Source organism: Emydura macquarii, unplaced genomic scaffold (assembly GCF_026122565.2).
Source record: "Emydura macquarii macquarii isolate MOO-44397 ecotype Brisbane River unplaced genomic scaffold, CSIRO-AGI_Emac_v2 contig_374, whole genome shotgun sequence".
Taxonomy (NCBI): domain Eukaryota; kingdom Metazoa; phylum Chordata; order Testudines; family Chelidae; genus Emydura; species Emydura macquarii.
Genome location: NW_027130511.1, coordinates 3902522 through 3974610, shown reverse-complemented (window position 1 = coordinate 3974610; position 72089 = coordinate 3902522). Strand labels below are relative to the sequence as shown.

General features: G+C 43.0%; 1 long non-coding RNA gene across 1 annotated transcript; it reads right to left on the bottom strand.

Moving 5' to 3' along the window:
- Positions 1 to 61021: 61021 nt before the first annotated feature.
- LOC137142544 (uncharacterized) lies at positions 61022 to 71099 on the bottom strand. Its single transcript, XR_010916959.1, has 3 exons — positions 70937 to 71099; positions 65040 to 65215; positions 61022 to 61790 (listed from the first exon to the last, which is right to left on the bottom strand). It is a non-coding gene; the product is annotated as an uncharacterized lncRNA (long non-coding RNA).
- Positions 71100 to 72089: the final 990 nt, after the last annotated feature.

Here is a 72089-nt window from a genome sequence, read left to right as displayed (position 1 = left end):
CCCTAGCCCACACAGGAATGGGGGTGGTGGGAGGGCATATGCTGCTTTAATGGTCATAATGGCTACCCCCCATAGGGATGGTGTAGCCCTGTCCATCCTGCACCTGTCCCCAGTGACATGCCCAGTTGCCTAAGTCCAGTGCAAGTCGCATTTAATGTAAATCTTCCACTTCTAACAAACTGGGTGTCTCATTCCAACCCCACATAATTTCCCCTTCTCTCCAATCTCCCTTAATCCATCCCCGTTTCAATGCCAATTGTGTCTCCCCTCACGTTGCCACCACAATAGCCATAGTCCCCTCTGTGTTTCTCCCCTGCCCCCACATAGTTAGGATGATGGCTGCTCCAGTGTCTATCAAAAAAATCCCCCATAGGACTCCCCTTAATCTCCTCCTGGAGCATTGTGCGACCAGATGCGTCCCATCCTAAAATGAGAACATGGATGGTAAGCCTTCTAGGGCACCCCTAAATTGTGGTGTCCCTCTCTACTGCCCCCATTGGTTCAGGGGAGAAGGGGGGGCGGGGGCCCTGACACTGATAACACTCCTGTCTTCTAGCAAAATTGTGTATCTGTTACTGCAGACAGTCCCAGTCCCCTGACCTCCAGGGCAACATCCCTTCCGATCTGGTGATATCCTGGGTAGTCAGTCTAGCCTGGAGTCTATGTATCTGCTTTTCTATTGTTGTCTGCTTATCTCTCACTACCCCCAAAGCCATGGCCACTTCCTCTAGACCCTCCTCTTCGGGCTGACCAACTCCTTCCCCGCCCCCCCCCCATACTGACCCCCGGGGTAATCACTTGGATTGACTCCCCCTTCTGATGAATTTACCTCCACATGTTCCAGAAGCTGAGGCAGCTGGTTGGGAACAGGCCCAGGGTGCTGCAGCCGTAAGTGTCCCACAAACTGCGGATCACTCAGCTCCAGCAACTCTACATCCACGCCAGGTCCCAGCCTCCCCTTCTGAGGCACCACCCATGAGCTGTCCAGGGGATTGACCCAGCTCCATGCCCATGCCTGTATGCAATTAAATATATCCCACCCTGTTTCTCCAGGGATTCTCCTCATCTTATTCATCCCTGGACTACGGGAGTACACCCCAAACAACTGTTTTGCCACCTGCCCAGGGATCAGACACTTGTTTTCCAACCCTGCAACATTAATGCCCATTGAGCCCCATCCCAACTGGCTGTGCCATATGGCTACCTGGTCCTTCCAAGTTAAAACCTTCATCTCTGCACGCATCCTCAAGCCATAGCACAAACTGATCCCAATCATCCCAGGGTACCTTTCCCAGCCAGCTCAGCAATGCCTCCCGGTCCTTTAGAGACAATTTCTATCTGTACTTCTATTCGCAGAGCCTGAGCATCCCCCCAACCATCCTCATGGACTACTATGCCCACCTCTTGGAGCTCCTGTGGGGTAGCTTCTCTCGCAGGAGCCGTGACTGTGGACTGCCGGCTTATGATGTCCACTGGAAGTCGTGAGTACAGTGTATTCTCCCTCAGGGGAGAGGGTACTTCCTTCAATGCCAGTCGTGGGACAGATGATTCGGGGCCTCCCAGTCAGTCACTCTCTTGCTCAAATCGATACAGTTCATCCTCTAAATTTGCCACTCTTCCCACTAGTTCTTCCCTCACTTTCTGAATTGCCTCACAGGACTCCTCCATCCATGCAGCGTCACGTCTTTAAATCTGCCACCTCCACTGCTAGTATGGATTTCTCTGCTAAAATCCTTCGTTGGTCCACTAGTCCCTCCAAAGCCTTCATATGCTGAAGGAGATCAGCTTCCCGTTTCACCCAGTATGCCATCCCAATGCACCGTTCTTTGTAATACTACTCTTTTTCCTGATATTCCTTTCCCTTTGGGTCCCTAACACCTCCCTCATCTCCTTTTCAATCTCATCCCAGGTTGACCCTCATACCTAGTATGGGCCCTGATTCTTCTGTATCCACTTCTTTAAAAAGTCCATTGCGCCAGCTTGCGAGAACCCACAACTACCATCAGGAGAGCCCGCTGTACCACTGTCAAGTGGCTGAACGGACCATTGCTGAGGGGAACTTACTTGGTTGCTACTTATCCGTCCGTGAAATGTATCTGAGTCATGGCACCAAGATGTTAGGGCTCCCCCAGCCCTTTCCCTGGTTCTTCTTTCACAGAAAGAAAGCAGCAGGCCAGAGTCCAAAGTGCAGACAATGGGATGTTTACTAAAACCACAGCACTTCACACCTCGTAGAGCTTCTTTCCTCCTCCTCCTTCTTGGTAGGCTTAATTATACCTGTAGTGCCCACAGCTGGTACCACCCTTTCCAATTTATGGTGTTTTTCTGCTTTGGAGCATTGTGGACAGGGGGCTTCAGAACCTTCTCCTTCGTACCCCATTGGAAGGGTAGGGAGTGAGGTTATGTTTCGGCCTGGTCACCTTTGCTTTGGCTTTTAGTATTTCTTTCTTATGCCCCCCCACATCCCTCTTGCCCCTCCCAACTGATTACTTGACCTTGACCTTATTTGGGGAGAGGAGTCAGAACTGTTATACATTTCCTCCAGTTATACATTTAAACCCCCACTACACCTCACAACACTTTAACTATATCTCTTCTCTTAGTAATAAAGAAAACCCATCTGACCGTGGGTAACCAAAAGTAACACACAGTATCTTTGTTATTTGATTACATATGAATCCCAAAGACCTCAGCTTTGAAGCGGGCAAGCAGGCCCAAAATTCCATCTCAAAAAAATACATCAGCGTAAATACTTATACAAGTCTAAATTCTATACTGCTATTCCTAACATGGGTCAGCGCTGACCCAGAGGGAAGAGTCCCACATTCAGAATCCCCAACACCACTTCACGTAAAACTGGGTTTTCTTTAATGGGGTGGTGTGCGGCCAAATACCATGAAAGCCGATTGTGCTTACCTTGTCAGTTCTTACCATGCAGCCATACCACGATGGGTTATGCTTGCACCAGAGGAGCGAGATATTACTACTTACCAAGACCATACAGTATCTTACTTTTAAAGAAATGTGAAGTAAATTTAAAACACAAAAGATTGATGTGTATTTGATTTGCACCCCCCACCAAACACAAACACTTAAAACAATCTTGCCGGGGAGCAAGCCACATTGCTTGTCTCTATACTACTGCTTAGCAACACTGCCTAGCAACAGGAGTCTCAACAGCCTGGTCTGATGGTGGATTGGAGTGACTTGCCAGAAGTGGTAATTTGCATCAGAAGATATTAATGTCCATTCCAATTAAGAGCAACACTTCATCTACTGGTTTATTTATTAAAATGTTTTAGAGGGCAGAAAGAAAGCCGTCTTGCTTTCAGTGGGAGGGAGGTGTCCACAGAGAGCTAAGAATGAGGAAGTCACTGCACCGTGACCATTTATAAAGGCAAGAAAGGGGAAGAGTAACTGTCACAGAAATACATTAAAATACATGACAATGGTCAAGTGAAATTGCACTCAGTCCATAAGGGATCAAGACAATTTTAATTTAATTTGTACTAGTATTGAATTTAATGCCAGTCAAAGGCATCAGACTGATAACCCTGGAGACTGGAATCTTCTATTTATTGACAAAACACAGCATCCTCCATCCATGTTCGCTAGACCTGATCCAGTGGGACCTCTCTGGGGCAGGGAACAGTGTATTGTCACCACAGCCTCTTTAGTGCTCATCTGCTTTGCTAAGAGAGTCAATTAATGCCAGTTGTGTTGATGAATTTGTGACTTGGGCACTGTCCACTATCAATTGGGGCTGAGATGCTTAGGCACCTCTATAGGAACATGTTGTTCCTATAGAGGTGCCCAAGAGGAAATAATTTATTTGCTCTGTGTTGTTGCAGAGCTGGTCAATATATTTTATTTTAAATGTTTTTTCTAGGAAAAAAAGAAAAGCAAGAAATGTTATTTTTGACGCCCAAAAATTGAGTTTTCCAAAAAAAAAAAAAAAAAAAAAAAAAACCCAGTCCCACCCTCTCAAAAAAAATCCCCAAAATGAAACATTTTTGGTTCTCAATTTTTCAACAAAACTTAGAAACATTTGAAGACATTTTTGACAAAAAAATATTTTTTGTTTTCACTGAAAACTTTCATAGGAACAAAGAAGATTTTCTGGGCAGCTCTAGCTGTTTTCCTTAAAGAATCCAGATGAGGGGCCTTTTCCACTTTGCTTTTTTTTGAAAACTACATCCTACAACCACTCCACGATGTACTAATAATTTGCTCTGGGACAGGACTTTATATCTGTAGATATAGCATTTACCAAGAAGAGTATCAGTAGCCCACTTTTACAGGGAAAGCAAGCCACAGAGAGGGGCAGTGACTTGCCCACAGTCGGTGAGTTGGAGGAGCTGGAAACAGAAGCCATGTTTCTGCACTAATCCAGTTGCCTCTGAAAAGCCAAGTGCTCTAACACGTCTATGCTGGACAGATATGGTACAAACTATTAAAGCAGGTGGTTTGAGGGTGGGAACAAGCAGATTTGCAGTCACTCAGCCATGAAAGCTTGGTAAGCAAAGGTGGAAAAAAGAGGTAGGATACTTTGTTCATGGGCAGTGCAAGGATGTTCTAAGCATAGGAAGTAGAATGAAAGCAGATATGAAGTCAAGAGTGGGAGGAGGAAACAAAAGGACCATTAAGCAGAAAGGAATAGGAAACAGTGCATAGGACCCATGGGGATGTAAGAGGACACTATGCCTGAGACATAGTAAAGGCAGAGTTTTATAGAGTCTCAAAAAAGATGAGCAGCTTGAGCTAGTGGCAGAAAAGGAGCGTCAGCCACTGAAGAGGTTTCGGGAGGGAGGGCAATATGACTGGAGCAGGAAATTTTATCTTTTCGTGTTAAACAGACTGGAGAGGGAAGAAGTGGGAGGAGGAAGAGGAGAAGGTTACAGGAGTGAAGATGAGAGAGGACCAAAACAACAGTTCTGTGCAGTTGTTCTTCCACACACCTTTTCCGGGATCAGATAGCTGACAGTGTTCCAAGAATGAGCAGGATGTCCATTAACTGCATGTGAGCCTTGGGATTTCTGCCTCAGGGGGAGACCTGTAATACTAAAAACCAACACAGTTTATGCAATGATTTCACATTGATGCCTTCTCCCAAGAGCTCAAGGTTACCTCACACCACAGTGTAATAAGGGGGAATGATCAGGGCTTATGAAAATCACATATGACAAACTACCACAATTCACTGAGGAGACGGTCCTAGCGACTCCTGAAAAATGTCGCCATGAAGAGCTACATCTAGTGCACAGCTCAGGACTCTTTGCATGTGAGTCAGTGGCAAAGTCTATTAGACAGTCTAAATTGTTGTTATACTCAGGCATTTTTTTTTGTCTTTCATTTTATACTTTTTCCTTTGTTATTTCTGATTTTTTTTTCACTTACTTACTATTAGTAATAAAAGTCAATGAAAAAAGTCACAGTGCAAGTGTAATTAGATTATTGTTCATTATTCAAAGCACTTTTTTCATCTCAAAACACTTTACAACAGAGGGTCACTGTCATCATCTACATTTAATGTACGAGGAAACTGAGGCACAGAGTGATGGAAGGGTTACACATTAAGTCAATGGCAGAAGCTGCTCTAGAACCCAGCTTTCCTGATTCTTAGTTTGGTGCTCTACTCCCTCGGTTGAGAATCAGGAGAACTCATCCCAGTTTTGCCTACTACATGGCAGACTGGGAATTACTGAACAAACGTATTCAGCAAAAAAAATGGGAATAAACAGATAAATCCCAAAGCTCCCATACTGTTTATAATAGATAACTAGTGAACAGAGAGTCAAAATGTATCTCAAGGTTGTTCACTATGAATTATTCACCCTGCTTCAGAAGTGTTTCATTAGGATTAGGGTTTGCTGCAAATTCAATAGTAACCATGCTTTGATTACCAAATTAATTCACAAAATAAAAGCAGTGGCTCCATTGTTTCTTGTTGAGTTACCATTTAGCTGCCACATGAAAAAAAGCAGCAGGGGGACATTTCATTGCAATTTAAATAATTTATGCCATGATGTGTAAATAGGATCTCTTCTGGACATAATGGTTGCTACTTGGCAGCCATCTTGTTAGCTCATGATAACATAAAATGATAATCTACTGTCTCCACAAGTCCTTTGATCCTGGAAGATTCCCAAAGAGCTTGCCCTCTTCTGCCAGCCTTAGGCCATACCTAGAGCACAAGGTACAGGGAGACACAGGTCTCGCCAGTGGTACTATGTTCTCCAAAAAGTGCTAAGGGTGGGGACATGGCACCTTCCACAGCATTGTCGGACTCAAGTGGGGAAGCACAGCCTGCACTCTTTCATAGATTTCTCCATTTTAAGGCCAGAAGGAACCATTAGATGATATAGTCTGCCCTCCTGAATATCAGAGGCCAGAGAATTTCACCCACTCTGTGGAGCTCAATACCTTTTGTTTGACTAAAGCATATCTTCTAGAACTGCACTCGGTCTCGATGACATTAAGAGGTAGAGAGTCCACTACTTCCCTTTGTAGTTTGTTCCAATGGTTGAATCACCATCACTGTTAAAAATTGTCCTTATTTCAAATTTACATTTGTCTGGCTTTAACTTCCAGTCATTGAGTCTTGTTACATTTTTCTCTGCTAGGTTAAATAGCCCTGTAGTACCCAGTATTTTTCCCCCTTGAAGGTGTTTGTACACCATGACCAAATCTCCTCTCAATCTTCCTTTTAATAAACTAAATAGATCAAGCTCTTTACATCTTTCATTGCGAGGAATTTTCTATAGCCTCCAAATCATTTTTGTAGCTCTTCTCTGTACCTGTTCCAGCTTTAAAATGCATACATCAGACCTGTATACAGTATTGCCATATTGATCTCACCAATACCATATACGGAGATAAAAGCATCTCTCTGCTCTTACTCCCACTCCCCTCTTTGCATGACCAAGGTTCTCAAGCAGTTGCCATACTGGAACATACTCCTAGAGGCATTTTGCCTGGCTCAGCATTGAAACAAGATGTGCAACCTCCTGGATGAAGCAATAAGCAACACCATCCCTACCCATCATCCAAGTGGGAGAGATTGTGCTCCCCAGGTGCTTCTTCTGAGATGGAGCTGCTCCTCACCCCTATCTAGGGCCCCGTGCAAAGTACATATTAAAGCCTTTAGAACTGTCCACAACTAGTACCCTACTCTAGCCATTTTCCATGGACAGAAGTGCTCACGTCATCCCACAGCCAGCACCATCAGCACCATAGCTCCACCATGGCACCATGCTGGGGCATTGGTTCAGCCCTGACTCAAGGATAGGAGTGACACAGACTGAACTACTAACTCATCTAGCAGCAATGATAAACCATTCTGCTCAACACTGTATGGCAACAAGAGCCCGTTAATATTTCTTTTCACATTCCATAAGGGCACGTGACATTACATAATAACCATAATGTCTAGTTCTCACTCATTTTCAAAGCACATTTATTTAAGCAATTAAAAATACATTTAACTAGACATTACGGGACAGGTTCACCATTGTTATGGCAACACAAGCGGACAGTAGGGAAGACATAGAGCCCCTAGCCCTTCAGTCAGTATCACTGGCACAAGGGGCATTCCAGGGGCACCAGGGCGAGATTGGGGGGTAGGTAAGAGGAAGGAGGGGTGAATCAGGAGTAGGCAAGGCGAGGAAGGGGGTAAATCAGAGTCAAGACACATGGCCAGCATGATCCAATCCCTCCCTGGTTCTCCACTGATGCAAACCCTTCTAGGGGCCATGGCAGCAGGAAGCACAAATTACAATGAACCTCAGGCGACATGATCTCTGACAGATATATTGCATTGTGTCACTGGCATTGTGAATTACATCATGTTATTGAATCTTGTGTGTTAACGGTGGATAATCTCTCTCTTGTGTATTACACCATGTTACGTACACCTTGTGAATTACTAATTCACCACGAGTCATTTTCAAGTGTGTCATCAGCTCTTGATTTACCCTGCCAGCCTACTGCAAAGGGTCACGATGGTGCTGTACCTCTTCAGATTGCTTTTTTTTAAATGGCCTTTTAGTTTTCAAATTGCCTGTGGTCTGTTCTTTTAAGACCCAAATATTGTAGAAGTGCCAAATGCTATAAGTCTGGAAACAAAGACAAAATGGAAACTGTAGATTTTGTATCAAATATTTTAGCATTGCCCCGCGCCTTTGAAGGAAAGCTGAACGTCTGCCAGCTGCCCCCAATTAGAAAAGCAGCTTAGGCTAGCTGAGCTGTACAGTACCCAAAGGGGCTACCACAATAGCGCTAGAGGAGGTTGTCATGAGGAGCAAGAAATCCAATTTCATTTCCTCCCTCCCCTTTACAAGATAAGCGAGCTCTGCTATTGCAGGCTAAAGATTACAGATGATTTTCACATGCACACCGGTGTCATACTCTTTTAACATTCCAACATGAGCACTGGAGATAAATTCCACAGCAGCAGAGGGTAGAAACTGGCTTGGGACCATATTAAACTGCCCCCAAACAAACACAGCAAAATCACAAGAGCATCAGGGGACTTAGCTAAATTATTCAAAACATTTCCTTTTGGGGGAGGTGGAGGTGGGGAAGGGTAATGTAGCTCTTGTGTGAGGTGTCAGACTGGCAGTCCTGGAGACCCAGGGTCTTGCTTTACCTGCAGAGCAAGTACAACACAGGCAGTGACAGTGTTATCTTCTCCAACATCTCCCCCATCTTTTTTGCATCCACTCGTGTCTAGAGGACACAGGCTGAGTCTCCTCCTGCTTACAACAGCATAGCTCCCTGGACTCACATGGACATCATGTTTTACATCATTGTGAAAATAGAATCAGACCCAACACCTCTAAGGATGAGAGGGGTATTTCACCTCAGGGACCCATTCAGCCTTTGGTCTCTCTGCTACATCTGCCTATGACAGAGCCAATTAGCACCAACTATGGTGGTGTTTTGTGCGACATGGACACCTGTCCACTAGGAACCAGGCTGAGACCAATAACTAATTTCATATAGGCCATCACAAAGTTGTCAGACTAACAGCTTCTGGTCACTACCAAGCTGAATTGAGTCTGAATGGTTGACCTAACGGGGAAAGGGCTTGTGCAACACTGCCTTAAACATGGCAGTTCTGTCCCTTTGTCATTTCTCTCCTGCATAGGGGGAATCCTAATTCAGTGTCACAGGGCCAACGATACTTCTTTTATGACAATCCAGCTACTAGAGTGAGCCTTGGGGATCTTGATAGCCAGTGTAAGGTAAAGCATCTGATTAGATGCTACTGTAATCTACATGGGGAACATGTCCAGTGGTGGGGGTGTCCCAGGATGGAAGGAATAACACAGAGGTATAAAGCCACCTTTGCCTAGTCAGATGCACACACACACTCTCCTATGCTGAGCACTCCAGACCAGCATGTTGGGAGTTGCACCTGGGGGGTTGGTGCAGGAGTTGGAGCCCAGGATCAGAACCAGAGTCAGAGGCCAGGAATTGGAGCCAAGGATATGAACCGGGTTACCTGGAGTGAGGCAAGGCAGGAGCAAGGGTAGGAATAAGTTAAGCACAGGAGCTATCACAGCCATGTGCAAATGCTTTCAGCAGCCACTGAACAAACAACTGCTGCTGCTGCTGCTGGGCTTAAGAGCCAGTCTACTGGACCATTCAAACAATCAGATGGCGTAGCCAACGTGGCAGAATACTACAGGCCACCCAGGCTCATTAGGTTGCCCAGAGACTGGCTCTGTTGTAAGCCCTGATTCCAGACACCATCACCAGTCTCCTCTTTTACTAGGGATCTTTATTCACACAGATCCCTCACCAACATGCTGCTCATTCATATGCACTCAGTCCACCCCTCCCCTGCAATCACCACAGTGTGTGAGCACCTCACAGTTGTTAATGTAGTTACTGTCAGAGTAGCCCTGGGAGGTAGGGAAGCGCTAGTATCCCCATTTTACAGATAGGGACAGAGGGCTAGATTCACAGTGCAGTTTACAAACTAGACACTGCCCCGCTATCTCACTTGCAGGGCCTGATCTGGTAGGCAAACTAAAAGCCTCCCAGATAGGCACCCCACACAAAACGCCAAGGAGGAGGAAGTAGTTCCCCCCCACGCTTTATACTGTATAGTCCAGACTGCTGAATATTCTGGAGTGTGTCTCTCTACCTCTCCTACTGAAGCACAAATATAAGTTTAACTAGGCTACACTGTATCTCCATAGGAAATCCTGGCCTGTAGTGATCACATTCTGGGCTCTCTAATAGCTATTCGGCGGGGTGATCCAGCCTCACCACTGCATTTGATTCATGCTCACTATTTTAGAACTCAGAGCTGGAAAAAAAAATGGCAAGAAATAATTTATTTTCTCACTGATGGGGGAAAAGTGACTAAGTTACTTGACAAGTGTTAATCATTTCTAGAGCTGTTCAAATAACAGAACACATACTCACAAATTTATTTGTCAATTGATAGGAAAAAATAATCAAATAAACTATTTGTCAATATAATCCAACCAGCTATTGTGGGACTCCAGTGTCTTACCCAAAGATCTTTGAGATCAGTGGGAATCTTGCCAGTTACTTCAGTGAGCTTTGAATCAGGCACCAAAAGATTAAATAAAGAAACCTATGCCTTAATTTGCACCCTGCACTCCCTTCCATCCAAAGGCCATCATGTGCATTGTTCTTGTGCAATTTCCCACTGGCTGATAGTACAGAACAAAAGTTCCCCCAAGAATCAACATTTTTAGCTTTTAACATTTCACAAATTCACTTCTGTAGAGCAGGACCTGACTCTCACACCCAACCCAGATCATTTGGATTGATAAAGCTTCACTTTTCCAGTCCCAGTGACACATAGACAAAGTAACATCCCATGTAGGCTCAGGCTTGGGCTCCAGCCTTCCTTCCCAATGGAGTTGACTCTCATCAGGGTCATGGCTTTGGATTTGGTCATGCTGGAGCTCTCAGCTTTTGATATGCTTGTTTCAGTGACCAGGGAAAGACACATTGCTGGTGCATCTAGACCTCCTCTTCAGTAGTTCCCATCATATCTAGCAGATAGGAGTCAGTTGGAGGTGATGGCACATCATCGCTAAGGAATCTGAAATATGGCACCTCTCAGTCCTGTCTCCCTTGTTGCTGTAGCACATGGCTCATCTTGGTGTGCTCATTCCCAAACATCAGTATGCTGATAATGCATAGTTGTATTTCTCCCACCACTTGGACCCTGCAAATTCTGTCTCAGTACTAGAGGAATGTTTGGTTGATATTGCCAGCAAGATGTGACAGAGCTACGCTGTCATCAATTCTGAGACTCATCTGGAGGGAGGAAGTAAAACAAGGAATTTTACTTTTGCCCAGGCCCTTTCCATGGGAAGCCTCTGTGTCTCAGGGTATTACAATGATTTTTTCCAGTTACGTGATTTGTACAGTGTGACCCTCAGTTCATTTCACAACAAACTTGCAGTAGCAACACATGCCTTCATGCCCATGTGACTCAAGCATTGCAAGCCATGCACAGAAATCCTTCATGCTTCATTCATTACCAACATGCAGCTGACTCTGGATTGGGACACAGGAGCCAGTATAATCCTTCCAGCAATATTGCACCGTGATTCAGGATGAAAAGTAAAGATGACTACTGTTTGTAAATGGAACTGCAAAGGAAGTTTCATGAAGGTACTATGGTGAAAATGTTTTTAAAAATGCTGACAGGCTTAAGTAGGCAAAATGTAGTTAGCCAAGTTAACATTTACCTAGAAAATTGAGGTTAAAACCTCAAATACTACAAAAAATACCATGGGATCTTTAAACACCACACGTGCTAAAGACCTTGGTCCTAGCTCTCTTCCAAAAAGTAGCACTGTGCCCCCTTACACCAGCCTGGCACTAGCATACAGGGCTTGATGTTGACTACGAGGGAAAAGTACAACTAACCATACTTTTCTCAGCCCCCGCTAGTTTCTGCTCCAGGTCTCTCATCAAGGTATTGATTAAGCCTGGCCCTGTTAAGCTAAGACGATCTGAAGCAATAACAGCCTGAGGTTGTGCCAACAGCAATTTAATTCAGTGGGAAACAAAAGGTGTTCCCAGGTCTGCAGACAGCAGTAAATATTTTATTTGGTATATGTGTTAGCTTCTGTAGATGGGGACGGACACACACACACACACACTCACCATATATAACCCTATAGCCATTATTCTTTTTTACTGCTCTAGGTAAATAATACACAGTTTTACAATTGTCTAAATATATATTCATCTACAATGGACTGTTATTGCTCCAAAGGAGCCATTTAATTCTGCTGGGTAAAACACAACATCAGCACATGTGTAGTCTATAAACAATTATTTCCACTCTCACCTTTTATATTTCTCATTGAATTAATAATGTCATTTCTCAGTTGGTTGCTGTTATCTTTCAGTGACCTTGTTCACAATCACATCCAATCTATTTTGCCCTATTTTGCACTGGCCAGAAGAATGGCCCTTTGAAAAAAGCCTCAATAACTCTCTGCTCACAGTTTAATCCCCATCCTCAACTGTCTTTCCCCTAGCAGGGAATATTGTATCAGTACATTTCGGAATGTGTATTACAAGATGAATGTAGACGTTAAGAGCTACACAAGTGAGGCCAAAGAGAGGAAGTGCTACATAAGGGTTGCAGAAAGAGACTGGGACTCGGTTTCTGCGTTCTACATCTCACTGATTTGCTGTCTGACCTTGGACAAGTCATTTAGGATGGGGTTTTCAAAAACACTCAGCACTAGCCTACCTGGTCCCAGTAAAGTCAATGGTAAAACTGCCAGGAACTTCAACCGATGAAGATTTAGGCCAACTCTCACTCCTAACCTCTCTATGTCTCAGTTTTCCCATCAATGAAATGGGAAAAATCAAGTCTGCTCCTGTATCCATGCTGTTAACAGGAGTTTTACCTTTGAGTTCATTGGGAGTAGGAGTCAGGATGGGATCTCTAGTACATTTTGGAAAATATTTTCAAATTTGGGGGCCTAAAGTTAGGCACCTGAAAGCATGGCCTCACTGTCAGAGCTGCTGAATACCAACATCTCCCACCTATTCCATGAGAGTTCTGAATGTTCAGCACCACAGGCCAGCCCTTTAGGGCCCCAATTCAGGAAAGTATTTAAGCATGTACTGAAGTCCATTCCTATTCAGAAAAGCCCTTCAGTTAAACTTAAGCACCTGCTTAAAGTTAAGTATGTGCTTAAATGTTGCCTTTAATAGAGATGTCTACCTGAATCGGGGCCTAGATGCCTACATACGGATTTAGTTACCTAACTTTAAGGATGAAGGTTTGAGAATTTTGGCCTTGATAACAACAACACTTCAAGTTCAGTTAATCTTTGTAAAGGCACTATAGTCATGCTAAGTCAATAGCAAATAGATCATTTACATTTACATAAATATAAGCAACAGAGCACACAAGCCAGTATATAAATGCAGTACTCTCAGGAGGTTTATAAACACTTTAAAGTCCCTCCTTTGGCTCCTCCTTCTTCACTGAAGACATAAAACATCTGGTCTTTACCGTCAAAGTTGCTTATTCTTGAACTCTGCCCTATCTACCTATCCACGCTATTGTCTGATGCCAATATTGACACTCACTTTCATTCCACCGACAACAGCAGCTTCAGTCACCCTGTTGTTTGCATCTCCCACAAACACTTTTGTGTTTTACCTTAGGCTGCTCCACACACAGCCTCCCCATGAAAAAACTGTAACGCAACAGCATTCAAATCCCCCTTTAAAGCTCACCTTTCCAGTGATGCCTACAGAAAAATGCCATGGCCAGGCAGGTGGTGAGTTGGGATTGCTGTGATCGCACTACTGCCTGGCTACCGACTGTGCACCCAAATGGTCTGTGTTAAAATATTATGTCATTATTGTTAACCGGCCTCCCATCCCTCTCCTGTTTCTTTGTTTCCTCCATATGTTATGCTTTATCTTTTAGATGACTGTAAGATCTTTGAGCCACAGACTTTGTACAATGGGCCCCCAGCTGGAACCCTCTTGGCACTATTGCAGTCCTAATAATTACAACAATCATATCCTACCTTGCTGCCCATTTCCACATCAATAAATCTCAGCAAATTACATGTTGGAAAATATTTGTGCTTTTGAAAATTTGCCCCCTTTAAATTGTAAGTTTAAATTTTCCTTAAACTGTAAGGACCTTGGGCTCAATCCTTGGGTACTGCAAGCCAAACTCCTAGGAACCCAGCCATCTAGTGCAATCCTCAGCCCCAAGGTTGGTACCCAGGCTTTCCACACAATGCATAGGAAGAGTGTGACAGTCCGGTGCAATGCAATGCAATGCAATGCAATGCAAACCAGTGAGGGGTTGTTTTACTGTGATGGTATGCAGAACCCCTGGGTACCACCTGGTAGCTACGGTACCGCTGAACCCTCTGTCTGACCAGGTTGGGCTCCCTCTCACACTGTGATGCTGTGACAAGCCATAAACCTCTGGCAGATATTGCACTTACACAGATCCCTATAGACAGGGACCACACCCAGCTCCTGTTTGACTGGCAAACACATTTTAAGAATTATAATTTCAGTTTATGTGCATAACTTTCCATCAGTTACTCGCACCTACGTTACAGAATGATATTAATAACCAGTGAGTTATGAGCTTTCCAATGGCATATCACTTGACACCTTTTGGGTACAGATTATAACAATAGTGAGTTGGAGCGTACACTGGGCTGGTCAGACCAGCTGAAACTCACTGCTAGATATCAGGCTGCCCCTTGCCCTCTGCCCTTGGGCTGTTCTTAATGTCACAGAGAGTCAGACCCCTAAATACTTTTGTGGATCCATCCCCTTCTCTACTTACTGTCTGTAAAGCACCCTGTATTCCTTTGCCACAACAAAAATCATAAAACGCTGTCACTTGGGTTTTAGATCTGGGTTTGGACTAGACATTGCATTGGCTATTTGTTTCCATTTTAAGGGTCTGCACTATATTTATGCCTAAGTTTTGGTCTGGTGGATGGAAAAGGTTATCCTAGCTAATGTTACTGACGAGTACATTACAAGGCCTATTAGTCCTCGAGCTTCAGTGCATAAGTTGATCGCCAGCTTGGGTCAGTAACAAACTGCTTCTCATATTGTAGAACTGTACAATTAGGTGCATTATGGGAGTTTTATTCCTTCTTATGAAGCATTCAGCATTGACCACTGTCAAAGACAGGACACCAGACTAGATGCGTCTGTTATAGCATGGCTCTTTTTATTTCCCTGTGTTAACAGATTTATTTTTTGATCAGACATTCATGTGAGTGAGCTCAGTCATATGACCAAGGGATGCTCTCTGACTGTGGCACTGTATTTGCTTTTACATTCCTCTCCTTCTTAGCAAACAGCAGCAGCCTATGCACACAAAGGATCCTGATCAAGGAGCAATGGTGATTACATTAATAGTTAATTTTGTGCCTGCAACTCAAGAGATGAAATGATTAGTAAACCAATAACTGTTAATGGAAAACCTTAAGTAAAGATCTTGACAGTGATCAGATTCCATTAAGAAACAAAAAGCTTGCAACGATTACATCCCTACACATTCAAGATAAATTCAAGATTAGCCTAGGAATAAAGGTATCACAAGCAAACTCGGGGCACATTTAGATTGGACAGGATTTAGAATGCATGCTGAATACTGAGATAGTGGTGCCATTGGATGAAGCGAAGAGATTATACACGGCAGTGGAAAGAAAAACCCACATAACTGCGAGCACGTAAAAATCACATAGTGTGCTCACACAGACCTGCTGGCTCACGCTGTGCTTTTGGCAGAGGGCATAAACTCAGCAGACCTGGAAGGGGGGTGAGTACTTAGAGGAGAAACCAGAGACTGTGGTGTTCGTGACTCAGTAGCTGGGGTTCTCCCCTTAGAACACATACTAAACTAATGCCTCAGAGCAGTGGTAGGAGGGCTTGAGTCTGTCTTGCTGGAGCCCACTTATACCTGTCCCACTTATACCTGTGTGACTCCCTTCACTTTAATTGAGTTACTGCTGATTTACACAAGTATAAGTGAAATCTGAAGCAGGCACTTTCCATAACTTGAGGGTCTTGGCCTGATTCTAGCTTAGGTAGCTACATTTTGGCGAGTTCTCTCTCACTGTAGTTATAAATGGATGGAGAAATCTTTCATTCTTATCGCAAAATCTGGCTGTGTGCTATTAAACAGTTGCTCTATCCCACCCCAAAGGAGGCTATGGTGCTTTAGAAATGGCTTACAAGGAGCTTTGCCATCTATTTGGATGCAAAATGTTATAACAATGCAAGAGAATCATTAACATTACAGAACAGCGTTGTTGTTGTAGCCCTGTGAGTCCTAGGCTATTAGAGAGACAAGGTGAGTGAGGTGGTATCTTTTATGCTTGTCCCTCCCACCAACTGAAGTTGGTCCAATAAAAGATATTACCTCACCCATGTTGTCTTTCTATTATCTTTTGGTGTCTTTTGCTCTTTGTGGGTTGTTTTAGGTCTTGACTACTTGTCCCATCATCCCACACTGTATTTGTATACCCAAACCATAAATCTGATTTGTTCAAAGCATCAGGAAGTTGGGCTTTCCATTCCACCCTGTTGTTGAAACCTTGTCTCCCTCAAGTTTACCAGTCGTCTGCAAATGTCAGCACTTTGAACTGACATGTTTCCTAGGATCACTTATAGCCAAGATAAAGATAAGTGTGACTCTCAGCTTGCTGCCTCTTCTCATTCTTAACTGGTATCTTTTACTGACATTCCCTATGTCCTATCAGTCTCTAAGCTAATCTTTAATCCATTTCAGAAATTCTCCCCTCATGTCATGCTCACTGACTTTGTTGATCAATCTTTTATTTCATTCCCCTTTCTTTGCTGCGCCCTCAGAAAGGTAGATAACTATCTTCCAAAGCTTCACCATTGTCTCTTCAGTAAGTTATTTAAAGGACCTCAAGCAGAGGTGTCAGATCTGGTCTTCCTTATATGAATCTCTGCTTCCTGCTTTTCTGTAGGTCATATATCTGAGAGTTTTGCCTGTTTCAAACAAGAGACTGGAAATCAGACTTGTGTCTGGTTCCGCAACTGACTTGCCATGTGAACTTTGGGAAGTCAGTCAACCTCTCTGCCTCAGTTTACTATTTCATACAATGGAGATATTGGCCACGATTTTGAAAAGTGACAAGCGATTTTGATTTGGAAAATTAAGCCTCCTTAATATATTTTAAATTGTACACCCCAAAAATAAGGCACCAAAAATCACAAGTAGTTATTCAAAATCTTAGCCAATAATTCTGGACTTTCCTACTTCAGTAGGAATGTTGCCTGGTGTCATTATAATTAATATTTTTGGAGAAACTTGAATAAAAGATGTTAGAGCCAGGCAAAGTAGCACAGACCCTCCCAAAAAAAATTCAAAAATTCCATGAAAAATGTTCATCAAAATATTTTTGTAAAATTTCATCAGCATTTTTCAGTCAGCTCTAGTACAAAGTGATGTTGTTGTAACTGCTGTATTATGTAGCAATTGCTGTTACACAGTACTTTGCCATTTCATTTGCCACAGTTCAAAAACAAATTTTCGTTGACCTCAAACCATGTGGGTTTTTACACTCCACAAATTTCTGCCTCAAGTTTCAGGTTTCAACCCTTAAATCTCAAAGCAAACCTCAGCTGGAAATACCAAGCTCTGAGGCTCTCACAGTGCTTTACCAACCTTTACTAACGCTCTCCACATTGCTGTTATTATAATCATTCTGCAGACAGGGGAACTGAGGCACAGAGAATGACTTGTCCAAAGTCACATAGCAGGACAGTGGCAGAACCAAAAATAAAATCCATCAATCAAAGTTTTGTGTTCATTGGGATTTCTGGGGGGTAAGGGGCGAAGAGAGGGAACATATTTCCTAACTCTATCCAAGAATCTTAGCTCCCAGTCTTTTTCTCTAATAACTACACATCACCTTCTCACATGCATACATGCCTTTAGTCCATGCTTATATAGGAACAATAATATTTATTAGCCATCCTCCAGTAACTAACTTCTCTCCTTCGTGAACAACCAGAATTTTCTACCAAGCTCTTTAATTGACTAACCCTCTGTTCTGTCATAATCAAGCCTTGTTAATTTCACTCTCCTTTCCCCTACCCATAAGGAAAATTTATGTAGTTGCTGAAAGAAAATGACCTTCAGTGCCAAATATAAACACTGAAATAAAGAATTCCTGCATGCCCTCAATAACATCAACGTAGTCTGTTACTAACATCCTGCACATGCCCTTTAATGGCCAATATTGACTTGTCTAGGGATGTTTGCTCAAGTTTCTTGTGTGTCTCATTTACCTCAATCTTCATTATTCTTTGATTTAATTCACAGCCCCACATTGATTTTATAAACTTTTTGCTTTGGACACTTGCACCTTGTCCTGTCTTGCTACTTGAGATTGACGTATCATGTGAACTCTTTCTAATGCCGTGTGTTCGAAAAATACCTTGAGTCTGACTCCTTTCCCCAGAGCACAAGCTCAGCTATTCAAGTGAGTTCTGTGTTTGGATAGCTGGATTGTGTGCGCAAAAATGTCATCACCCATGCACAAGCGGCAGTGAATCACAAAGTGCACATGCAGGTGTGTGCAAACACGCTGGGTGCTGGCCCCATTGATAATAAACCTCAAGAAAAGTATACACAGGTCAGTGTACATAGCAATGGCATGGGTGGAATTGCCTTTTAAAAATTAGACCCAGAAAGGTTACCAGACCTGCCTAAGGCTACACGGTAGATGGCAGGGCTAAGAGTAAAATTCCAGAGTTTCTCCATGGCTCAGTCCATCTGCTTCCCCTTCCGTTCTTGTTTCTGCTCACCTCCAGAGCATCAGTATTTTCACCATACCCCTGCCCTCCTGGCATTCCATCATTGTGACTCCTCCAGCTAGGAGGGCAGGGAGCACCATCTATCAATGCCACTCACTGAATCAACAGCAGGGGCCATTCAAGGAAACGAGCAGCAGTGTGTGCTCAGGAAATATCTAAAGAGATTTCTGAGCGTACCAGAGACAAAGAGGGGATGGAGAGAGAAGAGGAAGGGCTGGGAAACTTCAAAGCTGCTGATGGTCAGGTTCTACCTAAGATGTTCATTCATTGCTCAACTCCAGGCACTCTGACAGAGGTCTGCTTCATTCAGTGGCTGAGTTCCAACTGATCAGGACTGCCTCACATGAGCCTCTGCATAACATGAGAACTGGTTCCAAATGGCTCGTGCCAGAGCTTCATAAAGGTACAGTTCCCCACATCTTCCTTCCCCGGCTGACCATAAAAACAACAACAATTAACGATCAACATTAATATAATACAGAATTTCAAATACTTATAATCAACCGAACTAAACTAACTAGCAAGACATCAGCGTCACTGTGCTGTCCAGGAGCAGTAAGTCCATTATTTCTGGTTTTGTCAGGGCATAGGGCTCAGCCCTTTCAACCTTCTGTGCCTGTCAGAGACCTTCACGGACGATTCAGTGCCCCTTATCTCAGTTAATTGTTCCAGCCCGTAGGCAGGGCGGGCAAGTAAATAGTTAATTGCTCCGACTCTTAGGCAGGGCGAGCAAGCAAGCGGTCAATTGCTTCGGCCCTTGTCAGGGTGAGCAAGGAGTCCATTGCCCCAGCCCTTAGGCAGGCAAGCAAGCAGTGGGTCCGTTCTCTGGAGCAGTAGGGAGGAGGAGGCTCTCCCGGGGTGGCTAAGGACGGTGTGGGAGGGGGACCCTAGTAGTGGCAAAGGCGTTGCCACTCAGTCGGCGGGGCTCCCACCGCAACACGCCGACGGGGCTTGCCCCTGTCCCAGCCACTGACTATGGCTGTCCCTGGGCCACTTCCTCTCCGTATCCCCAGGTACCTGGTTCATCTGGGTGCTTGGGGTCGCTGAGGTGCTCAGTCTGGGGTAGGCCCGCCAGTCCCTCCTCGTCCACAGGATCCTCCTCATCCAGGATCCTCAAGAAAAGTATCCTCAAGAAAAGTATCCTGACGCCGAGCCCCCAGAGACAAGACAGGACCTGGAAGAGCTGCCTGATGCCAAGCCATTCCCTGCGCCCTGTGACCTAGAGGAGCTGCCCCTCACATTTTACATTTTACACTAACACTTTTTGAAGTAAAGGCATGCCACGGGGAGAAGGAAGATAATACTTTCTTCCCACCAAAAGGCCTTGCACAGGAATGGCGATAGACATCTCCTGCCCAGATGGCCAGGAAGAGAGAAGAAGAAAAAGAACTAAATTAACACCAATTAACAGAAACAAGATTTGCCTGTGCCTTGACCCTGTTCCCTGTAATTTAGGCCTGACCACTTGTCCAGTTTTTAACTCTTTACTCTCCTACACCTATCAAGTGCTTCAGAGACATCTATTGTCAAAAACAAGGCTACTTTTTGATAGTCTTCCGTTTTGCTGGTACCCATTAGTTGCAAATACAAAGAGCGAAGTGTTGTTTGAACCATCTGTTGCTGTTGTACACATTTCAAGAGAGTTTCAGCTCTAATGGGTCTTTTAACAGCTCTGTTCTCCCACTCAGGGTATTTTCTTAGTTTGTTTTAGTCTGGCTACCATATGGTGTTCAGTGATCACTCAAAGCCTGGGTCTACTCCATTCAGATTCCAAGTTTCAACTGATCAATGTTGCCTAATGTGAGCCTCTGCATAACATTAGAACCGGTTCCAGCGGGCTCATTCCAAAGCATCTTAAAAGATACAGTTGCCCACACTGTCCACAATGTTTGGAAAACCTCAGATTGCATCACATCATCATGACATTTGCATCACAGTGTCCAAACACAAAAGTAAAGGAACCTTGGTCTACAGCAAAGGTTCCAGATGAGTGATGCTTATCTCATCCAAGCTGTTTTCTCTTCCCCATTGAGTGGATCAATCAATGGCCAAGGGGCTGCTTGAAAGGAGAATGGCTTTATTACTAAGGACTGGGGGCGGGGGACAGCCCTGAACAGCATCCTCTGTATGATTTAGTGCTCTGGTAATGTGCTAGGAGGCATCATGGAGGGGATATAGAGAATGAAAATTAAAAAATAGACTGGGAGTTTGAAGCAGCTAGAGTCACAGTGTTGAAATCCCTACTAAAGCAGTGCTTCTCTTTTAAAATGAAACCTGCATTCATTGAAGGTGTTCCTCTCTCTCTGTCAAATAACCAGCTGCTCACTTTAATTATCTGCAATAGATGGGTGTCCAGGCCAACCTTTGAGGATCTCAGTGACAATGGTGCCAGTAATGCATCCAAGACAGGCTATGAACTTGTTTTCAGACATATAGATTTTTTTTAATCTAACTCATTTCTTCCTGACTGAGATTTAAATCCATTATATCCTGTCTTCTCCTCACTGTCTAAGAAGAATTGCCCTCCTTACACTTCGAATCAGCTTTTTACACACCGTGACTCAATGCTGATGGCTCCCCCACCTCCATCGTGCTCTGTTTTTCACCTCCATCCCTTATTTGCAGTGAAGTGCTGGTGTGAGTGAGCAAGTGTGTATGTTCATGTACATGTGTGTATACACGTATGCATGTGTTGTATGCATGTGTGTGTAACATGTCAAATATATACCCTCATGTGCAGATACCCAATTTTCTTGAAATTGACCCACGAGGTGGAGGGGTTTGAAGATGCATCCTAAGCCTGTAGCACCTGGTTATATGAGGAAGGAAGCCTTTGGAACCTGGCACTCTGGAAGCTTGGCTACTGGAGCACAACTATCCACTAGGGAGGGGAGGATACTTACACCTTATAATGTTTGTTGTGGCTGCATGGAGCCGTTGTTTAGACAAGCCGCTAGGTGACTTTATTAGAGAATTGTAAATGCTCAAGGCTAGGAGGATGTAAAGGTCATTCAGGTGCTCGCCCCTCACCCTGGTCATCTGACCCTTTGTGCGATCAACAGACCTATTCTTTAAATCCTCACAAAACACACTGAGAAAGGCATCTGGGAGAAGCAGGAGCATGCCATGTGTCTGGCACTCTCCCTCTTCTATATGTGCCCCCAGCCCCCAAGCTAAGATAGGCTGGGTCCAGCCTCCCTACTATTGTACACGCAGGAAATGTTGTGGGTTAAGTCAGTCTCTGCTGTGGATTGAAGACTCCTTGACTCCATTCTTAGTTAAATATAGTCATCTGCAGAATGTACATTATACCTAACCTGATTCTGATTTTCCTACCTCCCCATTTATAACCCACTGTGTTTCCTTTATGGATGCAATGCTTTCCAGGGAATTAATTCAATGCTCCCAATGAAGCTTTTCAGCACAAACGGATACAAATAAGCTAGCTGGGGCATGGTAGGGAAAGAAGCATCTGGGAAATGCAGGTCCTTGTCTATTCTGGGGGAAGAAGGCAGGGGCAGCAGGTAGAGGACCAGAAAGCAGAGCCAAGCCTATCCTCCTCCTGCACAGGCATTGCAATATTGATGTTGGGGTTGAGGCCAATGGGTGGGGCAGTGTAGGAGAAAGTTGTCCTGCCTGTGCTGTACCTGCTCTGGATTACAGAGGGCTCCAGTCCAGGGCCTCGTAACCCACAACTTTTGCTAAATTCATAAAGGAAAAACAAAAAGCAGAAAGCCAAGGGTCTGATCCAAATTTCATTGACGTTAATGGAGCCTTTCTGTTGGTTTTAATGGTCTTTAGCCTGGGCCCAAAATCCTAAGAGGAGCCGAGCACTCAGCAGCAACTCATCAGGAGGTCAGTGAGATTTGGGGGGAGGACTCAGGATATTTTAGGATTTGGCCCATATTGACATACCACAAGCCACTACAGCCTGATCCTGAAAGGTGCTGAGAGCCACTGATTCCTCATGGAGTCAACAGGAGTTGAGATCACTCACCACCATCATCACCCAGTTAACGTGTATGGAAGTCGAGGACACTGGGCATGATGCAGGAGTCGCTCAGCACCCTGCAGGGTTAGATCCTTAGAAGACATGCTTCTGCAAACACATGCAGAGGCACCTGTATCACCAGCAAATAATGAGACACTTCTTTATTCTGTATCCTCCAACTTTTTGCACTTTCCACCCACTGCACCTAGAAGGGATTTCAGAAGTGTATTTACTAGGTAATTACCCAGAACTGCAGACTCAGTGCTGTAAAATGTGAAACTGCCATATTTTTTACTCTTCCTCTTTATGGACAACCACAAAATAGCCTCTATCCAATCAACGGCCCTTAAACCGAAGCGATGATATGTAACCAGTTCCAATGGAGATGCTGCCCCGTCATGCGAGAAATAAGCAGGCGCAATTGTTGGAGATAATTAGTTTGTACTCTACAACCCCATCACAATCCTTGGCACTGTTAGACACTTAACAAGAACACCACAGGCCGTTACTCTGAGAGCATGGTGCTTTTGCATACGGCAGCCCATGCAACAAATATTATGCTTTTTCATTTGCATGCTAAGCGCTCTGTGATTAGAGCTGCTTCATTCAGGTGTAGCCAAAGACTTCATTTAAAAGGACACTGTTCAAGTGAACAATCAGGGACTACATTCTGCTCTGAAAGAAACAATGGTGTAAAGTTGGAGTAAATCCAGTTAAATCAATAGGGCTACTCTAGATTTACATCAGTGTAACTGAGATGAAAAATTGGCTTCAAATATTTAAAATTTAATTCTTTGCCTGAGTTATAATCTGTCAGATCATTCAAACTAAATAATTTACATAGCACCTAGATATTATGGTCATTGACACTGTATAAGCATCAAAGAGAGATAGAGATTATTAAATCTAATTTTAAATCTCTCCTTTTATCTTTTGCATTTCATTTAGCTGGACAATGAAACTTGACTGGTCTATATCACATGCATGATAATGAATATTGAGTTTCATTTTCCATTTCTTATATACTAGCACAGTGCTGCTGATTTTGGATTGCAAACACCACAGAGGAACTTTTAAATTAAAAAACAAACGTTATTGCAGGAAGTGACAAGAGAATCTGTTTTTTCCCCTTGACACCTTTTCCCTTTGTGTTTATATACTAAATACTCTGTACACCTACACACAAAAACTAGAAAGAAGTCCTATGGACTATAAGATTTGGTCCAGTGTACATGGATACAAGGACTTCCAACCTGTGTATGTTCTCAGAGGCTGGAACACCACACTTAAATGCCCTCCCAACACACAATTATTTTATAGTGGTACAATTTTCAAGCTAAGAGAACATACCCAAAGGTCTGGAAAGTCATTGTGTCTATGCATGTTAGTGAAATCCTATGGTCAGCTGGGAATTTTACATGGGTAAAAATAAATGACCTCATGATTAGTCTCCTACAGCTTTGTTTCCAGAATTTCAACATGGAAAAGTTTTTAAAATTATGCCAAAATCAGGGTTTTCTCAGGACAGGGGATCTGCATGGACAAGTGCATCATTGAATTATCTTTGTATCAACTGACTAGTTACCAGTACCACAACCTGGCATGGGGCAGTAACGCTGGAAAAAGGCTCTCAGGCAACATTAAATGACATATCTTGAAAGTTCCAATAATCATTCGACAGGGCTACTAGAAGCTGATATCCATGATCATAAAAACATTTCTACTGTACCCAGAGGACTTGTTTCAAATCCTCTTCACACAGGCAGACTACTCTGGTGATATAACAGTTTCTAACTCCAGTATTTTAAAGGCCTGGCCAAGCTATGAAAAGCTGAAGCATACCACAAATCAGCTTAATATAGGTAATCACAGAAACCATAACCATAGCCAAGAGCTTAGAAACATGATTGTCCAGGCATCTCATCCTTTTTTGCTTAAATGATCCCAGGCAGGGTACATTGTTTGACCAGCCTCTCAGAAACTCTCTGTTTTTTTGGCATACTTTATTCCTACTCTAATGGTCTAGTCCCCGACTGATTGCAGGCTTAAGAAACAGGATTCACACAATTACTGCCCAGAGCTACAGTAATGGAGATTCTTCTCTGAGTTCAGCGATAGACACTTCAAAAGTGGACTAAAGTAAATTTGGTTTATAAGAGGTTCAGGTGCTCAGATCAAATCTACTAATCTACTAACCTCAGTTTCCTCACCTGCAAAAATAATACTTCCCTACCTCACAGGGGCATTGAGAAGGCTACATTCACACCTATAAAGCACTGTAATATCTATTATTCACTTTGAGACTTTTGAATATAAGGTGCTACAGTGTATGGTTATTTCTGCTTGTTTTTACTGACAATCATAAATCATCCAGATTATTTTAACAGTTGACCGCAGCTTACTTAAAACCCAGCCTGAATTCATTGGAAAGATCATAAAGCTTGTTAAGCAAAACTTGCTGAATTTCAGTTTGTAATAGCTCTGCAGAACTGTATGCAAAACTGCCACTATTTACTGACCACAGCTAGAGATTAACTCCTTTAGTTCTAGACTTCCTGCTTCTCAGCTCACTTCCTAGGAGGTGCAGATTCTTCATATTAGCGCTCAGTGAATGGTTCAAATCCTTCTGTGCTAACTCTAATGAAGCGCATGGTTAGCCCATTGGAAGAGTGTGTCTGACAAGTGCATGCTATGCGGGAGTGACATCTGTGGCATGTACTTTATGTGCTGTACTTGAAAGGAATAGAACAAAAGGCACAGGCCTACAACAACTTTTGGCACCGTCCTAGTATGCAGTTGTTGCTGGGCTGGATTTTGACCAGTGTAAATCCAAATAACTGCACTGAAGTCAATGGATTTACAGCGATGAAACTGAGATCAGTATCTGACCCTCCAACTCTAATCGCTTGAGGATGCTCGGCAAAAGGCTACGAGTTCTACTATTGCAGAGAGTTACAAAACACTCACCTTCAGTTCAGGCTCTCATGCCAGTGCTTTGAGATCACAGGCATCTTGGTTCAAATCCCACCAGACAGGCTTAGCTTATATAGAGATTTTTCAGCAGCACCATCTGTAGGACTGAGCCTTCGTCTTTAACCTTATGGAATGTGACAGCTGCTCAAACAGTTGACAAACTAGCAAATCTTCCTTTCCTTTGGCAAGAGGCATAATAAGACACAAGTCAACAAGCTCTGGAATTCTATTAAATTGCATCCAATTCACAAAATGGTGATTTCAATAAATTTTTGTCCTTTCTGTATCCTTTATTAGTTCTGAAATTCTAGAGACTGTTTGGCACAGAATGAGAATGTAGCCATCTGTTGGGAGACAAAACAGACAGTTATAAACCAGCCTGGATTTCCACTGAATCTCCCAATGAACAACAGTCAGAAGGCTGAAGTCTCTGAAAGTGGCATGTGAGACCTGTGAACTGGAGTGGTTTTCCATCATTGTTGTCATTGTTTCACCTCTTGCAATATAATGCTAAGGGCTTGGAAATACAAACCCGTGACTGCATACTGACCCACTACTCCAAGATCAGGAGCTTCAAGAACTATTTGGAGGTTGATTGGAGTTGTTAAAATGTGCTTTCCCTTCACTTCAGTGCTGCCTTAAGCAGGCAACACTCAGACATTGAATCAAAGTGAGAGCAAGCAAGTGGTACATGCTATTCAAAGAGCACATCAAAGGGCTCAGTGATGAGGTCAGCGCTTTCTCTGTCACAAGGTGCTGAAGCAAGTGGATTCACTCTGGCAAGACAAGCCAGCTATAAGCTGACTTGGTCAATGGAGGAGCAAACGTTCCATGTAGGGTGGTGAGTTCAGATTTCACAAGCTAAGCAAGGTTAGACGTAGCCAGTATACCGATGGGAATCCAACACAGGGGGTTAAGGAAATGGTGTTAGTGATTCAGAATGTGGTGCTCTCACCTCTGACTCAGTGATGAGTGAACATAGTGTTAAAAGGTACTGTGCTGCTAAAGGTGCCATTTGCCAGGTGCGATGCGGTCCTTCATGGTCATTCAAGATCCCATGGAACTTTTCTAAAGAGCAGGGTGTTAGCTGTATCATCCAGGTCAACTTCCAATTTAGCTAATTAAGTGCTGCCTCCATACAGTCCCCTAATCCTTTCAAAGGGGTGTGGCAGTTGATACCAAACTGCTCTGTAGGTTGCTGGTGGCCCACACACCCCTGGATACCAGTCCAGACAGTGTTATGGTATTGATTCCTCCTTGTTTCCAGCTGCTTCTGCAGATGTACAGAGTATGGGAATGGGAACCAAATGCTATTCTTGAGCCAAATCCCAAAGTGCTTACTCAGGCAGAGCATTCATTTAGCTGTGTTTGAGTAAAACCTGTGTAAAGAGCAGCTAAGGCCTTTTAGACCACTGTTATTTTCCATACACAGATCTGAAGCGATTTGTCTGACAGATTCAGACTTCTTGCAAAAGCTGGCTGCTGGCTATCCTCTTGCTAGGACCATCTGTATTTTAGGATACATCTGGAAGATGTTTCTAAATATTTAAGGTTCAGTACAAAAATCTCTGACTAGAATGGTATGAAAAAGGCAAAAGCAAGCAAAATGGATTTACATATTCAGTTGCTGTGAGTGCGAGTGCCTCCTTGAAGGTTATTTCTGGGATTATTACATGACAACATTTCCACAGGCAAAACAGCTCTAGGGAGAGATTCTACACTAGATTCATGCCACTGATGTGTGTATAAGGAGGCGGTGAGCATTATTAAGGGCCTGATTTTGACCCCACACCAGTTTTACACCTGCAGTGGTTTTGTTGACTTCAAAAAGATTTCTCCTGATTTACACCAAACTGAGATCAGAGACAGACTCAGTCAATGTACTTAGACTTTTACCAGAACTACATGTGGGAATAATTCACTATGTAATCATCAGTACTCTCCCTGGTCCAAAACTCTGCTATTAAATGTACTTCTATGTTACCAATGCACCAGGGGCTATTCCAAGTGGCACACAGGAAGTGGAAAGCAGCCAGATTTCCTCAAACGTGGAGAATTCCCAGTGGATGTAGAGCTGACATAGCTAGCTCCTGTGCCACCTCCCAGTAGCATAGGTGGGCATGAGAAGCAGTAAGGGGATGTGGCCAAAGCATACGGTCCTTCTACTATCTTCAGCAGATGGCCCTTTTGCAAGGGCCACAACCAGCAAGCATATATCTGAGCAGCTCCCAGGCTGCTCCAATGTATTGTGGGGCTAGAGCCAACATAGAACAGAATCAGGAAGCAATAACCAGTTTCATTTTGGCATTGGGTGAAGCTGAGAATCTGGCCCTAACAGAAGATTATTTCCCCTACTCTCAGAAAGGAAGGTTTGATTCCAATTGATCTGGTCATTCCAGGTATTTATACCAACTAAGATTTCAAACAATCTTTTATGGCAGAAAAGTTGAGAACCTCAGGCAACATATGGCAGTCTCCTCCCAGTCAGATTTCTGTTTAATTGAATTCTGCTTAATTGAGACGAGGGCTAGGAGTTATAGATAATCCAATGAAAATATATCTGTTTTTAAATACTGGTAATTCATAACTAGTCTCTACAGGTAAATATGAGAGAAGGCTTCACTCACCCTCTCTTTCCTTGGTCCAGGCACTAATTGCTTTGTCTAACTTTATTTAGTGATGAACATGATTGTACATTTCTAATGCACTTTTCATCCAAAGGGATCCCAAAACACTTCATAAATATTACTATCTAATCAATTAAATTATATTACATCACACACCACACAGGCACACTAAAAAGCAGCAACTTCTAGAACACAACATTTAACAGCAGACAGCAACAGTTTAGGACGGGAAGTGAAGAATAGAGTATCTAAGGCCTGGTCTACACTAGAGAGTTTTGTCAACAAAAGTCACCTTTTGTTGACAAAACAATCCTGGTGTACTCAGTGCAATGACCCTTTTGTCGACAAAACTACCGTTTTGTGAACAAAATAAAACCACCTCCATGAGAGGCGTAGAGCTTTTTGCAACAAATTTTAGCGACAAAGCGGCAGTGTAGACACTGCTGTATGTTTTTGTCATGATAAATGGCCTCCGGAAATGTCCCACAATGCTAATCCTGACCACTCTGGACAGCCCTTTGCAGTCCACTGCTCTGCAGCCACCCACCCCTTCCCCTTTACAGTTGTGGCAAGTTTGACATTTTTATTCTACTTCCTGCTTGGTTGGTGTGGACGGCTTGCATCTCATCTTCCCAGCTGATCATGGTGGCTCCCGCAGCAAATGCTCTCCTGCTTGGAGCACACTGGAGCTGCTGGACCTGATCAGCATTTGGGGGGAGTCTGCCAGGCAGTCCCAGCTCTGGTCTAGTTGAAGGAACTTTGATACCTACGGCCAGATTTCTCGTGCCATGGCAGAGAAGGGCTATGAGCTGGACACACTGCAGTGCCGAGCTAAAATCAAGGAGCTGCGGCAGAGCTACCACAAGGCCAGGGAGGCAAACTGTTGCTCTGGTGTGGAGCCAATGAGCTGCTGTTTCTATAAAGAACTGGAATCCATCCTCAGTGGCGACTCCTACATCCACCCCCAGGATACCTGTAGATGCCTCCGCAGCCCCAAGGCCACTGGTTACTGGACTGAACCCTGACGAAGAGGTCATTGATGAGGAAGTGGAGGTGGAGGATGACCCAGAGCCAGAGAACAGTTTGGTTGCTGAGGTTGGGGGTCAGGAGCTGTTCTCGACCCCAGAAGGCTACAGCCAGCCCCAGACCTTCAGCTCAGGCACTCAGGATGCAGGAGAAGGGATCTCTGGTAAGTGTTTGGAAGCTGATGCTGCTTGTGTAATAGAGGCATGGGGGTTCTTAACTTGGCTAAAACATACAGGTACTTGAAGGGATAGAAATGCACAGGAGTAGCTGTGTTTGCATGTGCTTTCCCGTTCCCTTGCGCATCTTAGCAGTACCGCTGAGCAGCGCATAAATGCATGCTGAGATTTCGCCAGCATCCTCTGGTGTGACCTCTAGGAAACTTTCTTGGAGGTACTTCCCAATACTCTGCCTTGGATTTCTGGGCAGAGAAGCTGTGTTTCTGCCCCCATTGTGGGTCACTTTCCCATGCCAATTGGCAATCACCTGAGCAGGGAACAAAGCAGAACACAGTCGTGAAGCATAGGGACCCAGTTTGAAGCTGCTCGCATGGAGGAGATGCATCCTAGCTGACTCTAAGGAGTGAGATATCTGCTTCTATGGCCTCTGCCTGTGGAGAATGGTGGCACAATTTGACATTTGTTTTCCCTATGTAGCTGCATTTATGCCCCAAGTGAGCACGCACCAGAACCCAGAACCTAGACCTACTTTTATGGTCTTCCCCGCCCCCAACTCACCATTCTCAGGCTGATCAAGGAGCTGTACTCTGCGCAGGGGGACAGTGAGAATGAGGTGTGTTTCACAGTGATCCGTGTGTACTGTTAGGGCACTCACAATAATGGTTTTGTTAATTGTGACCTTTGCAGCCAAGGCCCCTACTCTGGTGGACTGCCTACGACTGATAAGGAAGTGACCCCAGAGAAGCACGGAGGAGATGTTCCAGAAACTCTTCCTGTCCTCTGAGCATCCAAAAGAGAGAAAAAGGCATGGAGACAATCGATGTCAGAATCTCAGAAGATGGGCAGACAGGAACAGAAGGAAAACCAGCAGAGAATTTTAGCTGGCCATGATCAAGGCCATGGAGGAGCAGACAGAGCTTCTGAAGACAATAGTGTCATTGCAGACACAGTTCATGCAAGCTCAGCCCCCTCCTTCAGCCACAACAGAACTTCTTTCCCTGCACTCCACCAACTCACCCTACACATTCCTACTAAAGCCAAAGACCATCTCACTACCTCCTTCATTCCACCCTCTCAGACAACTATTAAAACAACAGCTGGACTTACAAAGAGTTGGCACTGCTCCCCACTACTTTATCCCCTCTAGGATTTGTTTGTGTTGTGTGCTGTTTTGTGTTTAATAATAAAAGTAAGCTCTCAAAACAAGAAGCACTCTTTATTTATGTGTTGAACATGATATGTGCATTTACCACCAACACACATGTACAGCTGTATAGCCGTCATAGAATATCACAGCACAGTTTTAAAAAACACCTGGTGGGTTCTCATTGTCAAAATGGGCCCTCAATGCCTGCCTTATGCATATGGCTGCCATTGTGCCCCACTAATACCCTTGACATCTGGCTGCTCATATTCAGATGCAAGGTGATCTGCCACTTCAGTCCGCCCAGGGGCAAAGTTTTCACCGTTAGCTTCACATAAATTATGGAGCACACAGCAGGCGGCTATAACCACAGGAATATTTTCCTAATTTAAGTCCAACCTGCCATAAAGGCATCTCCAGCACACCTTTAACCTGCCAAATGCACATTCAACAGTCATTCGGCACCTGCTCAGCCTGTTATTGAAGCGCTACTTGCTGCTGTCCAGGTTGCCTATGTAAGGCTTCATGAGCCACGGCATTAGTGGGTAGGCTGGGTCTCCCAGCATCACAATGGGCATCTCAAAATCCCCTATTGGAATTTTTTCATCCGGAAAAAAGTCCTGCTTGTAGCTTCCGGTATAGGCCAGTGTTCCTGAATATATGAGCATCATGCACCTTTCCTGACCAACCTGTGCTGATGTCAGTGAAATGCCCAGGGTAATCTACAAGCGCCTGAAGTACCATAGAAAAGTCCCTTTCCTATTGATGTACTCCACTGCAAGATGGTCCAGTGCCAAAATTGGGATGTGTGTGCCATCTATTGCCCTTCTACAGTTAGGGAATCCCATTGCTGCGAATCCATCCACTATTTCACACACATTGCTCAGAGTCACAGTCCTTCACAGCAGAATGTGATTGATGGCCCTGCACACTTGCAATAAAACAGCTCCAACGGTGGACTTGCTGATTCCAAATTGATTAGCGACTGACCAGTAGCAGTCTGGAGTTGCCAGCTTCCACACAGCGATTGCCATATGCTTCTCCACTGAGAGGGCAGCTCTCATTCTGGTGTCCTTGTGCCTCAGGGTAGGCAGTAAAAGCCTGTTTCACTTCAAGCTAGGAGTGAATGGAGAATACACATGTGTGCAAGTAAGGTTAAGTGCTAGCTGTATCCTCTGCACTGAGAACCAGTGAGTCCCAAGCACTTTGAGTATCTGCTTCTGTATGCTCAAGACCACAGGATAAAAAGGGTCAAGGAATGGAGATGTCTGTAGAGACCTGGGCGAAGTCTGGCCCTCAGAATTGTTACACCACTTGGTAGCCTCATTTTTACTGATGCAGGATCAGCATGCCATGCACTCCCTGCCCTGCTCAGCACTTTTTACCTTGCACTTAAACATACAAAACTCTGCGCTTGCCTTATGCAAGCCCATATGTATGCAAAATGGTTTTTACACTTACCTCTTGGGTGGCTGTGATGACTATCTAACTAATGTTCAGAAAACATTTGAGATCCCCTGGTGAATATGGACAGTATGATTTCAAATAATTTTAGGTGTGTGTGCATGTTAAGGGCAGATATAGTATGGTCTGGCACTGTTCAACAATCTCCTGCACAACTCTGCTAACATACCTCATTCTAGACCTAGATCATGATCTGCTGTTCCAGTCCTATGCCCTTGCTAACAGCTCTGTTAATGCATTTTATGCCTGACCCGATCGTCCTCTGCCATCATATTGCTGGATTCCCCTTCCCCGAGGTCTGCTATTGCTCCTCAATCTGGACTCTGAGTACACTTTGCTTCCTGGATATAATCCAATTTGGCCTAAGAGTCTCAATCATGACCTCTGCTATTCCTTGCTATTGCAATTTTAGGCTGGACATTGCCAAACTGTTGCATTCCAGGGAGGTTTGAGAAGCAGTGAAATAGTCACCGGGACTATAGAAAACTAACTCATTTCAGCTGTGAGCTACGTGACCTGAACCCAGATTTTACATGAACGTTAGACTCAAGGATTCTTATGTAGAGGGACAACCTTATATGGTCCCATGAGAACAATTTCTTCAGATAATGTGAACAGTAAAAGGATTAATTCAGAAGCTCAGTTCCTATTTTCATTCTCTAAAATGCATTACTTCCTTAGAATAATAAATAATAGAGAACTGAAAAGAAGTTTTTCTTTAACCTGACATAAAACAATTCAGATCAGGGCTGCTGTTTTATTTTACTTACTAATATCTGCTTCAGATCTACATGACAGGAACATAGCACTTGCCATATTACAACAGATATATGGTGCATCTAGTCCATCATCCTGTCTCCCACAGTCACCAATGCTTCAAAAGGAAGTCTAAAACTTCCATAATGTGCATAATTGTCCAGTATTATGCCCTGAGGGAAAATGTCTCATCTAGTCATTGGTTTCCATTCTGGAACATGAGGACAGGCCATCCTTGTAATTTTATTGTAACAAGAATAATTAGTGGACCATATGCAAGATCAGTTAACCAAAGACTCCCTAAGTCAATTCTCTTTTGTAAGTTGTAAACACTTGTAAATCTCAAAACAAAGTTTTCCTGGGGAACTGATTCTCTCTTACGTCCAAATGTTTGCTCAAATGTACAATAACTTCTACCTGTTGTGGTATTTCTGTGATGCCCATCACCATAGAAACTGAGCACCTTCCAAATATTAATTAATTTATCTTCACACCCTAAATGGCAGGAGAATATTATCTCCATTTTACAATTATGGTACTATGACCCTAGGAACCTCTGTGTTTACAGCCTTCACACTACTGCCATGATTTTTATACAAAATATGCCTCTGAAAACTAACAACACGCTGGTGACTAATATTGTTGTAAACTATATGTTACAATTTTGTATGTGAAATTATGGATACTCAGTAATTTCATGCTTTAAAAAGTCTGTGACTAAAAGTTTATACCAGGCATGTCAGGGGGAGTTGAAAACAGGTTTTCTCCAGACAAAGGAAAGAATCTGACACCTCAAACCAGGTGTGACACCTCAGACCAAATTCAACAGGCTATTCATTTGTATCAGAGGTTGCATCGGGAAAAGATAATCTGCATAGTAAAAACCAACAGTGCAGGAGGAACCAGCATGGAGGCTTACCTTCAAGAACTTATGAGTCCTTTACTCAGCAGAAACTAATGTACTTTATTTAGTTGTACCCTTCAGAAGAATACATTTCACTGAACTATAAAGAGAGGGGAAAAAGAAGCTCATGGAATCCCTCACCTTAAGACAAAGAAACCAAGCAATTTGGTTTTGATGATGGGTCCTGGCCAGTCCAGCCAGTAAAAAGCTGGAAAGAAGATGGTGGGCAGGAGAACAACTATCTTGAACTAAGATTGTATCTTGCTAAATAAAGTTTTAGACTTTTAGATGCATGTTTTCTCTTTTATATGTTTGTAACCATTTCTGACGTTAGCTCTTATACTTGAACTCACTTAAAACCTCTCTCTTTTTGACTAAATACATTGGTTTTACTTTAATTCTAAATCAACCCAGTACTGTGTTCAAATTGAAGTGATTATTAATCAAGCTGTTGTGCTTTTGTCTCTTTAAAGAGCCAACAGAAGTTATTGCTTCTCTAAATGTTCCAGGAGAAGCTAGACATTTCAGGGCAGATGGTTTCGGGGAAATTCAGTACTGGTGGTACATTGGGGTCAGTTGGCTAGCAATAATCAAGTCTAGTGGAGACCAGAGTGTGGCTGTGGTGTAATAAGCAGGCTGCTGGAATCAGTTGTTGAACCAGGGCTGCTCATCAAAGACATTGCGTGAATTTTTGTATGCTGGCCGGGCACATCCAGATAGGGAACAGCAGCAGCAAAGCATTTTAAAAGCACTCAGGGTTACAGCACAAGCAGTGACACAACCTCTCACTGGTCTGGGTTGAACCTCAAAATGTGACAGGCCCATGGAGAGTAAGTGATTTACCCAAAGTCACATAGAATGTCTGCACCTAAGCAGGTAATTGAACCCCGATTTGCTGAGTGGTAGTCCAGCCCCTTGAATGCAAAAACTTCTTTCCATTTTTCAAGCCTCGGGTGCATCTCTGTTAAATCAATAGCCATTTACCATTCACATTTCAAATACAACTCTCATTTGTTCGCCAACTGCAGGCATGATTGTGTAGTGCTCTGTGCATTAAGTTCCCATTGAAGCCAAATGGAGCTCTGCTGGCAGAAAGACTGCAATCTGAGACTTAAAGCTGCTTTTATTTAAAGCAAACTCACAAATAAAATACATATTATGTAACTCATTTAAATTCTCCCGTAGGCTGGCAAGTAAGGGGGGATGGACTGCATGAGGTCCCCTTGGGGAATGTTCTTCATATTCTTCCTTTAGAGGGTAAGATTTGCTTCTCAATGGAAAAATAGATTTTTAGACCCATGGATGTCGCATGATCCATGCAGATCCCAGTAGGTCCACCTGAGGCACACAGTCATTCACAAAGAGGCTCTCTGCATCTCTGTTGACTCCTGGGTCACTACAGACCTGTCTCAATCTCAGCTCAAATGGGCTAGTACATCAAAGCTAGAGGGTAGAACGGGGTGAAATTTTTCTTACAAAAATATTTTTAACTGAAGAATGCAGATTTGGGTTGACCAAAACCTTTCACGGATTTATGTTGAATTTGCTGGATTGTTTTGGCTAGGAAAAAAAAGTCAGAAAAAATCAAATGTTTCATTTCAACATTTTCTAAATGAAACCATTCAATTTTTTTTCTTCAAAATGACTTCATTTAGAATTTTACTACAATTTTATTTAAAAAGTAAGGTTAAAAAATAAAAATGAAATGAAGTATTTTGTTTAGCCAAAACAAAATTAAGTGATTTTTCTGTTTGGCCAGCAAACCAAAAAAAAAAAAAAAAAAAAAGAAAGAAAAGAGTTATTCACATAGTTCTACTTGTGGCTGTGCTCAGCTCAGGGGGTCTGCTGAGAGTGAAGGGAACTCTTTAATACAGCTAGCGCAGCCTCTAGCTGTATTAAGCTTCTGTGCATTTTCACAAAGAGTGCTCTGTGATGTTTGGGGAGGTGGGGGAGATGAAGCCATGGAAGACACTGGTCCCTACTTTCTAAATGGCATTTTCTAAATGGTCTCTCTCACACGTCCACGCTGCCCACAGCAGAGGATTGTATTAAAATTTGTGGATTAGGGATTTTATATGACTGTCAATTAAGATTGACCTATGTACTTTAAAGGTATACACATGTGATCGGATTATCAGATATAGACTTTTGCATCATAAGCATTAATGTGTTATAAAGCTTCATTGTGAGAATTTATTAACATGCACACTTTGAATGTCAGTAATTTACAAATCAGCTGTTACACATACTGTGAAATCGTCATTGGCCATGTCGACACATACACCTTCCTCAACTTTCTACATGCATATTAGCTTTATGGATGTATTAATTATGGTGTAATTAACAAATCTGCACAGGTGTAGCATGTACAACCCTGAGGTATAGTTTAGCCTGCTTGCTTAAGAATCCTTATCTTCGTTACAGTCTGTTTTTAAAAGAGCCATAAAATAATATTCAGCAAAAGAACAAGTTAAAGATTTTCCCCTTCCAACTCTCACAATGATTGCAATGTTTATAACCCACCAAGGACACCTACAACTGCATATAGCTGCCCTATGCCTTGCAAACGTCTCAGCAGTCCTGAAGAAGGCAATCTGGGAGGAAAGAAGATATTATTAAATGCACAGCTTGCAGCATAGGGAGAAGGGGAAAATACTGGCTAAGTACATTTCTTCTACTACAAGAAGCAAAGCCTGTCTCCCATTTCCAGAGAGGTGTGAACACAGAGGTTTCTGTGAACAGCAGAACCAATGCAGTTTTGCCACACTACTCCACATAGGCTCTGGGATATCCCCCCACATGGTATGAATCCCCTCCCCACTTTCACACTGCAGGGACCACGTCCCTGAGGGTATTTGCATACTGTCATGCAGTGAGGATTTGCTGCTATCTCAATTTACCAGCCATTATCACCTGCAAAGGGAGGATGCCTCAGAAGCAGACATGGAATGGAGAGAAGAATTTCTTTCCCTTGGAGGTATCTAATATCTGGGCCTAAATGCTCAGGTTTGCTGAAACATCAGTGTCTCTTCATTTTAAAGTGATTATGGTATTATATAATAGTGGGCGAATAGTGTGCATGGAGCTTATCAGAGCACATAGGTTAGGCAGGTCCCTGATTAGAATTGAGCAAAACTTGCAATTTCCTTTCCACAGGAAACTCTGACATTTCAACATTTGTTTTCATCCTAAATTGGGGCAAAATTGAAACTTCTAAATTTTTCATTGAATGGAGAAAAAAATCTATTCAAAAAATGGCAAAACATTTTTTTTCAGTTGAAATAAAATCTGACATTCTCAAAATTAAAGTGTTTCATTTCACTTTGTTGGAGTGATCCAGAATTTCATTTAAACATTAAACTGTATTTTTCGTTCATGGCCTTTACCTCATGGGTGTTTATTTCAGTGTCTGATGCTCCCTTTCTTCCCTATAGGTCAGATTTATTGACAGGATTCAATCTCCCAATATGCATCCAGTGTCATGCAACACTCATGGTGCACCACATGGAGCTTGGTCAGAGGGAAATCTAAATTGTATTATGGGAGATTTAGTCCTCCAGGGAGCTCAGCCTATAGGAGAGAATGGGGGCCTGAACTACAACTCTGATAAGGGAGTAAGCTGATAAGGAAATGTAGTTTAATGTTTTATTGAACTAATTCAAAATTAAACATTCTGGGTCGGTTCAACAAAATGAAATATTCTAATTCAGATTGATCAAACCTGAAACTTAATATCTCATTTAGATTTTACCAATAGAAAAATCTTTTCTTTTTTTTTCTTTGGCAAAGTCAAGATTTTCTGGCAGAAAATTTCAATTTTATGGTATTTCATTTTCCTTTGGAAAATAATTCTGAGGGAAAATTCCTGACCAGCTCTGCACCTGAAACAGAGTTTGACAACTAACCACATAACTACAAAAGTAAAGAATCTGGTGTAAGGCATGTTATAGACACCAGTCATAATCAATAAGTGATAGAAGGGAAGGGCAAAAGGGTTTTCAGGAAAGATGTGCAGGAGAGGAAGGATGCTTAGAACATGGGAAACAAGCCTATTATAACCAGAGATATCAGCATGACAAAAGTCAGAAGGCCAAGATAGCTAACAGAGGCAAATGGAGCCTTAAAGCAAGAGACCTGGGCAAAGCGCCGGGCATGAGAGTGATTGCAGGAGGCACTGCGCACCTTCCCAGCAATGTTAGGTGGCTTTAGAAAGGTTTGCGGTAAGGCACAGTAGGGGGGCCATTACACACACAAGTGTTCCGTTCAGAACAATTGACAGCTACTCAGCCGAGCAGCAACTTCCCCATTGCACTGGTGCCTAGCGGAAATCATCACCCAGTCTTGCAGACACAGATGTCACCTCACTTCATGCTCTGGAAGAGTGAATTTAACATTGTTTCCCAGCAAAATGCCCGGGGAAAATTTTTCCCTGCAGGTCAGTCGCCTGTAATAAACTGACTATGTTTGCAGTCAAGTCCGTTGAAGATTAAAAAAGCAGAGAGGTATAAAGAATTTTGAGCAGAAATGGCTTCAGCCACACAATTCAGACGTACATTTCAAACCCTCTCAGCACCCCTCTTAAGTTTTGGGGTGTTCATGGTCGGAGGTTTCAATTTGACCCATGTCTAATTTTGACTACTGTGGAGTCAGAACAGTTTTCGCAAGGATTCCCTCCTGGATGCAAGGATCTTTGACTATTAATGATATAAAGTACTTACGTGCAATAGCATCTTAGTTTTAGGAAAATATAGGCTGATTCTGAGGAAAATATCCTAATAATGAGAGTCTATTAAACCATGGAGTAGCTTCCTTATGAGGTATGTAGAAGCCCCATCACTTGAGTAATTTCAAGAGATAACATAAGGAACACAGGCTAGAAGAGGATAGACAATACAGTATAACTGGACTTTTCCATCTCTATCTTCTAAGCTTGAGTGGGAGGTAGGCAAATGTTTTACTCGTTTACATATAAGAAAATTAAGACACAGTGGGGTTAAAGCACTTTCCCAAATTAAGTCAGTGTCCGAACTTCTGTGCAAACTGGATGATTTTGTTAGTTATTTTCTTTTTGTTGTTGTTATCCTGAACCTATTGAAGTCATTGTAAAATCATAAATGCTTGATCAGCTGACTGGATTTTGGGAGACATGACAAGAAAACCACAATCCATGAGAATAAGACTCTTTTGAGAATGAGCTGTGTTACCAGTACAGCTGCAGTAAAGGATGAGGCATCTAGTTGAAAAAAGAAATGGAAGAGAAAGGTCAAACTGGCCACTTCTAGGAAAATGTATGAAAGAGGTGAAGATTTTAACAATTGTGAACAAAGGCTGCATCAATATATTTACACAAATGGTACCAAAGACATTCACAAGGAAAGATCCGTTTTTCTAACTGCAGTCCTGATTCCTCAGTCATTGAATTGAATGGGAATCTACAGTTGGCTTTGGACCAGGTCCATTGGTTTCCCTCTAGAAATGGATTAAATAAAGTATGAGGATTTCCCTGAAGTGCTTAAAAAGCACTATACCCCTCGTCAATTTTTCTGTCTGAGAAAGGTGCAAGTTTCACTTAAAAAGCAATGAAATGAGAAGCGGCAGCACATAGATTTCCAAGCTAATCGTACAGGGCCTGATTTGAAGCCCACTGAAGTTAATGGAAGTTTTTCCATTGACTTAAGAGGGTTAGTTCAGGCCTCAAAAGCTGCCTGTGGCTTGTCATTTTGACAAACATTTGTGAGAAGCCTTCAGGGATTATTTTGCACCTGGGATCAGAAGTCTAGAATTGAAAGAGGCAGATGAGTGTCGCTCACAAACTAGAACCCCATCTTGGAGCAGAGGATATGGTGTCAGTGTTTGTAGCCCCCAAGAGAAACATCCAGCAGTTTGAGAGAGTATCCTTGCCACCATACCACATCCCTAAGAAGGGATGCTCAGTTCAAAGGCAAGGAAAACACAGGGGTCCAAGAGGACCTCAGAAATCAAGAGGGATCGTTGTTTCCCTGTGTTTGGGAAGAGCAGCGCATCAGGCAAATCAAAGAATAGAAGTGTGGGAGCTGTGGTAAGACAGGACATGCAGCAGAGCAGAGAGTGGAATTCAATTAGGGGTTTCCCCAAAGAGTATGAAGCACAGTATCAGAAATGTGAATATGGAGGAACCCCTCACGAACACTGTGGCAATTAATAATGTGATGGCTGGAGATTTATACCACTACTCAGAACTGTTTGTAGCACACAACCAGCACCACTCAAATCTAATCTATCCAGGTTTCTATAAGGTTGCCTGGCACCATGGGATCTGAGCACCTATTGTTCCATATTGGTTTAATGTAAACATGATGATGGAAACAGTATCAGGAATTTGAGGTGTACAGAAATTTGCTAATATAAACATAAGAGAAACTGATGTAGTTTTTTCAATACTACAAGCCATGCAAAGGTAGATACATGTTATAGTATGCCTACAGGCCCCTGAAAAATACAAGGATACTTGTCTGCAGTCACAATTAATTGATAAAGTAGGAAATGGTCCTTTACTAACAGAAATTGTCTTAAGAAGATAAAGTTGGGTTGGAGCACTGTGCTGCATGTGTTAGAGTCAGTGATGAAATTAAAATCAAACTATACATCTGTTTTTAATACAGACATCAGTAGAGAACAGGCACAACAGCAACACTACATGTCTAATGGCTTGAATCTGCTCTCACACCCCTGTTTCACCAAGGTAAAATGCTCTGAGATCCTTCAAGAGAAAGGGATCATTATCAGGAAGATGTTAGCTGATGACTGAACATTATTTTAGATGAAGTTGTCCCAGGTGACTTGTGGAGTTTTGTTATTCTTGAGCTAATACCAAATACCACAAATTTAACTAAGCCCAGAAACAGCGGTTACCAAGAGCATTTCTGCAGTTGCTGAAAGAATTTTTTTTGAAAAATTGGAAGCTTGCCTGTAAATTGAATCTAAAATAAATAATGGTAACTCCCATGTGAGTGAACTAGCAAATTTAGAGGAGATCTCATACTGCCTGAGGTGGAAGGCTGAGGAGTTCGGAAAGACATAGGTCTCTATTCCTACAGCTATGTGATTAACTAGACATAAGACAAGTTTGAGGTTGTTTCTTTATATTCCCTCTGCTTTGCTCACTTTAAACTTGGTTAAATGTGTATGGCTTTGAATATAGATTTTTCCTGTTGTATGTAGTGGAAGCCCCATAGCTTGAGACATTTAAATGTATGCTGGTCCAGAATCCTGAAGTCTGTTCTGTAGGGGACAATTCAATACTGCACCCCAAAAAGGGCTTACTTAGAGATGACATCAAGTCACAAAGTTCTGACACAAATTTCAACACCCCTACCCATACATAACACACAGGTTTGGGACTTTGGATCTGAAGTGATTGGGGTAGGCCCATCTCTAGACTTCAGAGGCCTCTTAATCTCTAATTTCTACATTTCCCCCACCCCAGTATATTATAGATAAAATTAAACATGTGATTCAGATATAAAAAGGAGATATGAAGAGTTTTAAAAATATTGAAATGTCAGTGTTTTAATATGTGATTCTTTACAATTTAAAAGCTTCGTGCTGACAAAGCAAGGGTAAAATTCTTATTTACTCCATCGGGCACAGGAGCAGGCTTTGAACTACTACACTGATATACATTTACATGCACTCTTTTCCTGTCTAGACTGAACCACGGGAGCCTGATCATGGGAGTGTGGGGGAGGTTTAGAGGCCTCTAGCTATAATGAGCCAAATTTTGTGGTGGTGTAACACAATTAACTTCAATGCAGTTGTTGCAGCAGAGAATTTGACTCTATATCATAATATTGCTAGTGGGATGCTACTTTATAATTTATAAATATGAGAAACAAGCATCTTCTAGACCTTAGTGATGGTAGAGCAATGGCACCATTCTTCTTCAAGTGGCATCTCCAATGCACAGGTTGTCAACCACCATCTTCCATCTTTTGCAGTCATGAGAGAGTTGTAAAACTTCCACTCTCCTTTGAATTTCAGTCCTTCTAATATTTTTGACATAACTGTCTCTTTCTTCCACTTTCTGGATTGTCTGCGATCTTGCCTGATAGCATGAGTGCGGAAAGCAAGATGCTCTGTGAGCGGCAAGCTACCTGTCCACAAAAAGTAGTTATTCTTTTACATAAGGTCTCCAAGTAATTGTGCTCTTTTTAAATTCATCCTTCTCATAACCTTTTTGTTCATAGTTTTGGTTATCCAACTAATTTTTAACATTCTTCTATAATACCAAAACTTGAATGCTGAATCTTCTCTCAGTGTCTTTTTTTTTTAAGTGTCTAGCTCTCAAATTCATACAGGAGAGTTGGCCTTACGTAGCAATTCAGCAATCTAACTTTCAACAACACAAAACTCTTTGGAAATGGTTGAATACATTTGTTGCAAGCTGTATCCTTCTCTTGATTTCTTCATCACATCTTCCCTTGTTTAGGGAGTCTAATAACATCAGATGGAACTTATGCACTTGTTCCAGCAACTCAATCCTCAAGGTATAGCTGCTTTCTTTCCCTAATACAGAGTTTTTATGAACTGTATATCTTGAATCAATATTACATTTTTCAAGAATATGTATCATCTTGTCATGTTGGATTTTATCAAATGCCTTCTCATAATCTACAATCTATAAACTGAGTATTGCTTCAAGAAAGAATGCCATCTTGACATAGACCTGTCTCCACAAGGTTGCCTACTTTGTGTGTCACTGTATTTACTTATTATCAGACTTTTAGTGTCCCTAATGTTGATCATCATTCCGTATTTCTTGCTGACCCTGTTCACAGAACAAGAATGTGCAGAAAGTCTTCCCTTGTTAAAGTGTTACAAATAAGGTCATTGTCATATACTATGTTGCTGATGTATACACCATTGACCTGTATGCCCTGATTGGTGAGTTCTAAACTTTCCATCATTATACCTTTTACATAATATTTCTAATTGCCTCAATTTACCTGCCTGTAAAAGTAAAATCAGCATAATACTTACCTAAATTCCAGGAGTCTCATAAGGCTTTCATTAATGTTTGAAAAGTGTTGGAAGATCTTAGCCCTTCTCTACTCCCTTCTTTCATGGATCTCAGAGCCCTTCAAAAACAACCTTTTATTGATCCGCTCAAACACAAGTAAAAGGTAAGTCAATATAGTCAATTATCCCCATTTTACAGCTAGAAAGACTGAGACCCAGAGATACAGTGACTTGCTGATGATCGCACAGTGAGTCAGTAGCCAACACACAGCTAGAACTTGGGAGTCCTGACTCCTAGACCCTTATATAAAAACTGCTATATACGTGAAATAAAGTATAATTTCAACCATCTGTCAAAAAGGGCACCAAGTCACATTTTATTTTGTTTCTTTTTATCAGAAAAAAGCAGTGAATCTGAATCTGAATCTAGAAGAACAAAAAGCTGCTTCTACTGGTGCTTTACCATCTTCAGTTCTCTCTCTCTCTCCAACTGCCTTTAGTCCAACCTGCTTTCTGTTTAGATCTTGTCTAACCCAACCTGATCTTGCAAGTTTAGAGTTTGAGCGCACATCCGTATTTGATTATGGATCTCAGTTACAAACCCATAAAGGAACCATCATAGGTTCATTCTCCTCCACTAGAATGCTACAAAGAGCTCTATACATCAGCATTACCATTTTCCTTTACATTTTTCTAATTGCTGCATTTTCAATTCTCTCTGCTATGCAATACCTCCCCGTGTCACACTTGAGTGTAAAGTCATGGCAACTTTGCTAAATAATTTGGGGGTGGGGTATACATCTCTTCCTCATCCTTTTGAGGTGATGTTGTCATTGCTCCCAGACTCCCTTATATATAGAGACCCTCTAGGATCAGGCTTCTCAACAGGCATTTTAAGTGTTTTAAGTATAGTACGATGATGACTAAACAGTAACAAATCACCAGAACCCAGCCATCTAGCAACCCACCACTCTCCCCAATTCAAATATGCCTTCTCTCCTGGAGCTGGCACATTCCCCTGCTCCAGTGCAGTGAAGCCCACCCACAGTCCTCATCCTGAAGCTTCAGATGACCTTTTAAGTATCCTGAATCCAGACCATTTAGCATCCTGAAACAAGGACTGGGACCTTGAACTTTACTCAGTATCCTATTGGAAGCCAGTGTAGGGAGCAGATGACAGCTTAGGTGTACTGACAATTGTCTGCGTTACTGAAGAGATGTGCTGTTACATTCTGTCACATGCTGGGGGGCCTCCCTCATCATACTAGAGGGGAACACTTCCCCTGTCCCAGTATCCAACAGATGCAAAAGGGTGGGGGAGAGTTCATTGCTGCCGCACCACCACATACTGCCCTTTGCTGATCCCCTCCCCCTTCATCCACCTCAACTACCAGCAACTAAACTAAGGGAAGGAGAAGGAAGAAGTTAAAATTATTATTAATGATTAATTATTTGTGTTTTTGTAGTGCCTATCGCCCCGGGCATGGACCAGGATCCCATTGCGCTAAGTACTGAACATACAGAACATAGAGTCCCTGCCCGAAAGAGTTTACAGATTAATATAAGACAAGAGACAACGGACAACGGATGGACACAAACAAACAGTGGCACATGAGGAAACAGGGAAACAATACTGTCTAAATAGACAAGGCAGACATCGGTTAGGGAAGGGGGTATACTAGAGACCCATATATTTTGCACTTGTGAAATCACACAACACAATATAAAACTGAAAGTGGTGGTGGCTCCCGCAGGGCTGGCTGGGCTTGACTCCCCGCTCCAGGTGTTGCAACCTATCGCACAGACTCACAGTGCCATCATGATGGAGGCCTGGGCAGGCCAAACCTGAGCAGTGCTGCAATCTCACATGCCAGGTTTCAACATCCGCAGCAGAAGCCAGCCAACCCCACAGGACAGGAGCCGCTGCTGTGGGGTAACTGTAGTGTGGCGTCAGTCTCCAAACCCCAACTTCCCGGAGCCTCACCTCCTGACTAGGCCAGAGTGGGCTTGTTCTCCAACTCCCCAGGACCTCCCCTCCGCACAGGGCTGGGGCAGGCTTGATCTCTAATCCCCCTTTCCCCTGGGGTCTCCCCTCCTATGGGAATTTTTCAGGAACTTAGTTTTATTTCATTTTATCCCCCCTGGAGGCAGGATCCTCCCCCTCAGCCAGGGTGATAAAACAAAATTGAAGTAAAATCCCCAAAAAATAAAACAAAAAATTGTAAAACACAAGCAGGGTGAACTACGTGATGACAGCAAACATCATGTTAGTTCCATGCAGGGCAGGAGGGCTACTTGGGGGGATCAGCCAAATGGAAAGAAAAAGGGAAGAGAAGGAGAATGAGGGGGACAGGGCAGGGAAGCAAAGGGTAGGAGGGGCAGGTGTGGTTTGAAGCTAAGGTGAAGAGACTGTGCAAAGGGAGGGGGAAAGGTTGGAGCAAACAGTCTATCAGCACAAGGCGGAGAAAGCCAGAGAACATTTTATTGTTTTGACAGTGTCCAGAAGTCCAAAGGTCTCTGCTTTGACTGTGTCTGCCACCACCAGCTGGACTCTCTGGCTGGCTCCTCTTTGCAGATTTCCATCAAGGTCACATGGCAAGAGGGAAGATAGGCACCACCTGGATCTAATTACTGGCTAGCTCACATATAGCCATTCCAAAGACTTTTTCCCTCCTCCATCCTGGCTTTATGTGATTGACAGGTCTCAATACATAGCAACTGTCACCTACAGATCTCAACGTGATATACAAGTTTTTTATCCTCTGTCATTTCTCATGTGACTCAAACCAAGTTTTAAGCTGGGTGTGCAGAGGTGAGAGAATAATAAAATAACCCTTTGCACCACAGCTCTCTGTGCAGATTATCTGGTTACCATGGATGATATAAGATAAAAAAACCTCTATCACATAAAACACGTCTTTTGATCCTTTAGGATAATAGGCTACAGTGATCCCTGGTCACTGTTGGAAAGCAATCTACAAGAGGCTAGCTAGCTGGAGCAAAAAATAGGTTTCTGTAAAAACTAAAGTTAGAGAAGAAAGTTGGAGTCTCTTGGATTCAATCATTTTTTTAGAGTGTCCAGGCCAAAGACACCCAAACACCAAAGTGATATAAGAATAAGAATCAGAATAGAATATCAGATATGGTAAACCACTACAGGCTCACAGAAAGGGGCAGCTTTCTCTACGACACATTAGCTTTAGTGATGGGAGAACCTCAAAAGTTCAGAAATCAGCTTCACATGACCACCCAAAAGTTAAAATACTTTTCTGAACTTCTTGGATCAAATTCTTCAATGATATAAGCCCATTGGACAGCTTCTGCTCGTAATTATGCTGGTATAAAGCAGAGTAATAGAGTAGGTTGTAGCCCATTTACTTCCATGCTGTTACACAACTCTTTAATTTGCTCCACCGGGCTGCAAATTCCTGAGAACAGATTTTTAAGCAAAACATCCCATTGGTCTAGAAACATGGTAAGGACAGCATCTCTTGCTAGTTTCTCTTCCACTTCCACTTGGAACCAGCATGAGTAGAGGCAGCATTGGAAGTGGGAAGAAAAACATAAGATTAACAAGCTTATTAGAAATCTCAAAAAAATCTTCAAGTTTGGGAATGGCGAAAGATTCGGAGGGGTGGCCTTACTTTATCTAAATCACAGCAAGCCCCTCAATAAATAATGGTTTCCATAAGACTCACCTAGACGTCCCACTTACTCTTCATGGCTTGTACATGTAGACCAAGATATAAGAAAGACAACCAATCTGAAAAGACAAATATTCTTAGAGAAACTGAGCCCAGTTACTAAATAGGACCCTAATTCAGGGAAGCATTTAAGTCTGTGCCTAAGTCCACCTCTATTCAGGAAAGCATTTACACATGCCTTTAAATTTTAAGCATGTTATTGAGTCTCATTGATTTCAAAAGGGTTAAAACAAGTGCTTAAAAGCTTTACTGAATTGGGGCTTTGCACCTTTGAGTAGTAAAGCCCTCATCCTGTACTAAGTCCCGCACAGGTTCAAGAGTTCAGCTACTTGGAGCTCAGTGGAGATCAATGCCTATTGCTATGTGGTGCTGGGAGTAAAGGGGTGATCCGTTCCTAATTCCCACCAGTTAGAGGGGTGATCAGTGTCCAGTTCCCACCATTTGTGGGGCGCGGAGGAAGTGATCAGTCAGCTCAGCTTCTTTCTCACTGTAAATCTCAGCTTCTACCAACGTTTATTTCCAGAAGGTGTTAAATCAAAGATTGCACCCATATATATTTGAATGCCTCTATGGGTGCATATTAGATATATACATACATAAATTCATTGGCAGACCAGATTAATTTCCTATATTGATCAAACAGTACTTTCCTAGCAGGTATATTATCTGAGAAAATAATCACTAAATTAACTCTAGGACACCAGCCTCCAAGAAAGATTAATGATACATAATTTACTTTTATGAAAGAGGCAAGCATCCAGTAAATTAGAAAATGCACACCACCATCAAAGCAAATTGTTAAATATCGCTAGTACTCACCTTATTGAATAGTTGACAAATGGATTTTACATTCATTCAGTCACATCAGAACTGTTTTCTTGTTACCCACCCCATTGTGTGATCAAATGTATGTGTATTTCACGGAGTGTGCCATTCGCTTTTCACACCACCCTCATTTCATACGCAGTGCGCGTATGTGCACAGAGTGAGCTGAATTAAAAGGGATGAGAGCCCTTTTCTGGCACCTCGAAATAAGACTCAATTGTCAAGTTTTTTCATTCTACAGAAATAAAAACATATCCTAGTGGAGTGATTTATGGCACTCATTTTGGAGTTAAATCACGGCTTTGCTGCAAGCCCCAAGCAACGAGCCACACATCACTGTGCTGCCCAAAGCACAGTCTTGACTCAGAGAGTAAGAATCCACTTCCCACTTCCCCTCCTGTAGCTAACTGGTGTAAGGTTCTGCAGGAATGGGACTAGAACCTCGAGCTGCAGGCTGCTACTGCCACTACCTGTCACAGGCCTGCATATATTATTGCATAAACCCTATGAAGATAAATACTACAGGACATACCACCTCAGAAGGCCAGACTGACAGATCCCTTCATAGTCCCAATTGGTCCAGGCATTCTATGTAAGCCCAAGAGCATTGCCAGGAAGTGTCTATGCAACAAGGTGTAGTTCTCTGGCAGCTGTAGTAATGGACCTGCCTCTTGGCTTGCTCTCAGACTCTGGCTCTGAACCTCAGCTTGGTTTCCTGGTTCCAGTGCTGACAGCTGCTGCACTGATCACTAGGCCTGATTGCCCAAGTTCCTGCCAACTGGTGCAGATTACTTCCCCTGGTGCATTGGCCAGGAGGCCAAGGCTCTGCCCACTCCCCAACCCTGCCCATCTGAGCAGAAGGAGGAATACCAGGCCTGCAGAGGAAGCTTTCCCCTGCCACAGTGCTATCTGTAATAGGACTCTTTTCCCTGCATGGGAGGATTAGCTGTGCAACAATCTAACCTTTCGTGAGGGCACTGAATACCGTCTGCTAACCTGGAAGACCTTGTCTGTAGCCTGGTTTATTTGACTGACCTTTTGCCTTTCTTCTCATTTGACCAGAATTTGTGCTTTTGTTTCTGGAGGTTATTGCTGTGTTACACACATACTGGTTTAGTGCCATGATAGGTGAGAGAACTATCCTTTGTTATGCTCTCTGTGCACAGGACTCCTATTACAGCTGGCCAAAAAAAGATCTTTTTCCTCAGAAATTATTTTTCCTGGAGTTTTTCATCATCTAAACTCAAATTTTCAAAGATATTTTGCATTAAAACTTCAAAAAAAAATTCACCCAGCTCTGCTCCCTGTCTTCTGAATGCCAATGATCCCTAGCCCCTTAGAACTGTTACATTTTACCCTTTAAGACCTGTTTGATTAGTTCTGAGTTGGTTGATAGATACTATTGCATTCCAAGGTGCTGGAATAAGAGAGAAAGGGGTGAGGAGAGAGAGAGAGAAAGAAAGGAAAAAAAAATAGAACTGTTGATGGAGAGGCACTGGGCAGTATGGAAATAGAAACTTGAGGCACAGTAGCATGGTAACTGCACAGTCACATCCCCTGTACACCTTCCAGAGTGCAAGAGGCAATATCAGAATGAAATAAGGGCCCGCAGATTTATTTCTCACACATGCTTCCCAACCAGAGCCCCACGTATACAGAAAGAGAAATTGCACAGGAGACAAGCAGACACTGGAATGCAATTTTTATTTCATTGAAGGAGACTGGTGATGTCAGAGCCCTTGAGTGGAAAGTTCAAGGGGTGTTTGATGGCTTCAGACAGGTCACACTTTCAGCCACCTTCGAACGGATCCTCTGAAACTATGCCTACAATATTTTGCATGCTCCAATGGCTGTGTACAAAAAAACCCCACCTTGGAGGGCATTTGAACAATCATATGCAGATGGAGTGCTCACTACAGTGCCCAGTTATGCACGTGCTGTATTAACTACTTTTCACCAGAGATGAAACTGGTATATTCATAATTTGTGTGCCAATTAGTCTTGATGTAGGTAAATGATCAAGTCACCGGACAACACATTATTTTGGATCAACATCACCCAAGTTGTCCAGCATTATCCTTATTCTAATATTGTATTTTTAAAACTAGCCTACAAACCCTATCCAGCCCACTGGGACAGGGCAGGACTGGAAAGTTATTACTGTTGACATTTTTATTCTGTGGAGGCCCTCAGATGTGGGGACAGACACCAATATAAGAATCTATATAGGAAGGCTAGAATAGAAAAGAACATGATGGGCCAAATTCAGTCCTGTGCAACTCCATTGATTTCAGTGGGAGCTGTTGACTGCTCACTGTTTTTTAAATTAGGCTATTTATTCAGGGTTGCAACACTGGATGTAGGGGTCTGACTCTAGGTACCCATATTTGAGAACACTGGTCTAAGAGGTTATGCATTGATCAGGTCCTTTCTGGACCATATCCAAAAAGAGGCTGCAAACTTTTGCCACACCCATCGACTCAGTGCTTTCCAGGCTGGTGCTCTTTATATATCAACACATTGTTTAATGCAATTATATACTCGCTTTGATCATTTCTCTTTTTTTTTTCAGCCAGTTTCCTTCCATCTAGCTCTGCCCATTACATCGCAAAAGAGCAGAGACAGCAAGAGAGTTACTCGTTGAGCACATCAGAGAAGAGAAGACTCTTCAAAAGGAATTGGAATGAGTCGAGGCTGTAGCTTGTTGTATTACACTTATAAAATCCTGCATTCCATACAATGGACCGGGGGAGCTGGAGAATTTCTGCATCTTCCAATCTTTGCAAATAATGAAACCTCGTAATATCGGGTTCTCTGTGATTAATGAAAGGACAGTCTCCCTAGAGCTTCTCTGCATGTCAAGTCACAAATGACCTTTACATTTTTTCATCTGAAAATGATTTATCTCATTTCATCATCATGCTCTCCTCCATTGGATCCAGTTATCGTCAATACACACTATTTCCCTGGAGATGGGTTAAATCTACATACCAATCGCCACCCCCCAACTAGACCGCGTGGGTGCCATCTGGGCACTTATCAGTAATTATTTTTGGTCATTCCAGTACCAGGATGGGATTTATACCAGTGATAAAAAGGCAAAATTGACAGCACCCTAAGATTACTAAACCAGAAACATCCAGTACCTCCTCAGTTCTGTCCTTTTTCTTTTTTTTTTTTAAAACCACACTCTTGGAGGAGATGTGTCTGAGATTTCATTGTACGTTGAGCTGCTACATATTTTCCCTTCACAGCAAAAGCACAAAATATAAGAGGGAAGAGTAGGGAACTCATTTAATGTCTAATACAAGTCTAAAAGATCCAGCCTTTTAAAAAAGGAGCTCCACTCAAACAAACCCTTTCTATGTAATCTCTACATTGCAATTCCTTCAATGCAAATCAAAGTGCTTTTTAGGATGAGGAACTCAGCTGAAGCAAATAAAGAGATCCTTTTCTGCCTTTAGTGCAGGATTAATCAATAAAAGTTGGGTATATAATGCAATAAAGATGACAACATGATTCTGCCCCCACTTCTATCCCTCCATGCTTTGACCAAACATCTAACACTCTCACACGCACAAAATGAAAAAGAGACTGCTGATTTTAAATCTTTAAATTACACTACCCCCTTCTGCTTCGCAGCATCTTCTAGCATCAACTGAGGTGAGGGTGTGTTCTTAACTCAGGTTAGCTAATTCACATTCACTTGGGTTAAAATAACAGTGAAGACATAGCAACTTGGCTTTTAACTCAGGTTAGCAGCTCAAATAAAATCCTAGAGGGAGTCAGTGGTTGAACTTGAGCTGCTAAACTGAGTTCAGAGCTGTGTTGTTGGGTCATCACTGAATTAGCTAACGGTTTCGCTGATCTGAGTTAAGAACACACCTTTTATTGCAATGCAGACATACCTTGAGAAGGTTGCACCGCTGGCTGAACCTCAACTTTTCCTTTTCCGTAAAGGCTTGCTCTCTTATATCTTCTCCCATCAAGCAGTTGCCTGCCATTCTTTGCATCTCCTACTACCATTGCAGATGTTGTTGCTCTCTGCATCCCCACTGCTGAACATGGCCCTGTATCTTTATGTTGCAAAATGAATCTCTACTTGGAAAAAAAGTAACCCATCCTCAAAGTTTTTTTTTTAAATGTCAAACAGTATGAGCAAAATTTTCAAAACATAGGTCCCAAGAATCAAATTAATGCATATGCTGAAGAAATTGTGCACATCAAACCTGAACATGCACACACAGTTGGCTTCTGCACACACACACCAGTGGATATTTGCATGGCCATCTGCATAGCAGTTGCTCATTTTATGCTCATTTTACTTTTCATACAGGAAATTCCCAGCTCCTGTCTGCACATTTTCTAGGGCTGTGATTTAGATGCCTCATCCTCCACCGCTTTTTGGGATAGAAGGACTGAGCCACAGAGTTCTCAGTTTTGGAAATACAGCCCAATAGACACTGCATACAGGAACAAATTAAGAAAAGGTAATGAAACTGCAAAGAAAATCGCTTATGATTTAAGATCCAGGATCAATTTCCTAAAGAAGGAAATACTGGGATAGCTTCCAGGAATGCACCAGGATACAGGAGGCCAAAGGCAGGGAAAGAGATACAAAACTGAAGATGCTTTGAAAAATTAATAGTTGGGCTTGGACAGGTCAGGAGGGATAGGAGCCCTTCAAGCAGAATTGCTTTGCTTAATCCCTGCACTTCTCCCCGCTCCCTCCAGCCTAATCTATCTTGTAAACATTGGTCAGGCAGGAAGGACAAAGAGTACGCTTTTAAGAGAAAACCACGATGTAGATGGGGGGATCAGAGACAGCTACAAGACAAATAAAAATTCAAAAGGAATAAAAAACACAGGGCAGCTCCTGAAACATATAACCTAATGAGAGTTTAGAATTTCAGCAGAATCTTGGTGAAGGACATGCTGAAGCACTGGATGGATGCAAGAAAGAAAGAAAGAAATCTTTATAACATTATCTCCATTACACAGATGGGAACAGTGAGGCAAAGAGTGGGGAACGGGGAAGAGACTTGCTCATGGTCATACAAGGAAGCTTGTGCAGAAATAGGAAATATCCATGACTCAGGTTGAACCACAAGGTCAACCTCCTTTCATGCTCATGCTTTCTGTCTGAAACTTAACCTCCCTGCCACCGTATTAGTTTGCTATCCGCAGAGGATCAAACATAAGGATTGTCATTTCCAGGTGGTTATGCTACTCCATTTTTAGGGGAAAATCTGCTTAAAGCAATGCGTCTTATAATAGCCCTTAGGAAGTGGCTAGATTCAGACCTGACGGTATTTAAAGTTCTCTCTGATGTTTTTCAGACATGGATTATGAACTTAATATTAAATGGGTCACCACTCTAAAGAATACAGTGGGAGTATAGAATTCCAGGCCAGCAAAACATCTGTGAAGTTTCATGCAGCATGGGCTCTATGATCCACTGAGGAAACAAAAATACAGTTCCCCTTTGGTAGATAACAAGCTGCAGACTCTCCTGATAGCCACAGGCCATACCATGATGAGTTACTCAGTGAAGTACTGCCACCTCTGAGGTTAAGCAAGGCAACACTGCACACAGGTTCATGACAGAAAATGAAGAATATTTCACCATACGGGGGGATTCAGACAGGCAGAGCTGAATTTGTCATTTGAAATTTAACCAGGACACTGGAGCTAACATCCTTGCTCTTAGCATGGAATCTCTAATAACCATGGAAAGGAAGAAAATGAATGCATGTGAGATTCCTTGATGAGGGCCAGCACTTACTGGGAATTGAAGCCCTTGATTAGTACTTGAAACCACTCCTCGCATTTTCACCAACAAGGGAGCTTTTTGTCGACAGCCCTGGATTCAGTTGGTTTTGCGTCACACGGCCAAGAGAGCTGGTGTGGTGAAGGCTCCCCTGTGTTCAAAACAGAGGAGGTGGATTTTGAGGAAGATGACAGAAAGACGGGAGCTGGTTGCCAGAAGTATTCCTCTGTCTTTTTTCCTGTGAGAATACAGAATGGACTTTCACACAAGGTAATGAAAATTAAAATGGCAACAGCTCTGAGTAACAGTCATTGGATATGTTCCTGGTGTTTCCTGATCATACAAACTGAGTCGCATTAAACTGAAACACTTTATTCTGAAGCTACAAATAAATGAAGCAAAGCAAAAAATATTAGTTCATAAAGATCAGCTTTGTTTCTTAGGGTTTGCCTACACTGGATATTTTCACCAACATAGCTACACTTGAAGTTGCAGCTGTGCAAACCCCTAGTGTAGACAAGTTGCATTGGTGTGTGATGTGGCATGAACTGGTGCATCTTTGCGCTGTTTCAAACTGCAGCTATGTCATTGTAGCTACTACAGTGGGAAAAAAAACTCAGTATAGGTAAATCTTTGGACTTAAAGGCAACCTACAAATCCTTCAACAAAATATCCTTCCCTGTAGTAGGATACATTGAATGGCTCAAATAGCTAACAGTGAAGGAACTTGATCTAACTCTGTTATAGTTTTTTGGTCTTTTGTTTCAGTTTAGCACATCTATTTATTTTGTCTATATTTTTTTTCTGTGCACTAAGGATTTTGCAAACTCATCATCCTTGTTTTTCTCTGGACCTGTTATATTAACAGTCTTTGTGTTATCACCTTCCATCTTGAGTTCTAAACACTCACTACATACATGAATCTAGAAAAACAGGCATGGCGTGGAGGGATTAAGGGCCAGGTTTTGCCTCCCTTCCACCCAATGAAGTAAGGCACTACTCAGCCGGAGTAAGAGTGGCAAAATTTGGACCTCTGTGTTTTTCCCCCAATGTGACCAAGGGAAGCAGAACTGGAACTAGAACCCACGTTTCTCATCTTCCAGACCTGTCCTTAGCCACAAGATCACCTTATCCTGCATTTAGTATTAGAAAATCTTCTTGTCATCCAAAACTTTTGGATTCTGAATCAATGACCTACCCATAGAGCCACAGCTGCAAAAATTGCTCTTTCCCACTTACTCTGGCAAGATGATGGGTCCCCCACTGTCTGATTCACACTTAGCCACAATGAACCACATAACCCATTGCCTCCAAGGACAGTGCCATTGATTCGTAGTCTTGGAGAAGCTGACATTCTCTATTTGCCAGTGGGTGCCACTTGTTAGTGTCCTAGAAGGATCCCCTTGCTTCCCACTCTACCTGGCTGCTCCTCTGTGCCTGCCAGCAATATTGTCTACCACTGTTACTCAGCCCGGGTAAAACTTCATCTGCTGGGCAGTTGCCAGGCCACTGGGTTTGTGTCCCACCACACTGGGTCTGTGTGGTCTTAAGATTCCCTTGGTGTGAGTAGGCAGCAGCGCTGCCTCTTTCCTTAGCCTCTGTGACACATTTCCTAGGCACTGCCTCTCAGTTATCCCTTTCCCAGAAATGGAACCCCATGGCCCAGCTGCCCATGGGCCTCAAGGACCATTGTTGACCTTCCCCCGCCAAACTCTCCAGTAGCTTAAGCACACCCTTTCCCAGAGCTCCAACTTTGGGAGCACGCTAAGTTTATAGTATCTCTTCCGGGACACACAATAGTGGAAACAAACAGGCACACCAACTTCGTAAGGGTTCCCCCAATCAATCGCTCTTTATTTCAGCTAGCACAAGGTATCTACAGGTCTAGACAAAACTCTAAGACATCTGTACACATTTCTCTGTCGCAGTTTCCTCACCACTCTGGAGTGTACTTTGGGCTAAGGTAAGCATCCTCAAAGGAGCCGAAGATCCTCCCTCCTGCACAGAGCTACTCCCCCAAATCATGGAGTCTCTCTCTTGTGCAGCCAGTTTCCTTCTCCCCCAGCTAATCCTGCAGTTAAAAAGAACCTTCCTTCTATGAAAGAATGCCCTCCTTTTCCTCTCCCCTACCCAGCATTCCAATCGTGAGTCCCTCTCAGTTCCCTCCGAGACCCCGGAAAACCCAGTATTAACACCTAGTTTCTCTGTTCTGTTTGGGAATTTTCCATTCTCCAGGCCCCAGTCCCTTCAGATAAATTTATTCACACTGCTTTCCCATTGTCCCGAGATGCTGCCACTTGAGTGGGAGCCATCGATGTTCCATTGTTCTTGGGCTGGGAGATACAGTGACACAGCCTGGACAGCAAATGGTGGAATTGCATACACTAAGGCTACATCTACCCTTGTGAATGTGCACATGCAGCTGTCTGCTATGTATCAGACATGTACCCCATTGCCGTGATAAGGCTCCACATATGCTGTTCTGGGCACAAGGACACACTGTGTATGTATGTACACATGCTAGCAATTTGACAGAATGAGTGTAGGGACAGCAGCATGGGCAATTATGCCTAGTGGTCAGAGCCAGCAGCCAGGAACCAAAGCTATAGTCAGAGCTGGAGTCAGAACCAGGATCACAACAAAGATTGAGGCCAGATTCAGGTTAGAGTCATGCCAAAGGTTGAGCCAGAAACAGTGTCAAGGGTCACTATGAGAGTCAGGACTGGCATCAGAGTCAGGCAGTCGTGACCAGGCGTCGAGCTGAAGTCAGAGTCAGATAGTAGTACCAAAGGTCAAAGTGGAGTCAGGAAACAATGCCAGGGTCAGTCAGGATCCAGTACAGGTCAGGCGCTAGCTCAGTTGCTCAAACAACTTCCTGTGCCTCCTTCTGGTTTAAGTAGATCATCTCTGACAGGTGCTTGTCCAACCTGTTTTTAAAAACATCCAACCACGGGGATTCCTCAACCCGCCTTAGAACCTATTCCAGAGTTTAATTACCCTTACAGTTAGAAAGATTCTCAAAAATCCAACCTAAATCCTCCTTGCTGCAGATTAAGCCTGTTACTTCTTGTCCTACCTTCAGAGGATATGGAGAACAATTGGATATGGAGAACACCCCTTTATAACAGTCCTTAACATATCTGAAGACTGTTATCAGGTCCCTCCTCAATTTTCATTTCTCAAGACTAAACATGCACAGTTTTTTTTAACCTTTCCTCGTAGGTCAGGTTTTCTATCCCTTTTATCATTTTGTTGCTCTCCTACAGACTCTTGCCAATTTGTCCACATTTTTTCCCAAATTGTGATGCCCAGAACTGGACAAAATGCTCCAGCTGAGGCCTCTCTAATGCAAAGTAGAGCAGGACAGTTATTTCCCATGTTTACATAAATCACTTCTGTTAATACACACCAGAATGATATTAGCCTTTTTTGCAACTGCATCACATTGTTGACTTGTTCAATTTGTGATCCTCTATAACTCCAAATCTGTTTCAGCAGTACCACCACCTAACCAGGGATTCCCCATTTTGTAATTGTGCATTTTGATTTTGTCTTACTAGGCGAAGCATTCTGCACTTATCTCTATCGAATTTTATCTTGTTGAATTCAGGCCAATTTTTCAAGGTATTTTTGAATTCTAAACCTGTCCTTCAAAGTGCTTGCAAACCCTCGCAACTTGGTGTCATCCACAAATTTTATAAGCATCCGCTCCACTCCATTATCCAAGTCATTAATGAAAATACTGAATCATATGGGTCCCAGGACTGACCCCTGCGGGACCTCACTAGATACACCTTCCCAGTTTGATAATGAATGATTGATAACTATTTTTTGAGGGCAGTCTTTCCATCAGTTTAGCACCATTTTGTAGTAATTTAATCTAAACCACATTTCCCTAGTCATATAATGAGAATGTCATGTGGAATTGTGTCAAAAGCCTTACTAAAAATCAAGATATATCACATCTACTGCTTCCCCCTACCCTCTAGGCAAATAACCCTGTCAAAAAAGGAAATTTGGTTTGACATGATTTGTTCTTGACAAATCCATGCTGGCTATTCCTTATCACCCTATTGTTCTCTAGGTGCTTACAAATTAATTGTTTAACAATTTGTTCCAGTGTCTTTCCAGGTATCAAAGTTAGGATGATTGGTCTATAATTCTCTAGGTCCTCTTTGTTCCCCTTTTTAAAGATAGGTCCTATTTTTCCCTTCAATGTGATTGGCTTCCAGAGGAGCCATGCTGAGATTGCTTAATTTAAGGTAATCTGCAAAGAATGGGGCTGGCAAACCCCCAGATTCTGGTGGCTATTTCTAAAAATTAGACTCGCTCCGCCAGCAACAAACAGCTTTTAATCACCTCACCAGTTATCCAGAAGCCAAAAACACATTTACCTTAAAGCCACCTAGCCCTCTGGCTTCTACCCAGATCTCCATCATATTTGACATGGCTATTACTGAAAATCTTTGTCCATCATATGTGAAAAAATTCCACCAACCCTGAATGACCGGACACATTACCGACCAGGTCAATTACATCAGAAATGAAAAAAGAAATGCAGTCAAATTCTAACTTTAACAGACTAAGCAAGTTAGGAATCAAGCCATGTGTCACCCTAGTAGATGTGATAGGCAGTTCACAGTTCTCAAACACAGGCTGGATTCCCTTCCCAGCTGGGACCAGTCTCCCCAGTTCACAGTCTTTGTCTTCCAGACAATCTTCCAGGTATTGAGATGGGGGAGGAGAGAAGCCTACTGATGTCACTGTCCCTCTTATACTTTCTTCCAGCTGCTAGAAAGATCCTTGCTCTGACTGGGGATTTGGCCATCCCCATTGAGTACGTGCTGTCTCTGCAGATTCCCTGGGAGAGTGGATTCTTCTTGATGGGCCACCAACACCTATTTTTTACATTGAAAGGCTGGTTGCGGGCCACAACATATTTCAGTCCCAAACATACAGCAATATTTCATAACTTCACATCCAATAATAGCACATACAATCCAACAGGATAGCAATGTTCGACAGATCAAGACTTTTTAAATGATACCTCACAAGGCATGCTTTGTACAAAACATACTATGATCATATGGTGAATATGGGAGTCCAGGGTGCTACTTAGTGGTACAGAGTATCACATCCATACAGAGGAGAAAGCAAAGTTAAGGGCACTCCATTATCATTTTATGTGACTTTGGTGCCCATGAAAAAGAGCCTGATAGCACTTGTTTACACCCAGGAGGTCAGGTGCTGTATAAGTTTACACAAAAGACTCTCCCTCTCTCACACACACACACACACACACACACACACACACACACACACAGATGGGTGTGTCACTGCACATCAGTCTTGAAGCACAGACCCTCTGCTATTCTAGTCTTGATTTATCACCTCGTTCTGCTGATGTACATCAGGGCAGTACTGCACTGTTCACCCAAGCAAACACACACGCGTACACGTGCACCCACCCAGTCTAGGTATTTCCTGCACAGAAATGGCTAATTGTACCAAATTGTGGCAACCTGCATTAACCTTAATGACGTGGATTCAAATATTCACTAAACATTAGGGGTGGGATTTGCAAATACCTAAAGGAATTAGGAGCATTGATTTTCAGTGGGATTTGTGACTTGTGCTCTGAATTCCCTTAGATGCTTTTGAAAATTCCACCCTAGGAACAGATCACCAAATGCATTTTCACTTTTTAGGACCTAGTTCTCCAGGGGTGCATTATTAGGGCATCATCACTCCAAATTGTCTAGATTCTCACTTCTCACCTACCCATAGCACCATTTTTATTAATTGTGGATTCAAGACAGTAGAAAGCCAACTTAATGTGAAAGAGACAGTGAGAAATCTTATCTGTAAGATGAATTATACTGTAACTGAGTTTCTGTGTTGGCTGAATGTGTATGTGTGGCAGAATGTATATGTCATAAAAAGTTACTCCTAATTCCTCCTACCTTGAATTAGTTTCTCTGTTAGTAAATACAGTGGACAACTCTTAGGATATGTCTACAAAGGAGTTTTTACCTCAAGTCAATTAATTGCCAGTTAACTTGAGGTAGTTAGATTGTTTGTAAACACTGGTCTGGTCAGTCCTCAAATGTTTGTTCCAGATCAAACCACAAACTTTGATTCTTGGCAATCAATTAATTCAGGATAAAAACCTCAGGTGTATACAAGTGTTGGCCAGCTTTTCTCACTCTTCAATATCATGAATACTTATCTTGTGCCTCAGACGACTCATTCTCACCCACTTCTTCCTCTGATGCCTTTTCTTCCTTCCTCCTCTCCATGCTTTGCTCACCAGGTTCTTTTTGATATTATCCAGTCCATGAAGAAATCCACCTCCTCTCTTCATTCGGCTCCTCATATTACCACCATTGTCAATGTACCTTCCTGCACCCTCTAATGTCTATCATTCTCCAAGCCCTTTAAAAACCACTCGCTTCGCCCTGACACGCTAACTGTTGCTTCATCTCTAACCATCCCTTTCTCAGTAAATGCTTGAGAAATCAGCCTCCTCATCTTTTCAAAATAAAATGATCCTAGACTGACCCCAGTCCAGGTTTCAGTTTGTCTGTAACACAGAAACAATTGTTTTGCATGTACTTAGCAACCTCCCTCTTTCTGCTGCTGGTGATGGTGGTTCTTTCACTGCCCTCATTTTCTTTGATCTCATATTAGCCTTCAGCGTGATGGACAATTCCATGATCCTGAACCACCTCTATAGCTAGGCAGTCATCTCTGGTTCCTTCCAGAATCACTTTCTCTCTGTTTCTCCTTCCCACCCCCACTCTGCCTCTGCATGAAGTCCCCACAATCTTTATGGTGTTTTTGAAGGATTTATTCTTAGACCTCTGGTCTTTTTCTTGGTCATTTTACCTCTGTTTTTATCTTTGACTAACACTTTTACACTGACAGACCTCACCTCTCCACATATCTTTCATTATTTTACCCTGTCTATTCTTTCCACCTACCTGAGACTTCATCCTAGATTCCTTCAGCAAATCATCCAAGAGACACACTTGTGTCTTTGAGATAAGAGGAGCATCCGCAAACACCATTCTGTTTTCCTCATGACTTAGATTCTATTTGTCTCCACTCTCCCACGTAATCTAGATGCCAGCCTTGATTCTGAACTCTTCTCCTACTGTTATGAATCTGCCTCTCTGTGTATGGCACTGCTTTGAATCCACTTCTGCTGAAATTCTCATATACCATCTTCATGTCTTCTCCCCTTAACTACCCTTCTCATTGGCTTTCCCAAATCCCAGCGCGTCAGATGTCTAAATAGTCAGAAGGCTCCTGCCCACCTTCTCACAAACCCCTGTCACAAACCCCTGTCCTCATTTACTCCATGCCCAGTCCAAAATTACTTTCATTGTTGTAGACACTTTTGTGGATTTGATCCAACCAGTTTTGTGGACCTCATCTTTCTCTACTTTCCTCTGTCTAATGCTGCCTCCTTTCACCCCTTCACACCATCTTATCAGTATTGGTGCAAGAGCTTTCTTCTCTACAGCCACTGTCTGTATTTTTCCACCTCACCCATTCTCCATCTCATTTCAAATCTCACCTGAAATGTCTTTGATCTTCCTTGCTTATACTTCTGAATTTCTCACTCCCTCTCACATTATTTATTTCTTAACTCTGTGAAGCAGTTTGGGTTACAATTTGCATGACAGATGCAATCCACATAAATCAATTGTATTCCCTTTCAGCAGGGCTACACCCTTATTAGAATTGCAACTGACACATTGAAATCCATTGGCACAATATGGAATTTTCACTCTACTTTACTATGAACAGAGTTTCACCACAGTATATACACGTTCCACTGCATGTGTACATACTAGCCAACACACACTGCAAAAACAGGTACTTCTAACTTTCAAAACCTTCCAGCAGGGCTCTGGCTTTTGGCAATTGAAGGATTTCAGCCAGTACATCTTATTACATGGGTGGTCAAGTTATTGAACTCTATTGACAAAGGGCTGGATTTTCCAGCAAGATGGAGCTTCATTAAAATTCTGCAGAGACTGAAAATTCAATAATCTCTCTCACAAAGCACTGTATGAGTAGGGCTGATTAGGCAATTTCTCTCTCATTCCACTTCTTTTGCTAAAAGCGTTGTTACTTCTTGTTGGTACAAAAAGACAATCATTAAATGATCATTTGCTATAGTTGATTAAGCAGAAAGTTTTGAAGGTGCACTGGCTCCTTTCTCAAGGCCTAATTGAGGCCTTTTAAAAAAAAAAAAAGCACACAACAATACTATATTATTCTAGGTTGAATTTTTTAAATTGTTGATCTGACAAATACATTCTGGGTGTTTTCTTCTTTTCCTCCAAACATCTCTCTCATGATGGCAGTTCTTCCAGCAGCCAGTGCTGACCTGTTGCTGGAGAGCATGTGTAATAAATATTTTCTGTGTATAGTAGGTCCCCTTCCTTTGTAAATTCCAGTTAACCTTCTACCAGTTGGCTTCAGAGAAGAGAGGGTCCTAGCTATATAACCAGGTGATATCCCATTTCATCCCACTGCGAGCATCTTGTTCCTGAAATAGAAAAAAATGGACCAAATCCTAAAGTCCTCACTCTGGTTTTATTCAGTCCTTACTCAGGCAAACTCCCATCAACTTCAGTAGAAGTTTTGCCTAACTAAGGACTGAGTAAAAACTGAGCAAAGATTTCAGGATTTGGTCCTATAACTGTATGAACCCAGTAAAATCCTGCATTGAAACATCAGTGCAGGACCTAGCTATTGAACAAAGGCGTCACATCCTGACCACTTTAACGTGATACATACTTCCTTTACTGGATGATAATCTTCTCAATTAATAAAGCTTTTCAGTTAGTGGAATTCCAAGGAAAAAAAAAACCAGAAGAAAGGAATTGGCAAGTGGAACAGACTCCAAAGGAGGGATTTGAGACACCATCAGAGTGGACTGTCAAAAACACCTGGATGGGACCTACAAACAAAGGTGTGTATGAAAGAAGGGGGATGGAAAGGTTACAAGATGGGTAATGGGAGCACTGCTCTGGCCATGCCTGTAAAGACAACCAGCAAGAGTCAGCCTGGATGACCCAAATGATCTTTTCTGAATCTAACATTTGGTCAAAATACTATATCAACCTTCAAGCTACACTTTGTCTGACACAATCAACCCCAAAAGCAAACACTAGGTAGATAGTTCCATCACAAAATGATGCTGCTTGTGGGAGTTGGGAATTCTACAGAGCCTGCTGCTTTCAGTAGTGTGTGGCTTCCACCCTTCTCAGAAAGCATCTCCTGTACTCTTCTACTGTCTTGTATGATTGTCCAAGGCTGGCTTAAGCAGCTGTCCACCACTGGCTATCAAAAAGAGCCCTTTGCACTGGGAAGGCATATTCAGTTTGACACAGGCGAGCAAAACGAATTCTTAGATTTGTTTATTTTATTTTTGCTGTTGTTTCTCCAAAAGGTATCTTTGCAGAGGAAACTGCTGACAGTATACACTGCCCACCACTAGAGGACAGCATAGGCTAACATTTTCATGGGAGAAAGCTCAGCAAAGGAAAAAGCAGCTTGGTAGGAACTACTATTTATTCCTGCTATTCTTCACCTTCTTCGTGTTCCTTAAAACAACCCTTGTTTGTGGCAAGACTGTTTTGTAAAGGAGTGTCTGGGTAAAAATGTGTGCATCAGCACAGTCTGCAGGGATGGCTCCAGACTGCACAAGGAGCCTATATTATGAGTAAGGAAGGGACATTTTTTCCATAGTCAATTTTCTTTCTGTGACTGCACTTCGAATTAAACACCAGTAGTTGCTGGATCCAAAAGACAAACCAGGACATTTCCCTATCCTCACCCCACTTCTCTGCCCTTGAGTAAGGCCAGGGATGCCATCCAGCTTTGAGATCATAGCCTGACAGGCTTGGTGGGGAATGCAAACCTAGCCCTGGAGAGAGAGGGAGCCGCTGATTACCTAAATTAAAATGCTACTTCATAGCACCAAGTATCAATGCACTGAGGTGGAGAGTAAGCTTGAGAGGGCCAGACCCTCAGCTAGCATAAATTGGAGTCGCTCCATTGACTTCAATACAGTGTGACACCATTTACACCAACTGAGGATCTGGGCCTGATTCTTTTGAGAAATAAATGCTGAGAATAAGAAATCTGGTTTATGTGTTCAAAATAAACAAAATAGAGCAGTCTGCTTTAACAATAACCTCACAAGGATGTTTTGGGTCATTACTCGACTATTCTAGTCTCGCTTTTAAAGTAAGAGTAGGTACTTCATAGTGGAATTATAACAGTTCATAACTTGGCATGTTTCAGCTTCAGAGCATTTCAGAAACACTAACCAGTTTAGCCTCACAACACCCCTGTGAGGTAGGAAAGTATCATCCCGCCCATTTTAAAGAGGAGACAACTGAGGTCTTGGCCCAGGCAACAAAAGGAGTTAGTGGGTATGTCTACACTGCCTTTTAAAACCCACGGCAGCGAGTCTCAGACCTGGGAACACAGACTTGGGCTCGCATGATGGCGCTAAAAACAGCAGCGTACATAATGTGGCTTGGGCTGGAGCTTAAGCTTGGAAACCCACCCACCACCACGGGCTTCAGAGCACGAGTGTCTCCAGAGCTGTTTCTAGTGCTGGAGCATGAGCTCCATGGGCCTCAGTCTGTAGACCTGGGCTCTGAGACTTGATGCTGCGGGTTTTAAAACACAGTGTAGACAAACCCAGCATCAGCCAGGAAGAACTCAAGAATTCCTGGCTCCCTACCCTCAGCTCAGATTCTTCCTTTCTCTCTAACTAGTCCCAATTGCTGCACCAATCCCTTTTCCTATGCACAGACAACTAATCTAATTACTTTCTTCAACTCAGAGCCTGCTGACTCCTTCCACAATGCCATACAGATGGAGAAGGAAGACACCATGTGTTTTTTTAGGACAGTGATGAAGAGGTGACATGATTCCCACTTGAGCTCGGAGGCTAAGTCCAAAAAAGCAGGCAGTGCTGGCCAGGGAGAGGACAAGCCAAGGGTGCTAGAAGGTGCTCTGAGTCAGAGGATCCCCCAAGCAATCTCCACTGGCAGAGCTCTTAATGAGTCCCAGCTGGCATTTTCAGTCTCCCTGTACCAGTGAAATGACACAGGAGCATTGCAAGTTAACAGCTAAATAAGAATCAACTCAGGGATACAGGGAGATTCAATTTGTGTGCAGTCTCTCTCTCTCTCACACACACATGCACACCATGACAGTGGGAGTGCATTTTAGTCCTATAATTACACAGTTTCTAGTCAAATTTTACATCCATAACAATAGTAAAGGCCTGAGTTTTGTGCCTCTCCAAGGTTCTGTTCACAGCCCTCTGGTCTTTTCTATCTATCTTCTCCTTACAGATCATCTTATCTCTGTCTTTAACTCTAGGTACTACCTTTACAGCAATGCCACTCATCTTGTCAATTCTCCAGTGATTTCCCCCTGTCTACTCTTTCCACCTTTCTTGACCAAGTAAACATCTGGCTTTGTCTCAGCTCCTTCAGCTAAATTTCTCAGAAATTTGCCCTTTGTATGGCATGGCCTCAACTCCACCTTGGCTGAACTCCTCAGCCAGGCCATCTTGCCTTCACCATGGCAACTCCCATGTATATGTTCTCCCCAAGCCTCAGTTCCGCACCCTTTAGCATGTATTAAGAATGCTGCTGCCCCCCTTCTTCTCTGCATCCTCAAACACCTCCTGTGGCTCCCCACTTATTTCAGGACCCAGCTCAGTCTGATCTCAGCTTTCAAAATCTTCCATGCACATGCGCTTGCTCACCTTTTGGATCTCCCAACCCCATGCCTTCTCATGAAAGCACTAGCCTTTTTATTCCTCCACCGTCTGTCCAGGGTTGTTTGCTTCTGACTTCTAGCTTAGCTTTCGTGTATCTCCAACTCTTGACCTTGGTATTTAGACAGTATGGTCCTTGGAACAAAAACCTGCCATTGATTTGTCTGTAAAGTGCCATGCAACGTAAGATTAGTAATTAATAATAATAACAACAACAACAGCAAGAATCCCTCCATCTCATTTCCCATCTGAACAGGAACATCACTTTTCTACCTTGCCTAGAACATACCCTTAAATATTTCCCACCCAATAATAAATCATTATAACTATTAACCTCTATAACTATTTAATAGTCATGACTGTAATTATAAAGACTTTGTGTGTAATAGACCTTGATTCAGCATGCACCTAACGTTAAGCACATGAATAGTGTGATTGACCTCAATGGGACTACTTATCCACTTAAAGTTAGCTATGATCTAGAGTCCCTTGCTGAATCAGGACCTGATGATGCCTTCTAATGGTTGGCCAATAGAGACGATAAGCAGCTTACTTCTACTAGCAGCTGAGGAATTTCTCCTTTAGTTTGGGCGACAGCAGCTGTGTTTGCAGAGCAAGAGGACTAGGGTTATAGTCCCAGCTCCCCACGATGTTGTGTCAAGGGGAGTCTTCCCATTGACTTGGAACAGTTTTGGATCAGAATTCTGTACAGCAACTGTGTCTGTTGTCCATGGTACATTAATTCACTACAGACTGGCGCCTAGAGAGTGCAGTTCTCTGCAGATTTGTTGAAGATGTAATGAACTGGCCTCATCCAACTCCCCCATGCTTTGAGGAAGTTCTGAACCACATCCCAATCATGTCTCTACAATAGTTCAAAATGAAATCCCAGGTCTGAACTGCATTTTGGAACCACCTCTGGTGTTTAAAAGCATTTTGGTATAAGGTTGGTATGAAAAAGAAGCAACGGAATAAAGTTCTATTGTGCAAAAACTAATCATCGGATTTTTTGTTGTTGTTTTTGAGTTCAGAGCTGTGTTGCAGCGACGTTTCGAGCAGCCAAAGTGCTAATCAACAGCAATTGCAAGAAGGAATTGCTCATTCCTGAGGGAGAGGTGAAATAGCAACAGTTATATGCTTCCTCCTGTGATATTAGCATGGCTGCTAGGAAATACATGCTTGAAAACACCAGAGAAAGTGATTTGTCTATGACAGAAGATCTGCTTTAAGAAAAGAGAAAATGAAAACCACAACCACATGAAAATGAAAACTCCTTGTAATGAGCTTCTGATGCTTCCTAGAAAACTGAGTAGGCCTTTTAATGCATACACAGTTCTTGTGATATATCATTATATTTTCTGCTTGGGTTTTTCCCTCTTTTTGTTATTACTGAGAATATTATTTGTATTTAACTGAAAGCAGGGTCTTTGCTGCTTGAAACAAACCAGGAAGGAGCATGGTTCACTACAGGCCGCACTGCTCCAGCCATTGCAGGAAACTAATTGTGTGAGAGATGCTTACCTGACCCTAAACAGTGATCCCTGCTCAGTGCACAGAAAGAAGAAAAGTCCTAAAGGCACCTGCCAATACTCGCTGGGAGCACAGTTTTGTGATCAGTTTGACCCTGTGCACATGAGTATGGGTCATTAGGCACCAAGTGTTCAGTATCAATCCTCAGCTGTAGCTAAGCTCATCAGCGTGCAACTGAAGAAGAGCGGGAAAGTGGATAAGGCACCTTTGCATCTCCTTGATTCTGGACCCAACTGCAGGCTAGTTTGTCACCTGATGCACTCCAATACCAGTTGGGACTGCAGGAGCACAGCAATGCTCCACCATTCCCCTTCCCACCAACCACGCTCCCAACACATTACCTGCCGGCTAGGAGAAGATGTGCCACAGGGATGGCTATGCTATCTCTGCATGACTTGGGGATTACCCCACAATAGGGGAATCCCAAGCTGCCTGATTAACCCTGCTTTCCAGCCCTTTTGTACTGCTGAAGTAGAGCAAAGAGGCTGGAACGGGAACTGGATTTGCCTATATTGATTTAGCAACAAATCATTCAGATGGCACCAAAAGATATATATGTATATGAATTACCAAAGAAGTTACAAAAAGAATGAAAGTGAGCATCTTATCCCCTTGAGCCCATTCCCCCCTTGAGCATGGTTGCCCAAAGTTGCCGGTGCTTGTCATTATAGATTTCAGGATGCTCATCCAGAGCCCGTCTGGTCATTGATACAGTGGCATCTGACGGCCTTCCATCACCATATCTGCATGCAGGAGTGTGAGCGTAGCCCAGCCCCTCACAATGCACATGTGAAGCTGCAGACAGGACAAAACCACTGGAAAATAATAACTGGAACCAACAAACCACTGAAGAAACAGAGTAAAGCACTGTGGGAAAAGACGTAAATATTGACATGAAAGCATTTAACATTGCATAGCTCATCCATGAGCTGGAGCTGCATGCATGTAATAAATATGCAAAACATTGTTTCCAGATGTGAATTGGACAGCTGTAATGCAGCAATCATGCATTCCGGTATGCACCTATTGCCATGCTAAGCACCCATGATCCTTCTGCTCCAGGGAGCTATGGAATTATGGGGGAGGTGGACAATACACAGATTCAGGAATAGTTGGAGAGATTGTACATGAACTACACCAGTTATTTTATTGTGATATTGACAGGGCCCCCACATGGGGGTGGAAAAAGGGTACACTTTACCGGGGCCTGGGACCCTGGGGGGCCCGGCCCAGGCTGCAACCCCCATTACCATGAGGAAAAAAATTTCCATGGCTCATGAGATTGTATGTAGATGAGGGATTGTGGTGTGTGTGGGAGGGGGCCCGTGTTACAAGTTTGTACTGGGCCTGACAAAATTACGCTTGGGCCCTGGATATTGATACTGCTGTGCATCAAAATAGTCTTTGTTTATTTGGATTTATACACCAGTACAAAAGGGTTGCTATCCTAGGCTCCAGATGCCCCTGCCACAAGGTACAGCAAAAAAAAATTAAATTAGACAACCATCACAGCCCTAAAGATCAACAGACAGGGGACAGGCAGCTAGTTCCTGAGCTGAGGGTCCTGTCATCAGCCTCTTCTCTTTCAAATCAAGGGTAATTTAGCTTTTGTACCTCTGCTGGTTGCAACTGTGGCAGCATGTCAGGTGGAGAGAGGCAGTCTCTCAAGTGGGAAGGTCCCAAGTGTGGGACACACTGAGCCACTGTGGTGACAAACGGTGTTGCAAAGCTAAATGTTACAACTAAGATGTTTCCAACAGCTCAGCCCTCCAGTGCAGGCAGGGTAGGGAGAGCAGCTCTTCTCCTTTCCATAGACAGCACTGAGAAACTAAGGCCCGGGATTCCCTTCTTAAGCAGTAGTTCGTCACCATCAGTAGTAATGTTCAGCACTGACACAGCTCTTGTTTGAAATTTTCCAGGCACTGTCTAGGCGTTAACAAACTCCTCAAATTTACATAAGACTGGAAGCAAACTTATATTCATTATGTTCCTCAAATCTAATCCCCCAGTCACTCTTCCCCCTCCACACCTAGCTCAGTTATTCAGCACAGCAGCTTTTCAGTACAAAGGTGAAGAGGCATTTCCTACTCAAATTGCTTCTGCTGCCGCTTCTCTTTCCTTCAGCTGGTATCATCTGCTACATGAACACTGGAGACAGCAGGGCAAGGAGATTCATCAAAACCAAATGGAGAGGTTTAGGCTATTAAAAACAACAAGCCTTGCTCTATACAGAGAGCAGGTCACTACTTTTTTAAGAGGCTATGCAATATGCCGTCTCGGCAGAGACATAAGCGTTTGTCTAGGCAGAAAAGAGGCCAAGGGCTGTGGGTTTGGGTTTGAGTTCAAGTTCATTCTTCTATTCCTGTTTGTAGCTGTCCTAAGACAAGTCAATTCCTTTCAGCACTGGGCATTTCGGAATGAGCAGAGTCAGCTATTGGTTTAAAAACTGCGCTCTCCCACTGGCAGGAATCCCAGGGGTGCTTCAAAGAATCTACACCCAGGATGGGTTTGATTCATTGCTTATCTATTCTGATGTCTTGTCTTGAGCATGAGTTCACCCACCTTGAGGGCCTACTTAAAAGAGGCTCTTGGCGCCACACTGTGCTAGTGACTCACGTAACTGAAATCTTCTGTAATTACATACCCAGTCCTTCTCTCACTGAAGTCAATGGCAAATCTTCCTCCGAGTTTCAGACCATTATGTGCCAACATTTTGTTCCTCTCCTGTGTAAGCTCTCAGAGCCCTATCCCTCTTCATTCTCCCACACCATCAAGGCCCTCCGGCAATGTGAGGTTATGTGTACACCAGCAGAGAGCTAGTGCTAGACTACAGGCTGCCATTTTACCTCATTGTAGGCCAAGTATTGAATCATCTGCCCCTCCCCTTTCTAATTTGAAGGCTAATATGATTCCTCTAAAAAGACTGCCTGCTAGGAGAGTCTGGATGGGCTTATGGCTCAATTACAGGACTAGAGTCCTGGATTTTAGTCCCAGCTGTGCTGCTGACTCATTATCTGACCTTGGGAAAGTCACTTCCCCTTTTTCTGCCCCAGTTTCCATGTCTGTAAAATAGGGATAATACTTTTCTATCTCCTAAAAGGATATTATTTATGTCTATTACTTTGAGATTATAACGGTGCTAGAGGTGCACAAATTGCATGGAGGAATTAAATTATCATAGGATCATGCAAATTTAGGGCTGGAAAAGACCTCAAGAGATCATCTAGTCCAACCTCATGTCCTGAGGCAGGCCCAAGTAAGCCTAGACAATCCCTGAGAGGAATATGTCCAATGTTCTTAAAAACCCAATGATGGGGATTCCACAACCTGCTATTCCAGTCTATTTCAGTGCTTAACGATCCTTAAAATTGGAAAGTTTTCCCTAGTATCTAACCTAAATCTCCCTTGCTGCAGAATAAGCCTATTACTTCTTGTCCTACCTTCAGTAGACATGGAGAACAATTGATAACAGTTCTCTTTGTAACAGTCCTTAACATAGTTGAAGATTTATCAGGTCCCCCCCGCCCCAACCTTCTTTTCTCAAGAAGACACATGCCCAGTTTTTTTAAATCTTTCCTCATAGGTCAGGTTTTTAAAATCTTATATCATTTTTGTGGCTCTCCTGTGGACTCTTTCCAATTTGTCCTTTCCTGAAGTGTGGTCCCCACCTCCTCCAGAACTTGACAGTGGACTCACCAGTGCTGAGTAGAACAGGACAATTACCTCCCTGGTCTTACATACAACATTCCTGTTAATACACCCAGAATAATATTAGCCTTTTTTACCATTGCATCACATTGTTGACTTCAATTTCAGATCCATTATAACCCCCAGATTCTTTTCAGTAGTACTACTGCCTAGCCAGTTATTCCCCATTTAGTACTTGTGCATTTGATTTCTGTTCTTCCTAACTGTAGTGCATTGCACTTGTCTTTATGGAATTCTTGTTGATTTTGGACCAATTCTCCAATTTGTCAAGGTCCTATTGAATTCTAATCCTGTCCTCCAAAGCGTTTGCAGTCCCTCCCAGCTTGGTGTCTGTCAAGGGGGACAGCAGGGGTATGAGACAGCCACCCCCTTTGCAGCAACTGTGACACCTAGAGGTAAGAGTCCAATGGGGCCCAGTAGCACAAAACCAAAGTGCCACCCTCTCCTTGGCAACAGCAATGCCTAGCAGCAAGAGTCTACAAGGCCACCCTCTCTCTGGGCAGCAGCAGTGCCTAGTGGCAAGAGTAGGGAAAGGCCAGCCCACCCTATTCCACTGGTTTCTGACCCAGGGCTTTATGAAACCAAATATTCTGATGCAGGGTTCAGGTCTCCACGTCCCCAAATGTGTCACCTCGGTCACTTCCTACCCTTAGGCCCGCCTCGGGCATCTTCTCTACTGGCAGCAGCTCAGCATCCCCTTCAGTCCCAGCAGTTGTCTGGTTCCCCCTGGTGTAGTCAGGGCACTCAGCTTCAGCAGTCTGGAGTCTCGACAGCTCCGCCACAGGATCAGCAGCACACATCCACTCTCCTCCTCAGCAGCCCAGACTAAGCTGAGCAGCTTCCTTTTATATGCTTCCTTCAGGGGGAGCATGCCATTCAAGGACAGGAGGCGTGGCCTCTTGGGTCCACAAGTTTATTAACCCCTGCGTTGACAGTGTAGGGTTGATACACCCTATCACAGTGTCATTTGCAAATTGAACAAGCATTCTCTCCGCTCCATTATCCAAAGCACTAATGAAAATATTGAATAGTATTGAATAGTACTGGACCCAAGGAAGATCCCTGTGGGACCCCACTAAATACGTCCCTCTCCCTCCCCTCAGTTTGACAGCAAACTATTGATGACTACTCTTTGAATATGGTCTTTCAACCAGTTTTGTACCCTCCTTATAGTAATTATTAATTATTATTATTATTATTATAGTAATTGTATTATTATTAATAGTAATGCAGATTGTAGTAGCACTGGAGGCAGCAATCAGAATCAGAGCCCTACAGTGCTGGGTGCTGTACAAACAGCACTTCACTGCAGAGATAACGTGAGTTATAACTCAAGCGTGGCCATTAAGTTGAGTCATAACCACAGAGAAAAACCCTTAACTCAAGTGGGCAGGCCAGTTATGGTATGTCTACACTGTGGCTGGAAGTGAGCCCCTGCAGCTTTGGTAGACAGACTAGAAGTAGCAGGGCTTAAGTTAGTGCACTAAAAATCTCAGTGTGGACATTGTGGCCTGGGCACTAACTTCAGCTCTCAAGGCCACCACCTCCCCCTGAGTCTGAGCCTGGGTGACTAGTCCAAGTCTCCACCAGAGCCACAATGCCCAAATCGCTATTTTCAGTGTGACAGTTGGAGCCCCGCTGCTTTGAGTCTGTCTACCCAGGCTAAAAAACCCACTCCTAGCTGCAACATAGACCTCCTCTTAGGGAGCACAGGCCACCGCTCGTGTTCGCACAAATGGCCAGCTGCTAACACAATCGATCACTCTGTGTAGCCTGAGTGTTATTTTGTAGTGTGGCCAC